Source organism: Nicotiana tomentosiformis, chromosome 8 (assembly GCF_000390325.3).
Source record: "Nicotiana tomentosiformis chromosome 8, ASM39032v3, whole genome shotgun sequence".
NCBI lineage: Eukaryota > Viridiplantae > Streptophyta > Magnoliopsida > Solanales > Solanaceae > Nicotiana > Nicotiana tomentosiformis.
This window is the reverse complement of record NC_090819.1, coordinates 11,705,535-11,777,623: the sequence shown is the minus strand read 5'-3', so window position 1 is coordinate 11,777,623 and position 72,089 is coordinate 11,705,535. Positions and strand designations below refer to the sequence as shown.

The 72,089-nt window shown below is 38.8% G+C and overlaps 1 protein-coding gene and 1 long non-coding RNA gene across 3 annotated transcripts; one reads left to right on the top strand and one right to left on the bottom strand.

The window, feature by feature from the left end:
• The first annotated feature begins 42,159 nt into the window (after positions 1-42,159).
• On the top strand, positions 42,160-46,191 carry LOC104115472 (uncharacterized). Of its 2 annotated transcripts, XM_009626112.4 has the most exons (4): positions 42,160-43,972; positions 44,243-44,515; positions 45,463-45,582; positions 45,672-46,191. In XM_009626112.4, the coding sequence occupies exons 1-4, from the start codon at positions 42,854-42,856 to the stop codon at positions 45,726-45,728; spliced, it is 1,569 nt and encodes a 522-aa protein (XP_009624407.1). In that variant the 5' UTR covers positions 42,160-42,853; the 3' UTR covers positions 45,729-46,191. The 2 variants fall into 2 exon arrangements, with proteins under 2 accessions (XP_009624407.1, XP_070038177.1); XM_070182076.1 differs by lacking the exon at positions 44,243-44,515.
• Positions 43,690-44,208, bottom strand: LOC138896768 (uncharacterized). The gene is made up of 2 exons (XR_011410202.1): positions 44,166-44,208; positions 43,690-44,012 (listed from the first exon to the last, which is right to left on the bottom strand). It is a non-coding gene; the product is annotated as an uncharacterized lncRNA (long non-coding RNA).
• Positions 46,192-72,089: the final 25,898 nt, after the last annotated feature.

The window sequence follows — 72,089 nt, the reverse complement described above, 5'->3', positions numbered from 1 at the left end:
CCGGACGCACACCTAAGTCTAAAATCACCATAAGAAGATATTGAAATCATCAAAATGCCATTTCGGAGTCGTCTACACAAAAGTCAAACTCCGGTCAACTTTTACCGCTTAAGCTTCTAACACAAGAATCCTTCTTCCAAATTGACCCTGAATCATTCGAAAACCGAACTCAACTACACACGTAAGTCATAACACCTAATACGAAGTTGTTCAAGACCTTAAACCACCGAACGAAATACTAATTCTCATAACGACCGGTCGGGTCATTACATTCTCCCCCTCTTAAACAAACGTTCGTCCTCAAACGTGCCAAGAATCGTTCTGAAGCCCTCAAATCACTAGATGTACTCACCATACATACACCCGCGGGTAATCCTACGTCACTCCAATCCACATAGGCCTGGAAACACCATCTTAACTAAAGATTATTTCCTCTACCAATGCTACTAGGCCTTAGAACTTTTCTCACTATCCGCTCATTTCCAAAAGACCCAATTTCCACATCAACACATGGTATCAGCCTCAACCAGCTATAACAACTCGTGCCTACACCCACCAGGTACAACCACACGATGTAGCACATCACACATATACCCATAACAATATTTCCAACCACAATAGTTGTCCATGATCAAATCCAGCACCGGTAATTAACCTCATACCAGCTAAAACCCTGTTCCAAACCTCCACAACACCGACAACGATGCAAGAAACACGAAGATGCCATGACTATTCACTCAAATCAACAAGTCACACCCAACACCACTTGGGCACACACCTCGCAGGCTAAAACCCAATAAGCACGGTACGAATATGACTGAATATACAAGGAAACACATGAAAGAACTATCAAACAAGCCCAAAAGTCACCACTCTTTATCAATACCATACTACAAATCAATTTCACAAGGGAGAATCAAAGTATATGAACAAATCGCAAGAATCTCATCCTAATATAACTCCACCGTGGCGTGTAGCCCGGTTCAAACATATCAAATCACCTATAAAATGCGTGGATCCCATCCTCAACTCTGAATTACAAGTAGTATATATATCATACCAACTGGAACCTTCCTCTAACAAAAATCAAAACACATACCGGACCCCCACCCAGTAGAGCATCTAAATAACAAATCGTAACCAACCATCCAAAAATCACATCAAAACTATCGTAATGAGTAACTAACATAGGTTATATGACTACAACCTTAGTCAATGGACTTATATGGTTGCTATGAAAAACTAGTGGCCGATACATATGACCTTAATGAATGAAATTATATATTGGCTATTATATAAACGGTCAATATAACTATGAATCGCAATGATGTAATTAATATAGGTTATATGACTACAACCTTAGCCAATGGACTTATATGGTTGCTATGAATAACTAGTGGCCGATACGCATGACCTTAATAAATGAAATTATATTTTGGCTATTATATAAATGGTCAATATAACTATGAATCGCAATAATGTAATTAACTGTAATGACCCGGCAGGTCATTTTGAGAGTATTAGCCCTGAACCCCTATTTATTTCTCCCTCTATTTTATTTTTTGGTTACGTGACTTGCCGGGAGGTTTGGTTTTTGGTTTCGGAGTGAAATCGGACACATAGTCCCTAAAATGGAACTTTAAATTGTAGGAATTAACCGTAGTTTGATTTGTATGAAGACGACACTAGAATATAGTTTCAATGGTCCCAATAGCTCTATAGGGTAATTTTGGTCTTAGGAGCGTGTCCGAATGTTGATTTGGAGGTCCGTAGGTCATTTCAGCGTCAGTTGGCGAAAGTTGGAAAATTTGATGATTTTTGAAAAGTTTGACTGGAGTGTATCTTTTGATATCGGGGTCGAATTTCGATTACAGAAGTTGGAGTAGTTCCATTATGTCAAATGTGACTTGTTTTCAAAATTTGAGGTCGATCGGACTTGATTTGATAGGTTTCGGCGTCGAATGGAGAAGTTAGAAGTTCTAAAGTTCATTAGGCTTGAATCGATGTGCAATTCGTGTTTTAGCACTGTTTGATGTGATTTGAAGGCTCGAATAAGTCCATATGATATTTTAGGACTTGTTGTTATATTCGGACGGGGTCTCGAGGACCCCGGGTGTGATTCGGATTGAATCCAGAACAAATTGTGGACTTGTGAAAATGCTGAAGCTCCTAGTTCTGGTGTCATCACACCTGCGGAGGGATTGGCCGCAAGTGCGGACTCACATGTGCGATAAATAGAGCGCAGAAGAGGTTATGGGAAGTCCAGGTAGGACTAGTAGGTGCGGAATGGTTTCCGCGGAAGCGGCTTCATTTCTGTGGTGGGGAGATGCGTAGGAGCGACTAGGTCGCAGGTGCGACATGTTTAGCCGCAGGCACGCATGCGCAGGTGCAGCCCTATTCTTGCAGAAGCGGACCCAGGCTACTTAAGTGAAGTCCATACCTGCGATGGAACTTCCGCAGGTGCAGAGCCGCAAATGCGGCTGTGGGTTCGCATATGCGATTTAACTGGGCAGAAAATGGGATTTTTCGAGGGTTTGATTTCATAATCCATTTTTGGACCTAGAGAGCTCGATTTGTGGTGATCTTTCGAGGGTTTTGCAAAGAAATCATTTGGGTAAGGATTATTAACTTATTTTGAATTAATCTCCACGAATCTACTGTTGTTTTCGTCATTTAATTAGTGTTTTTAGTTGGAAATTGGAGAAAAATTGGGAAAACTTCTTAAGCTAAAATTTGGAGATTTGAAAGGCGATTTGAGGTCGAATTTGAGTAATTTTGGTATGGGTGAACTCGATATAGAATGGGTATTCGGATTTTATAATTTTGGTTGGGTTCCAAGACGTGGGCCCGGGTTGACTTTTTGGAGCGATTTTTCCATTCCTTGCTAAAGTCGTAGTTTCGTTATTTAAATTAGTTTCTTATAATTATATTTATAGTATGTAATTGTTTTGTCTAGATTCGAGCCGATGGGAGTTGGAAAATCAGGGGAAATGCCTTCTTATTGATTGATTGAGCGAGGTTTGAGGTAAGTGACTTGTCTAACCTTGTGTGGGATAGGATTTGGTACTGTTGTAATACTTTGTGATATGTGAGTGCCGTGTAAGCGAGGTGACGAGTGCGTACACGGGCTAAATATGGAAATTCTGGTCTTTTCTAAGTGGTTTCATTTTAGGCCTTAATTGAGTTATTCTAGTACGTGTAGTCATCATGTTTAACCTAATTTCACATGTCAACGTGTCTTATCTCTTACTTGAAATTTGTGCAACATACTTAGTTGAATTACTTGCTTCCTTGATTTTGTATTAAGTCTTTAACTGTAGGATTCCTTGCTGTAATTTCATTGTCCCATTGGTTATGTGTTGTATATTTACTGTTGGGACTACGAGGCGATACCTCAAGAGTGTTCCTATTCCATATTTACTTTTGGGACTACGAGGCGGTACCACGGGAGCGCCCTTGTTATATATTTACTTTTGGGACTACGAGGCGGTACCTCGGGAGCACCCCTATTGCATATTTACTTTTGGGACTACGAGGCGGTACCTCGGGAGCACCCATGTTGCATATTTACTTTTAGGACTACAAGGCGGTACCTCACGAGCGCCCCTGTTGTATATTTACTTTTGGGACTACGAGGTGGTACCTCGGGAGTGCCTCTGTCGTGTATTTACTTTTGGGACTACGAGGAGGTACCTCAAGACCGCCCCTGTTGTTTACCTCTATTTGTTGTGTTGTTGATGTTGTTGTTGTTTCTTAACTTGTAAGAATCTTGTTTTCCCTCATGTGTTGTAGTTTTCTTCTTGAATCCCGTGTTGTTATCTTTCTGTAAATTCTCATTGTTCACTTCTAAGTCATTTCATTATATTATTATATCTTCTACCTTGCTTCCTATTATTTCCAGTAAGGCCCTGACCTGACCTCGTCACTACTCTACTGAGGGTAGGCTTGGCACTTACTGGGTACCGTTGTGGTGTACTCATACTACTTTTATGTACATCGTTTTGTGCAGATCCAGGTACATCCTACCAGACCAGATATCAGTGAGCTAGACCGTAGTGGAGACTTCAAGGCATATCTGCCAGTGTCCGTAGACCTCGGTGTCCCCCTCTATCTTTATTATGTTTTCCTTATTCTCATTAGACTCCAGTGTATAGATATTTAGTATTTCTCTTTAGAGCTTGTGACTAATTTCTACCGGGTTTTGGGAGTTGTAACTATTTTGAATCACAGTTTTATTTATTTCAGACAATGAGGTTTGATTTTCAGCTTATATTTCGTTATTCCAAATTATTGTAAGGTTTTCTTAGTCTTGGAGACTAGGTGCCGTCAGGACATCCTACGGAGGGGAATTGGGGTCGTGACAAGTTGGTATTAGAGATTTAGGTTCATAGGTGTAATGATTCACAAGCAGGTTTAGTAGAGTCTCGCGGATCGGTACGGAGACATCTGTACTTATCTTCGGGAGGATATGGAACTGTTAGGAAAAGCTTCACTTCTTTGATTCATTATCGTGCGAGATTTTGACTTCGGACTCTAAATTTCTGTCTTTCTATTCTCTTACAGATGGTGAGGACACGTATAGTTGGATTAAATGACCAGACACCCGCGCCCACTGCTAGAGCCGTGAGAGGTCGGGGCCGGGATAGAGACCGAGGACGTCCACGTGGTGCATCTAGAGCACCCGCACGAGCTTCTACAAAGGAGACACCAGTAGCTCCAGTTGGAGGGTAGGCACCTGAGACGCCTGTTACTGCACCAGCCCTCCATAGGACTCCCGCCCAGTTTCTAAGCATGTTCATCACCTTGGCTCAGACAGGATTGATACCACTTGCTCCTGTTATATCTCAGGTCGGGGGAGGAGAACAGACTCCCGCCGTCCGTACCCCAGAGCAGCAGGTCCAGGTCGACCAGGTTCCAGAGGTCATACCAATGCAGCCAGTAGCTCCAATTCGGCCCGAGGTTAGGGGAGCAGTTTCTGAGGGGGAGCAGCTCAGGCTCGAAAGGTACAAAAAGTACCACCCTCCTACTTTCAGTGGCTTGGTGTCAGAGGATGCCCAGGGTTTTCTTGAGGAGTGCCACCATATCCTCCGTACTATGGGTGTTGCGGAGTCTAGTGGGGTTTCTTTCACTACGTTTGTCACGACCCAAAATCCACTATAGGTCGTGATGGCGCCTAACATCGTCGTCAGGCAAGCCAGCGGTGATTTACCCATTGGATTACTCATTTTATTACTTTGGAATTCATAATTTCCAATAATTAAACAGTATAAAATAGAATTTACAGGGTAAATGATGATGTTTACATGAACCACAATAATGAACAACCCGAAGGAACTCCCAAATCTCGGTATCACAAGTGCATGAGCATTTTCTAAGAAGTATAATAATAATACAACATCTATCCAGAATGTAAACAAGACAGGATAAAATAAATAGTACGATGGTGACTCGGTGGACTGAGATGCGTAGCTTGGGTTGCAGCTCACATAAAGTCTCCTCAACAGATGACCCAGTATGATCACCAAATGCACCTGTCAGATCCTGCACATTTAGTGCAGAAGTGCAGCATGAGTACGTAAATCAACGCGTACCCAGTAAGTATCTAGCCTAACCCTGGAGAAATAGTGACGAGGGGTCGACATCGACACTTACTAGAGGTCCAAATAAATAATATGATAATTCATAACAGATATGAAGTGCACATCAATAGTGGACTAAATATGTAATTTCATAATTTTCCAATTATTTCTTTCAAAGTATAAATTTTTCGATCTTGTATTCTACCTTAATAGCTCAGAAAATGCCAAGTGTCAATACCAAATAAATAAGGAATACCATAAAATGCCAGGCATCAGCGGAAGGTTTATCTCGTGAATAATAGCGATATAATGCACGATTTTGCTGAGGTCGTTCGGCCCGATCCAGAATAATGTGTACACTACCGAGGGTCGTGCGACAAGAACCATAGATGCATCAATATACTGCAGAGGCGCTCGGCCGACTCCACAAGAAAGGAATGAAGTTACCAAATTACGAGACACGTATTTACAATACATTATATGAGCACAAGATGAATATAATTTTTATTGTTTCTCAAATAACTCGCCCACAACTCAAAGTGTTAAGGCTCGGCCTATTATACATATATGTATTTCTAAATCAAATTCAATTATAACTTTAATATTAAGCTAGCAGAGCGAGTTCAAATAATTTAATTATTACATGATAAGGTCTTAAGTCTACCCAGACATAAGCATTCTTTAACTACGTACGGACTCTCGTCACCTCGTGCGTACGTAGCACTCACAACTAGTTGCACATAACAATAAATATCACCTAGGGTAGTTTCCCCCTCACAAGGTTAGACAGGAGACTTACCTCGCTCCGAAGTTCCATAACCGGCTCCAACGCCACTCAAACACCTCAACACGATGCTCGTCTCTTCAAAACTAGTCAAATAACGTGCAAACTAATCAGAATATACCCCAATACGTATAATTTAACAATCTATAATGATTCCCAACTTCGCTCAAAAGCCAACAAAGTCGACTCTCGGGTCCACACGCCCGGATTCCGAAATTATTTTGAAGATAAACTCTACCTAAAACACCACGAACTCAAATATATGATTTATTCCTAATTCCATGACCAATTTAGTGGTAAAAATCCAAAAATACCAATTTCTAGGTTTTCTGCCAAAACTCCCACAATTTCTACTAATTTTCATGTTTAAATCCTTATAGAATCCATGTATTTAACTCACAATAAGTGGGATACTTACCTTGCCATAGATGATGAAAACCTCCACTTGAAGCTCTCCAAAAATCGCCCAAACCAAAAGAGAATGAAAGAAAATGGGCCAAATCTCATTCTTAAAAGAACACACCGCCCAGTGACCTTTCGCATCTGCGGTCCATTAGCCGCTTCTGCGGCTACGCAGATGCGATGGTCCTCCTCGCTTCTGCGGCTTTCCCTCACTTCTGCGGACAAAAGGTCCACTTTTGCAGACTCACAAAGCAGCCCTCCCTCACACTTTCCGCTTCTGCGATCGATCCGTCGCAGGTGCGACTCCGCTTCTGTGGTCCACCTGCCCGCTTCTACGACCCCTGCCTCAGTCATGCCTGGCCATTTCTGCGAAGCCCATGTCCCTTCCGCGACCGGGCTTCCGCATGAGCGATCGCACCAGCAGCAAAAATTTTCTAGCTTTTCCTTAAGTCTAAAAATCGATCCGTTAACCATCCGGAAACCACCCAAGGCCCTCAATACCTTAACAAAATATACCAACACGTCCCAAAATACAATATGAACTTACACGGGGTCTCAAATCACACCAAACAACATCAAAGTTGCAAATCAACGATCGAAACCTTTCTTTAAACTTTCAAACTTCGACGAACGCATATGATTCATATCAACACATTCCAGAATGATGCCAAACTTTGCGCATAAGTCATAAATCACAATACGAACCTATTCCAAGGCTCGGAATACCAAACGAATATCGGCAACACCAAAGTCCACCTCAAACCAAATTTAGGAAATTCTAAACCCTTCCAAATGCCAACTTTTCACAATGAGCGCCGAAATGCTCCCGGGTGATCCGATACTCAACCCGAACATACGCCCAAGTCCAAAATCATCATACGAACCTATTGGAACCTTCATATCCCGATTTCGAAGTCGTTTACTCAAAAGTCAAATCTTAGTCAATTCTTCCAACTTAAAGCTTCTGAAATTAGTATTTTCTTTCCAAATCAACTCTGAACTTCCCGAAATTCAACTCCGACCACACGTACAAGCAATAATACCTGAAGTGAAGCTACTCAAGGCCTCAAACCGTTGAACGACATGCTAGAGCTCAAACTGATTGGTCAGGTCGTTACGTTCTCCCCCACTTAAACATACGTTCGTCCTCGAACATGCTACGAACTGTTCTGGAGTTGTCCAAAAAATCACTGTTTAACACCTCGTGCACCTACCCATGCCACCACAACCCAGTTGAATACATTAGCTTGAGTCAGACTGAAGATCCTCCCTTTTATTTATTCGATAAGCCTTAAAACCAAACTCCAACCTCCGAATTTCTCTACAAGACTTGATTCTAACATACGAACACCGTATCAATCACCACACACTGTACCAAAACATGATCATGCACCTATGCTGAAATCAAACCATGCACCACATAAGTCGGTTGCCTGTAATAACATCCTCCGACCACAATAGCTGAAATTTCGTGAATCTGATGCCTGCAATACATATCATGATGCATATAAGTCATGTTCCAACTTTTTAAATACTGCCACGATGGTAGAGATGTGTAGAAACTAATAACCACCTACCGAATCAAGAAGTCATGGAGTCTATCCTCCTGATAAGGACCATTACCTCATTTTGAACTAAATAACGATATTTGCTCTTAAATATACCTTATATAAATCTGATTGCACTAATTTCATGTCCAATAATCTCGTCTCACCCAGTACAAACTACTTAGGCAATGAGTCACCTCAAACACTGACCAAGATCTTATGCAGCACCATCAAAGCTCCAATAAGCTACCACTCGAATATAACTCATAAGGAAGAACGAACTTTGACAGGGAGTTACCTAGCCTGCGTAACGAATAAAATGGCTGAATAAATGTTATGAACCTACCTCAGGGACGAAAAATAAGACACACAAAATAAGTGTAAGAAACTATGGTCAACATCTCGTTGTTGCGGCGTCCAACCCGATCTAACATGACACTGTTGCGGCATGCAATCCGATCCAAACTTGAAAATGTTACGACGTGCAACCCGATCCAAACAGTATACCCGTGGCAGCGTGCCACCCGATCCGCACATAACAATCAAGAAGAAAACACACACATCAAGTCGTAATGCTCATACTTACGAAATGCCAGAATATCGACCACAAGCACACCAAGTGCATAATACAAATCCTGGGGAGATGGACAATGCCATACGCTACGAAACCCAAGTACAACTAAGGTACAATAATTGACCTGCATCTCGAGAGCCATCCTGCTCATAAAACACCACAAGCTACACGGGATCCCAGCACATATGCGAATAATCAGGCCATCTCACAGACCACATGGCACAATAGAGATTTACATGGAATAGCTGACAATGGGAATAACATCCAATGCCCGACGACTCCTCCGTAAGCAACGCTATGACGAATGAACACATCCGACCTGACGTAGAGACAGACCTCAAACTGATTCTGATCACACCACACTGGGCCAATAACCTTCCAAAGTTCCATAATGGCCCTATTCATGACACTTAAGAACAACCGTTAAATCTAAAACAAACTCACACGGTCCACAGCCCAAGGAATAGAACGCCTCTCAGGCATAAACTCTCGCATTTGTGATTCTATGATAACCTCCATACTTGGTTTTAATCTTTAACAATCAAGTGACTAACATGCCACACTTATACAAATCTCCCCGTGGGGTAGAAAAGTCCGCACATCCATACCACTAATTGTTCTAATTATGTAAAGCGAATCAAGAATCTGCAAATCAATACATAAAGCCTCTTACACAGAACGTCGTTCTCAAGTAATACTAAAGAAAATGCCAGCTTACTCTGAACATCTGAATTTCCCCCTGCTCATCCAAGCCTGTGACATTCTTGTCAACACCGAACCGCAACCTTGATCTTCGACTTTCAAATTCCCATGTCGCTCACTGCACCCATCACGCCGCTACGCGAGAATATAAGAATTCATCGTAACCCCTGAACTACTAGTGGAATAAACACTTCATTGGCTAGAAACCTTTCACTTAGCTCATTTCAGAAGAACCAATGTAACATGCAACTAAATTCCCAAACCGCATAAAATACAAACCTCAAGTCATGATCTAAACCGCCATGACTCTTCTGGAATCCATTTACATAATAAAGCCATTTGAATAAAATACCTCCCAAATCAATCAAGTTATGGTGGATGTCAAGCCCACACGTATATCCACAAACCACATGTATAACTTCACATACCGAAGGAACTGATCATTGCCACAATCATGTCGATTCAACCATTACTAACCGACCCAACTTCTTCCAATTCACTCTCGACTTGCCTTAGAAATAATAATAGCTCTATTCAAAAATGTAACGAACCAAATTTGAACTCATCCCGAGTGACCCGTATCACAAGACCACATTGTCTCCTTACTTATGAACCATCTCATACTCTCCTTACGCGCACAATAACATCTCTAACTGGTACACCCATTCTGCAAGACCTTCCGCGAATCCGAAGCTATTTCTTCCTTTCCTCCAATACTACCCTGCATACCGGATGATAACATATAACATTCCAAGTCCCGTTCATAATCCACTGTGAAAACTGGATCCTTAACCATACAACGGACCCGAAATCCTTAGGCACTGCACTTTAATTCTTGAACCCACTAGGACCGTTGTTGAGATTCACCCACTCTGACCTGATCCCGAATATAACCAAACTTCAACGCTCTGCTAGCACATGAAAACCCCCTCAAAAAAGCAACCAGTTGAATTCGTTTCCATGTACATTACATCCACAAGAAGCATAAACGCTGGGTCTTCCCAAAACCTGCTCCTCAATCGATAAGGCGAGGTATATCACACATTCATCAAGTTCCTTGCTTGAATTACTCCTGATATTTTATTTTCTTAGTCATAAATAATCCACCAACGCATCGATAACCAGAAACCACACAAGAGATAACCACGTGATCCAATTGTAGACGGTGGGGCTCCTCCCACTTAGCTTAAAACTACAATTACATAAATCTAGAACCCACTAAGATTCTTCTTTCTCAATTACCATGATCTCGCACCGTTAACCCGCCAAATTTCTCGAAATCTTTTGTTAAACTTTTCATGTAACATTCCGAATTATTGGCCATAATCGCATACCCGACCTTCTATTGGGTAGTAAGTAGGACTATTCATAGAAACTTCATCAAAATCACACAACCGCTAATTCCGCTTATAGAAGATCACTCACATGTGGAATTCCTTACTGACATCCTCCAACGACGCTACCCTGGGTACAACTAGCATGAAATCAGTAAACTCTCCTGAGCCCATGCTCTCCCACCAGTTGTACAAGTCTGTTCATTCCCCCTTGACAACAACTGAAAGTCCGACAATATATTCCAAACTCGAAATCATGTTGCATCCGAAATGATAATCAAACCTTCACACCCCTCTTCATTTCAAGCAACTCCTTTCTGCCATATTCAATCTTTCTCCGTACAGTAATCACCATTCCAAATATAATCCGTGGACCAAATCAACTTCCATCACGATTCCCAAAATCACTCTAAACTCTCTCAAAGCACGTGGCTATCCTACCACAAAATCTATACGCTACTCTGCACTCCCACTTCGGTCAAACCATCTCCTTTAAGCAACTTCTCGACCTCCGCTTCTCATATTTGATCTGCTAGTAATTCATCCGCCGCGAGACACCTCCCGCTATATCCTTCCTCATACTTCGCTGCCCAAATGTTGCCTCAAATCAAATCCATACATGTAGCACCAGAACTAATGAATTGCTACCAACTCTAAACCTCCTAGAAGATCATGTTTCTTGAGCCATCAATATTAGAAATACCAATTCGATTTTGAACCGTTGCACACCACTATCTCTAACAACCGCCCCTCAAGTACCATTTCACAACACCCTGCTCCGAAGGCAAAAATCAAAGAAGACCATAACACCGGCGAACCGTAATGCGTTCAAACAAGGACGACGACACCACATCACAATGAAAATTCCACCATGCTCGAAAAAACCAAGTCTCGTTACTCCATCAACCAAAACCTGAACATCTATAGTCCGGTTGCCTTTCCTTCGCTGGAATTAAATGATGAACCTCTAAATTATGTACTGAGAAATCCTTCTTTCAAGCCATTCACTGCCGCGATCCATAAATAAGCACTCTACCATTACACCAACACGTAGAGATAATAACTCATGAATATCATAGCAACCTGTGCATAGCCTCAAAACCATAGGAAATACAAATACTGAGCTGAACGACAAAACATCTTTACGCAAGGCAACGATAATAGCTCGCCCGAACACGCAGGGAAAAATATCCTACACCACGTCTGCAGTACCAATACAACTCCTCGATGCCCAATTGACAACAAGCGCCCCACGTCCCGTGAGATTGAGTAGGAAGGAAATAAAGGCACATGCCTTAATGGAATCAAACTGCACGATGAGGAAATCAAGAAGGGAAGTACTCCTAACAGCCTTGTAGCCTCTCGAAGATAAGTACAGACGTCTCCATATTGATCAGCAAGACTCTACTAAACTTGCTCATGACTTGTGAGACCTAAGTGAACCTAACGCTCTGATACCAAGATGTCATGACCCAAAATTCACTATAGGTCATGATGGCGCCTAACGCTACCGTCAGGCAAGCTATCGGTGATTTATCCATTGGATTACTCATTTTATTACTTTAAAATTCATAATTTCCAATAATTAAATAGTATAAATACAATTCACAGGGTAAATGATGATATTTACATGAATCATAATAACGAACAACCCGAAGGAACCCCCAAAATCCGGTGTCACAAGAGCATGAGCATTTTCTAAGGAGTACAACAATAATACAACATATGTCCAGAATCCAAATAAGACATGATAAAATAAATAATATGATAGAGACTCAGTGGACTGCGATGCGCAGCCTGGGTTGTAGCTCACATAAAGTCTCCTCAACAGATGCGCCTACGCACTAGGATGATCACCAAAAGAACCTGTCAGATCCTGCACATTTCGTGCAGAAGTGCAACATGAGTACGTAAATCAACGTGTACCTAGTAAATATCTAGCCTAACCCCTGAGAAGTAGTGACCAGGGGTCGACATAGACGCTTACTAGAGGTGCAAATAAATAATATGATAATTCATAACAGATATGAAGTGCACAACAATATTGGAGTAAATCTGTAATTTCATAATTTTCCAATTATTTCTTTCAAAGTATAAATTTCTCGATCTTGTATTCTACCTTAATAGCTCAAAAAATGCCAAGTGTCAATACCAAATAAATAAGAAATACCATAAAATGTCGGGCATCAGCGGAAGGTTTATCTCGTGAACATTCGGACTACTAGCGATATAACGTACGATTCTGCCGAGGTCGTTCAACCCGATCCAGAATAATATGTACACTGCCGAGGGTCATGTGACACGAACCATAGATGCATCTATATATTGCCGAGGTGTTCGGCCCCCTCCACAATAAAGGAAGGAAGTTACCGAATTACAAGACACGTGTTTACAATACAGTATATGAGCACATAACGAATATAATCTTTACTGTTTCTCAAATAACTCGCCCACAACTCAAAGTGTTAAGGCTCTACCTATTATACATATATTTATTTCTAAATCAAATTCAATTATAACTTTAATTAATTAAGCCAGCAGGACGAGTTCAACTAATTTAATTATTACATGATAAGGTCCTAAGTCTACCCGGACATAAACATGTTTTAACTACGTACGAACTCTCGTCACCTTGTGCGTACGTAGCACCCACAACTAGTTGCACATAACAATAAATATCACCTAGGGGTAGTTTCCCCCTCACAAGGTTAGACAAGAGACTTACCTCGCTTCGAAGTTCCATAACCGGCTTCAACGCCACTCAAACACCTCAACCCGATGTCTGTCTCTTCAAAACTAGTCAAACAACGTGCAAACCAATCAGAATATACCCGAATACGTATAATTTAACAATTTATAATGATTCCCAACTTCACTCAAAAGCCAACAAAGTCAACTCCCAGGCCCACGCGTCCGGATTCCGAAATTAATTTGAAGATAAACTCTACCCATAACACCACGAACTCAAATATATAATTTATTCCTAATTCCATGTCTAATTTCATGGTAAAAATCCAAAAATACCAATTTCTAGATTTTCTACCAAAAACCCCACAATTGCTACTAATTTCCATATTTAAATCCTTATAGAATCCATGTATTTAACTCACAATAGGTGGGAATAACTTATCTTGCCATATATGATGAAAACCTCCACTTGAAGCTCTCCAAAAAGTGCCTAAACTAACAGAGAATGAAAGAAAATGGGCCAAATCCCGTTCTTAAAAGAACACACTGCCCAACGACCTTTCATATTTGCGGTCCATTGCTCCATAGATGTGATGGTCCTCCTCGCTTCTGCGGCTTTCCCTCGCTTCTGCGGACAAAAGGTTCGCTTTTACGAACTCGCTTCTACGGTAACACTACCGCTTCTGCGAAGCAGCCCTCCCTCACACTTTCCGCTACTGCGATCGATCCGCCGCAGGTGCGACTCCACTTCTGTGGTCCACCTGCTCGCTTCTGCGACCCCGTCCTCAGTCAGGCCTGGCTGCTTCTGTGAAGCCTATCTTGCTTCTGCAACCGGGCTTTCGTAGGAGCGATCGCACCATCAGCAGAAATTTTCCACCTTTCCTTAAGTCAAAAAATCGATCTGTTAACCATCCGAAATCCACCCGAGGCCCTCGGGACCTTAACCAAATATACCAACACGTCTAAAAATACAATACAAACTTACTCGAGGTCTCAAATCACTCCAAACAACATCAAAGTTGCGAATTGATGATCGAAATCTTTCTTTAAACTTTCAAACTTCGACGAATGCGTCTGATTCATATCAACACATTCCGGAATGATGCCAAACTTTGCGCACAAGTCATAAATCACAATACGAATCTGTTCTAAGGCTCGAAATCCCAAACGGACATCGACAATACCAAAGTCCACCTCAAACCAAACTTAGGAAATTCTAAAGCCTTTCAAATGCTAACTTTCCACAATGAGCGTCAAAATGCTCCTGGGTAATCCGATACTCAACCCGAACCTACGCCCAAGTCCAAAATCATCATACAAACCTATTGGAACCTTCAAATCCTGATTCCGAAGTCGTTTACTCAAAATTAAAACCTTAGTTAATTCTTCCAACTTAAAGCTTTCGAAATTAGAATTTTCTTTCCAAATCAACTCCGAAATTCCCAAAATTCAACTCCGACCACCAGTACAAGTCATAATACCTGAAATGAAGCTACTCAAGGCCTCAAACCACTAAACGATTAGAGCTCAAAATGACCGGTAGGGTCATTACAACCTTCTAGCTTAGAGGAGCGGCCTATCAGTGGTGGCGATCATATGAACTAGGTAGTCCTGTTGCGGCAGCTTTACTCACTTGGACTCAGTTCTCAGATATGTTCTTGAGGGATTATGTTCCCTAGAGAATCATAGATGCATGGCGCGCAGAGTTTGAGCAGTTGCACCAGGGTTCTATGACAGTGTCAGAGTATGCGGTCTGGTCAGTGATTTGGCCATACATGCACCAACCTTGGCTGCTACTATTTGGGAGCGGGTTCGTCGATTTATTGAGGGGCTCAACCCCAGTATCAGATTTAGCATGGCCCGAGAGTTGGAGATGGACATCGCATACCAGCAGGTGTTAGGGATTGATAGGAGATTGGAGGGTATGTTGACTCAGGAGAGAGAGAGGAGAGGGAGGCCAAGAGGTATCGAGAGTCTGGCAGATATAGTGGTACTTGTGCCCCAGCTGCAGTGGCGCATATAGGGGCTATGTGGGTCGCCATGTTCATTCAGCACTTCCAGTCGCCAGTGGTGCTCCGGCCACTCTTAGGCCTCGGGCTCCTTATTATGCACCGCTATTATCTAGTGTACCTCCTGCATATGGTGCTTTCAGTGGTCAGTCCAGCTGATCAGGCCCGAGCTAGCCACAACAGCCACATCCTCTGAGAGTTTGTTTTGAGTGTGGGGACACTCGTTATGTGGTGAGGGATTTCCCTGACTCAGGAGGGGTGCACCTCCATAAACCACTCAAGCACCGCGTACTCCACTGGGTCCTCAGGCTATGGTTACAATACCAGCTACCACTCCACCTACACATCCAGCTCGAGGTGAAGTTGGACAGGTAGAGGTCGCCCTAGAGGGGGAGTCCATGCTATATATTATGCCCTTCCTGCTAGGACGGAGGTAGTTGCATTTGATTCTGTCATCACAGGTATTGTTCTGGTCTGTCATAGAGATGCATCACTCTTACTTGATCAAAGCTCCACTTATTCTTATGTGTCATATTATTTTGCTCCGTATTTGGGGGTATCCCGTGATTTTTTGAGTTCTTAAGTCTATGTGTCTACGCCTGTGGGTGATTCTATTGTTGTGGACCATGTGTATCGGTCGTGTTTGGTTTTTATTAGTGGTTTTGAGACCAAAGCAGACTTATTGTTGCTCAGTATGGTAGATTTCTATGTTATTTTGGGCATGGACTGGTTGTCTCCCTATCACGCTATCCTTGATTGTCACGCCAAGATGGTGATGTTGGCTATGCCAAGTATACCACGGTTAGAGTGGATAGGTACTTTAGATTATGTTCCTAGCAGGTTTATTTCGTTTCTCAAGGCCAGCGGATGGTTGAGAAGGGGTGTGATGCAAATCTGGCATATGTGAGGGATGTTAGTGCTGACACTCCTACCGTCGAGTCAATTTCGGTAGTGAGGGATTAACCAGACATATTTCTGGTGGATCTTCGGGGCATGCCGCCCGACAGAGATATCAACTTTGGCATTGATTTGCCCGGCACTCAGCCCATTTCTATTCCACCCTATCGTACAGCCCCAATAGAGTTGAAAGAGTTAAAGGAACAGTTGCAAGAGTTGCTTGATAAGGGATTCATTCAGCTGAGTGTGTCTCCTTGGGGTGCTTATGTCTTATTTGTAAAGAAGGAGGATGGTTCTATGCGGATGTGTATTGATTATCGCCAGTTGAACAAAGATACAGTGAAGAACAGGTATCCATTGCCACGTATTTATGACCTATTTGATCATCTTCAGGGTGCCAGAGTGTTCTCTAATATCGACTTATGTTTAGGCTATCATCAGTTGAAGATTCTGGAGCCAGATATCTTGAAGATTGTTTCAGGACTTGGTATGGTCATTACGAGTTCCTTGTGATGTCTTTTGGGCTAACCAACGCCCCAGCAGTATTCATGCACTTGACCAATAATGTATTTTAGCCCTATCTTGACTCGTTCATCATTATGTTTATTGACGATATTCTTGTGTACTCCCGGAGCCGGGAGGATCATGAGCAGCACCTGAGGACTGTGCTTCAGACCTTGAGAGAAAAGAAGTTATATGCGAAATTTTTGAAGTGTGAATTCTAGCTAGATTCAGTGGAATTTTTGGCTCATGTAGTATCTAGTGAGGAGATCAAGGTAGATCCAAAGAAGATTGAAGCAGTGCAGAGTTGGCCCAGATCGTCCTCAGTTACGGAGATCCGGAGTTTTCTTGGCTTGGCGGGGTATTACCGTCGATTTGTAGAGGGCTTCTCGTCTATTACAGCACCTATGACTAGATTGACCCAGAAGGGTGCTCTGTTCAGGGACCGAGGAGTGTAAGGAGAGATTTCAAAAGCTCAAGACTGCTTTGACGATAGCCCTAGTGTTGGAGTTGCCTACTGGTTTGGGGTCCTATATGGTGTATTTTGATGTGTCGCGCAATGGTCTCAGGCGGTGTTGATGAAGGACGGTAGGGTGATTGCCTCTGCGTCTCGACAGCTAAAGGTGCATGAGAAGAACTATCTTGTCCATGACCTCGAGTTAGCAGCTATTGTTCATGCCTTGAAGATTTGGTAGCACTATTTGTACGGTGTCCCTTGTGAGGTCTACACCGATCACTAGAGTCTATAGCATCTATTTAAACAGAAGGATCTTAACTTGCGGCAACGGAGATGGTTGCAGTTGCTTAAGGATTATGACATCACCATTCTCTATCATCCTGGGAAGGCCAATGTGGTAGCCAATGCCTTGAGTCCCAAGGCAGAGAGTTTGGGTAGTTTAGCATATCTACTAGTAGTAGAGAGGCCTTTAGCCTTGGATGTTCAGGCCTTTGCCAACCAGTTTGTCATATTGGATGTTTCCGAGCCGAGCAGAGTTTTGGCTAGTGTGGTTTCTCAGTCTTCTCTTTATGATCATAACAGATAGCGTCAGTATGATGAACCCCATCTACTTGTCCTTAAGGACACGATTCAGCACGGTGATGCCAAAGTAGTCACTATTGGAGATGACGGTGTATTACGGATGCGGGGCAGGTTATGTGTGCCCAATGTAGATGGTTTGCGTGAGTTGATTCTCCAGGAGGCTCACAATTTGCGGTACTTCATTCATCTAGGTGCCGCAAAGATGTATAAGGACCTGAGGCAGCATTATTAGTGGAGGAGAATGAAGAAGGTCATAGTGAAGTATGTAGCCCGGTGCCTAAATTATCAGCAAGTGAAGTATGAGCATCAGCGGCCAAGTGGACTGCTTCAGAAGCTAGAGATTCTGGAGTGGAAATGAGAGCGGATCACTCTGGATTTCGTTGTTGGGCTTCCACGGACTCAGAGTAAGTTTGATGCAGCTTGGATGATTGTGGATAGATTGACCAAGTCAGCACATTTCATTCCTGTAGTTACTACTTATTCTTCAGAGCAACTGGCTCAAGTTTACATTCGCGAGATTGTTAGGCTTCATGGCGTGCCGGTATCTATCATTTGTGACCGGGGCACACAGTTTACATCACGGTTCTGGAGAGCCATACAACATGAGTTGGGTACTCGAGTGGAGTTGAGTACAGCATTTCACCCTTAGACGGACGGACAGTCCGAGCGCACTATTCAGATATTGAAGGATATGCTTCGTATGTGTGTAATGGATTTTGGGGGTTCTTAGGATCCGTTCTTGCCACTTGCAGAGTTTTCCTACAACAACAGTTATCAGTCGAGCATTCAGATGGACCCGTATGAGGCTTTATATGGTAGGCAGTGCCGGTCTCCAGTGGGTTGGTTTGAGCCATGCGAGGCTAGGCTATTGGGAACAAATTTGGTTCAGGATGCTTTGGAAAAGGTTAAATTGATTCAGGATCGACATCGTACAGCTTAATCCTAACAGAAGAGTTATGTGGACTGGAAGGCTCGCGGCGTTTCATTCATGGTTGGGGAACGGGTCTTGCTCCGGGTTTCGCCCATGAAGGGAGTTATGAGGTACGGAAGGAAGGGCAAGTTGAGCCCTAGGTATATCAGGCCTTTTGGGATTCTTGAGAAGGTTGGAGAGGTGGCTTATAGACTTTCACTACCACCTAGTCTCTCTACAGTTCATCCCGTGTTTCATGTATCCATGCTCCAGAAGTATCACGGTGATCTGTCTCATGTGTTAGACTTCAGCTCAGTCCAGTTGGACAAGGATCTATCTTATGTTGAGGAGCCGGTGACTATTTTTGACAGGCAAGTTCGAAAGTTGAGGTCAAAGAACATCGCTTTAGTGAAGGTTTAGTTGAGGGGTCATCCGGTCGAGAAAGCGACTTGGGAGACCGAGCATGTTATGCGCAACCGTTATCCTCATCTTTTCACCACTTCAGATATGTCTCTATACTCGTTCGAGGACGAACGTTTGTTTTAAGAGGGGGAGGATGTAACTGTGATGACCCAAAATGTGATCTTTAAATTTAATAATTAATTCTATGTTCTAAGACCTCAAAAATCACTATTTATCATTCCTCGACTTGCGTGCGCAATCCGTAAAATTTTCCGGAAAGTTTTTATGTGAAAAATAGATTAAAAATATGAATTAGAGCTTTAAAACTCAACAGAATGAGAAAACAGATCCGGAACAGTGTTTTGATAGTTTTGGTAGGTCCGTATCGTGATTTGGGACTTGAGCGTATGCCTGGAATCAAATTCCGAGGTCCCTAGCCCGAGATATGGAATTTTGATGAAATATTTTAAAGTTTAAGGTCAAATAGTGATTGGAGGTCGAATTATGTGCAAACGACCCCGGAATAGAATTTTGATGATTCCAACAGCTCAGTATGGTAATTTTGGACTTAGGAGCGTGATCGAAATTTTATTTGAAAGTCCGTAGTGAAATTAGACTCGAAATGGCTAAAATAGGAATTTAAGTTTGGAAGTTTGACCAGGGAGTTGATTTTTGATATCGGGGTCGGAATCCAGTTCTGAAAATTTTCACAGCTCTGTTATGTTATTTATGACTTGTGCGCAAAATTTGAGGTCAATCGGACTTGATTTGATAGGTTTCGACATCGAATGTAGAAGTTAGAAATTCTTAAATTTCATTAAGCTTGAATTGGGGTGTGATTTGTGATTTTAGCGTTGTTTGATGTGATTTAAAGTTTCGACTAAGTTCGTATGATATTTTAGAACTTGTTGGTATTTTTGGACGGGGTCCCGAGTACCCCGAGTGCAATCCGTATCGAAATCGGATCAATGTTTGGACTTAGGAAAATTCTGAAATTTGCAGCCGCTAGTGTCATCGCACCTACGGAGGGACTGAACGTAGGTGCGGACTCACACAAGCGAGCTGTGGTGCGCAGAAGCGGACAAAGGGCTGCCCAGTTGGAGCCGCAGAAGCGAAAAGAGCTCCGCAGAAGCGAAGCCGCTTCTGCGATTGAACCCACTGCAGAAGCGAAGGATGTGCAGAAGCGAAAGGAACGGTCGCACCTGCTGTTGCGCAGAAGCGGACCATATTCCGCAGGTGCGAAAGCACTGACCAGATTACAAAACAAAGGGGTTCCGATATTTTTGTCATTTTAGACATTTTCAACACGGTTTTGGGCGATTTTTCATAGAGAATTCATGGAGAAACTTGAGGTAAGTCACATGTGATCATTGTTAGTCAATTATATTGGATTATCATTGAATATTTCGAATAGATTACATGTTTTTGAGGTGAAATTAGAGGATTTGGGCCTAGGGATTTCAAAATGAGAATTTGAGATTTGGAGGTCAAGTTGATGTCGGATTTTTGTAAAAATGGTATGGTTGGACTCGTAGTTGAATGGGCGTTCATATTTCGTAATTTTCACCGGATTCCAAGATGTGGGCCCCACGGGCCATTTTTGAGTTAATTTCGGATTTTATTGAAAAATGTAGTATTTTTCTTATGGAATTGATTCTATAATTTTTGTTGACTGTATCGAATTAATTATGACTAGATATGAGTTTATCAGAGTCGGAAAATCGAGGAAAAAGGCATACTACGTGATTAAATTAGAGCAAGTCGAGGTAAGTGACTTGTCTAACCTTGTATGGGGGAAATTTCCCCTAGGATTGGTATTAATTGTAATGTGATGAAAGTCGTGTACACGAGGTGACGAGCGTGTGTACAGGCTAAATGTGAAGGATTATGTTTTAAATTGTGTAGATCATTGTTGCAAATTAATTAAATTATTAAATCTTGTTATATTCTCCATCATTGATTTGATTTATATACTTTAAATTTGCTTAACCTTTTTCCTGCTAATTGTTTTATTTGTTTAGTTGGAACTTGGTTTCTTTTATTCTGTGCATTATTTGCAGGTTAGTTTTCTTTAAATTAAATATTATTAATATGAAGTATTTGATATTTTTAAACTTTGTATTGAAGTAACGTATTAAAGATTTTGAAATATTATTTTGCTGAATTATTTATTCCTGAATATTATTGATGATTTATTTTGGCATGAGCCGTGAGCTCTTTATTGTGAAAAAATATTGTTGTTAAATTATTTTGGCAAGTTAAATTATTTGAGCACTTGAGGTGTAAATTATGATATATTGTGATATTGATACATGCGGTGGTATAAGGTCAGGGTATTGAAACGCATGCGGTGAGATAAGGGTGGCTTGATACGCGTGGCTAGTAGGGGGAGCTACTAGAAGTCATGTGGTGTGATAAGGATGGCTAAAACGCGGGATGCTATTTCGGAAAAAATATTTTCTTTAAAATAAATTGTGAAGGCTCCCGCGGTGAGATAAGGAAATGAGATATTGTGAATTTATTTATGACTTGGGACTACGAGGTGGTACCTCGGGAGTGCCCTTGTTGATATTGATTTATGGCCGCAGTTGCCTTGATTTATTTGTTGTGATTTTCTTAAAGTTGAAAGGAATTCTGTTTTGATTCCACGAGATATTAATTGCCATTATTTTGTATAATTAAATGGTGACATGCTACTTGATTCATTTCCATCATCATTTTATTTTATTATATTATTAAATATTTTACCATGCAATTATCATTTTCCAGTAGAGCCTAACCTGGCCTCGTCACTACTCTACCGAGGTTAGGCTTGGCACTTACTGGGTACTGCTGTGGTGTACTCATACTACGCTTCTACACATCTTTTTGTGTAGATCCAGGTACTCCTTACCAGCCCCGACATCAGTGAGTTACCTGTACATGGAGACTTCGAGGTATATCTTCCAGCCTCCGCAGACTCCGGAGTCCCCTTCTATCATTATTATGTTGCTTCCTTATTTTCTTTAGACCTTGATATATATAGAGACATTGAGGATAAAATTCTTAGAAGCTTGTGACTTATTTCTACCGGGTTTTGGGAGTTGAAATTAATTGAATGGTAGATTATTTATTTCATATATTTATGATTATTCCGCATTGATAGGCTTACCTAGTCTTAGAGATTAGGTGCCATCACGACCTCCTACGGAGGGAATTTAGGATTGTGACAGTAATGACCCGGCCGGTCATTTTGTGAGTATTAATACCGAACCCCTATTTATTTCATTATGTGATTACGTGACTTGTTGGGATGTTTGGTTTTTGGTTTCGGAGTGAAATGGGACACATAGTCCCTAAAATGGAAGTTTAAGCCGTAAGAATTGGCCGTAGTTTGATTTGTGTGAAAACAACTCCGTAATAGAGTCTTGACGGTCCCAATAGCTCTGTAGGGTGATTTTGGCCTTAGGAGCGTGTCTGAATGTTGATTTAGAGGTCCGTAGGTCATTTCGGCGTCAGTTGGCAAAAGTTGGAAAATTGGATGATTTTTTGGAAAGTTTGACTAGGAGTGGACTTTTTGATATCGGGGTCAGATTCAGATTTTGGAAGTTGGAGTATGCTCGTAATATCAAATGTGACTTGTGTGCAAAATTTAAGGTCGATCGGACTTGATTTGATAGGTTTCGACGTCGAATGTAGAAGTTAGAAGTTTTAAAGTTCATTAGGCTTGAATCGATGTACAATTCGTGTTTTTAGCGTTGTTTAATATGATTTGAAGGCTCAACTAAGTCCGTATGATATTTTAGGACTTGTTGGTATATTCGGACAGGGCCCCGGGGACCCCGGGTGTGATTCGGATTGAATCCGTAATAAATTTTGGACTTGTGAAAATGTTGAAGGTCCCAGTTCTGGTGTCATCGCACCTGCGGAGGGATTGGCCGCATGTGCGGGCTCGCATGTGCGAGAAATAGAGCACAAAAGCTGTTATGGGCAGTCCAGGTAGGACTTATAGGTGCGGAGCAGTTTCCGCAGAAGCGTAGGAGCGACTGGGTCGCAGGTGCGACATATTTTGTCGCAAGTACGGAGCCGTAGATGCAGTTGTGGGTTTGCAGATGCGGTTTAACTGGGCAGAAAAGGGGATTTTTCGAGGGTTTGATTTCATAATCTATTTTTGGACCTAGAGAGCTCGGTTTGTGGCGATATTTTGAGGGTTTTGCAAGGAAGTCATTTGGGTAAGGATTCTTAACTCATTTTTGATTAATCCCCACGAATCTATTGTTGTTTTCTTCATTTAATTAGTGTTTCTAGTTGGAAATTGAAGAAAATTTGGGAAAACTTCTTAAGCTAAAATTTGGGGATTTGAAAGGCGATTTGAGGTCGGATTTGAAAGGCGATTTGAGGTCGGATTTGAGTAATTTTGGTATGGGTGAACTCGATATCAAATGGGTGTTCGATTTTTATAATTTTGGTCGGGTTTCGAAATGTGAGCCCGAGTAGACTTTTTGGAGGGATTTTTCAATTCCTTGCTAAAGTCATAGTTTTATTATTTAAATTAGTTTCTTATAATTATATTTAAGTATGTAATTTTTTTGGCTAGATTCGAGCCGATCGGATTTGGAAAATCGAGGGAAAGGCCTTCTTATTGATTGATTGAGCGAGATTTGAGGTAAGCGACTTGTCTAACCTTGTGTGAGGGAAATCCCCTTAGGATTTGGTATTGTTGTAACAATTTGTGATATGTAAGTGCCGTATACACGAGGTGACGAGTGCGTACATGGGCTAAATATGGAAATTCTGGTCTTTGCTAAGTAGTTTCCTTTTAGGTCCTTGATTGAGTTATTCTAGTACGTGTAGTCATCATGTTTAGCCTAATTTCACATGTCTATATGTCTTATCTCTTACTTGCAATTTATGCAACATGCTTAGTTGAATTACTTGCTTCCTTGATTTTGTATTCAGTCTTTAACTGTAAGATTCCTACGAGGCGGTACATCGGGAGCTTACTTATTGCATATTTACTTTTGGGACTACGAGGTGATACCTCGGGAGCGCCCCTGTTGCATATTTACTTTTGGGACTACGAGGTGGTACCTCGGGAGCACCCCTGTCGTGTATTTACTTTTGGGACTACAAGGTGGTACCTCGGGAGTGCCCCCGTTATTTACCTCTATTTGTTGTGTTATTGTTGCTGTTTCTTAACTTGTAAGAATCTTGTTTTCCCTCACGTGTTGTAGTTATCTTCTTGAATCTCGTGTTGTTGTCTTTCTGTAAATTCTCATTGTTCACTTCTCAGTCATTTCATTATATTATTATATCTTCTGCCTTGCTTCCTATTATTTTCAGTAGGGCCCTGACCTGACCTCGTCACTACTCTACTGAGGTTAGGCTTGGCATTTACTAGGTACTGTTGTGGTGTACTCATACTACTCTTCTGTATATCTTTTTGTGCAGATCTAGGTACATCCTACCAGACCAGATATCAGTGAGCTAGACCGTACGTGGAGACTTCAAGGTATATCTGCCAGCATCCGCAGACCTCGGAGTCCCCCTCTATCTTTATTATATTGTTTTCCTTATTCTCATTAGACTCCGATGTATAGAGATATTTAGTATTTCTCTTTAGAGCTTGTAACTTATTTTTACCGGGTTTTGGGAGTTGTAACTATTTTGAATCGCAGTTTTATTTATTTCAGATGATGAGGTTTGAGTTTCAGCCTATATTCAGTTATTCTGCATTATTGTTAGGCTTACCTAGTCTTAGAGATTAGGTGTCATCACGACATCCTACGGATGGGAATTGGGGTCGTGACATTAACATAGGTTATATGACTATACCTTAGTCAATGGACTTATATGGTTGCTATGAATAACTAGTGGCTGATACGCATGACCTTAATGAATGAAATTATTTATTGGCTATTATATAAACGGTCAATATAACTGTGAATCGCAATGATATAATTAACATAAGTTATATAACTACAACCTTAGTCAATGGACTTATATGGTTGCTATGAATAACTAGTGGCCGATACGTATAACCTTAATGAATAGAATTATATATTGGCTATTATAGAAACGGTCAGTATAACTGTGAATCGCAACGATGTAATTAACATAGGCCATATGAATAAAACCTTAGTCAATGGACTTATATAATTGCTATGAATAACTAGTGGCCGATACGTATGACCTTAACGAATAGAATTATATATTGGCTATTATATAAACGGTCAATATAAATGTGAATCGCAACGATGTAATTAACATGGGTTATATGACTAAAACCTTAGTCAATAGCTATTGATTATTAAAAGGAGACTAAATATGCAAAATACATAACTTAATACATTAATATTTCATAATCAAAATTGTTACTTATTATTCAAATTTAGGATGAAAAATTATGGAATAACATTAAAACATGATTTAACTAGCACTCAAAAGATGAGATACAAAGCTGTCAAAATTGAACGATGAAAAAACTTAAGAGGGAAAATTAGCATTCAAAATTTTTGAGGAGGGTGTTTGAAATATTTTTTTGGACTGGGTATATAGTCTCATATACTCAAACCCTAAAGACCTAAAACACACTCACCTACAAACACTAACTATGGACGCTTCTCCCTCTACCAAACGCACCCTCTCTTACTATTCTACTGATGATAATGAAGAAGAGAATCATCCAACATTTAAAGTGGTTATGACTAATTCATACATCAACTACGACGATCTGGTAAATTATTATGTCCTTTAAACTTTATTTCTTTGAATTTTACACTAACTTCTTGAGTTAATCCTAACTGGATTGTTTTTACATAAAATACTTTTATTTTTTATACCTTAACTCCAGAAAAATATATACATCAGTAGTGTATATATATTTTTTCTTGTTTCAGTTTCATATTTTCCGAAAAATTAATAGTAATGCTTTTTTTAACATAAAATACTTTTGTATTTTACATAAAATACTTTTATTTTTTATACCTTAACTCCAGATAAAATATATGCATCAGTATTGTATATATAGTTTTTCTTATTTCAGTTTCATATTTTTCGAAAACTTAATAGTAATGCTTTTTTTTTTTTCAGTATATTCCAAGAAAAATCTACAAGCATCTTCCTCCAACAGTAGAAACCGCGCTTCTTCACTATCGTGGCAAAGAGTGGTTTGTATCTTTGAGTGTTGGTGATAGAAAAAGGATCAAAGTAGGCTGAAAACTTTTTATTTTGGACAATTATGTCAAGCGAGGTTTCGTCGTCAAATTTGAGTTGGTTGATATTGCACCACTGTATGTTGTCTTCAAAGTTCAAGTAAAGGAAAAAGGAACTTCTGATAATCCGGTTGAAACTGATTAGTTTCTAGGATGTATTTGTAATGATTTATCATTTTATTATCCTTTATTTTCATGTTGATTTAGTTATTGTAGTTGTGCTTTTGATTTTCTGTTGAACTATTGATGTTATCAAATTTCAATTTTCATCACATTGGTCTTCTTTGCTATAACAGATTTTTTTTATATCATTTCAAAAGACTTTTTTTTTAAATCAATTCTTCCGTATGAATTATATATGGAAAAGAGGAAGACATATGTATTCTCACCAGAAGACTTCGGACTAATTCTATACACTACTAAAATATTATTGAATTAAATAGGATTCAATATTTACATGGAGATTCAAAAATTATAGTTATCAATACAATTTTGGTAATCGGAACAATTAATACAATTCAACTAACACCATTAATTTCGACAACAACTCTATTCAAACCAAACCAGATAATCGCACCAGTAATAGGTTGTTCGTTCACTGACTAGATTCTTTAGGCTAACTAAAATGGAGGATTCTTTAGGCTAACTAGAATGTAAATAATTTCAGTGATTAAATTATTAGGCTAATTAAAATTCTTTTATTTAAATACGGGAAAAAATACCGCTAATCTTGATATAGATTAAGCCTCTTTGGATGGAACATTAATCTTACTATGTCCCAAAAAAATTCATACGAAATAGTTGTATTGAAAACCATATCTCAAACCAGATATTCTCACTGGTTGGATCAAGAGTTCATGAATAAAAATTTTGGTAAACGAAATAGATGCATTGAAAACTGTAAAGAATTCTTTGAGGAGTGTAAAGATTTATTGTAAATTGGGTGTGGTGACCCAAAAGGTCATCTTATATTTTAGAACTCGAATCTGTACTTTTAAGCCTTAAAAAATCTCATTTTTACCCTCCTTGATTTGTGTGCAAAGTCCGGACAGGTTTTCGAAAAGCTTTTATGTTAAAAATTGATGAAAATAAGAATTTATGCCTTAAAAGTTGATTTTAGTTGATTTCGGTCAATATTTTTTGTAAACGGATCCGGATCCATATTTTAACGGTCTCGGTGGGTCCGTATCGAATTATGGGACCTGGGCGTATGCCTGGAATCAAATTCGGAGGTCCCTAACTCAAGTTATGAATTTTTAATAAAAATTAAAAGTCTAAAAATTAATTATTTTTAAGAATTGATTGGTGTTTGGCATTGTTAGTGCCGGGTCCGTATTCTGGTTCCGGAGTCCGGTACAGGTTCATTATGATATTTAATACTTGTCTGTGAAATTTGGTGATGAACGGAGTTGATTTGATGTGATTCGGACGTCCAGTTGAGAAAATAGAAATTTTAAAGTGTTCTTGAGAATTTAATTTGATTTGGTGCTAAATTCATAGTTCTAGGTGTTATTTTGGCGATTTGATCGCGCGAGCAAGTTCGTATGATATTTTTAGACTTGTGTGCATGTTTGGTTTGGAGCCCCGAGGGCTCGGGTGAGTTTCGGATAGGCCACAGGATGTTTTGGACTTTGGAAATCTGGTATTTTGCTGCAGCAGGTGTTCTGGCATGTCCTTCTTCGTGTTCGCGAAGGTACTCTCGCGAACGCGAAGAGTAAACTGGGCAGCTGAAGATTTCTTCTTCGCGAACGCGAACGCGAAGCGATGGGGGCGTTACCCTTCGCGAACGCGACAAGCCCATCGCGAATGCGTAGTGTTAGGCATTAGGGAGGGGGAGTCAGTCATTCCTTCGTCGCGAACGCGAAGGCCAGGGGGAGTAACCATCGTGAACGCGAGCTGGGTCTCGTGAACGCGTAGGCTTGGCAGCCAGTACCCTTCGCGAACGTGACAGTGCTCTCGCGAACGCAATGAACACTGTCACCCAGCACTTAAAAGAATCCAAAAACGGGATTTTAGCCAAAAATTCATTTTCTCAAAAATCAAACGGTGAGAGGCGATTTTTCAAGAGCCATTTCTTCCCCAAATTATTGGTAAGTGATTCTAAACCATTTTCTTTCAATTACCCATTACATTTCTTGAATTTTCAACCTACAATTCTAGAGTTTTCATGGTAGAATTAGGGATTAGGGTAGAAACTAGGGATTTCGAGAATTTGAGGATTTAGACCCCAATTTGAGGTCGAATTTCAAAACTAATTATATATTCGGGCTCGGAGGTGAATGGGTAAAAGGATTTTGGTCCGAACCTCGGATTTTGACCAAGCGGGCCCGGGGTCGATTTTTCGACTTTTTGGAGGAAAATTTGGGAAATTTAATTTATGAAATATAATTGATTCCTTTAGCTATATTTGATATTATTGAGTCATTTTTGAATAGATATGAGCGGTTTGGACTTTGGAGGTGAATTCCAAAGGAAAAGCTGTGATTGAGAATTAAGTGGCTTTCGGAGCAAGGTAAGTGTTGTGTCTAACTTTGGCTTGAGGGAATAGGTATTGTGTGAGTATTTGCTACGTGTTTTGTTGTTGAATACGATGTATAGTTTAGGCGACGAGCATCTATGCGTTATAGTCGAGTCATAGCATGCGAATGAAATTCCATTCTTGCAAATTTGTAGTCTTAAATCTTGTTATCCATGCTTATTGTTGTTGTTGAAATATTGGGAGACTTGTATCCGATTTCACCAAGGTTGATAAAATTATGAATATTGATTCGAGGTTGAGATGTTAAATTGTGAGAGTAATCATTGATGAAATATTGATTTCTTTGTGAAACTTCTTCCTATCCGTTGTTATTGATTTTGTGAATTGTGAGGAAGAGTGTAAAGCATGAAGGGTGATGCCGTGCATGATTTATTTATATTATGAGGAAGAGTGTAAAGTACGAAGGGTGATGCCGTGCGTGATTTATTTATATGGTGAGGAAGAGTGTAAAGCACGAAGGGTGATGTCGTGCATGAATTCTTTACATTGTGAGGAAGAGAGTAAAAGCACGAAGGGTGATGCCGTGCAGTCTTATTTATTATTTGGTGAGGTTGAGAGTAAAAGCACGAAGGGTGATGCCGTGCAGTTTTCCTTGCTGTTTTAATTGCTCAATTCGTTGTTTAAGGATTTTCGATTTAATTCTGTCTTTTCATTATTCTCACTCTTTATGTTGTATTCTCACACTATATGTTCCCTTCCCATTATTTTCATGTTATTTCTTTATTTACTGTTGGTGCCACTAGCAGGATTATATTGTTCAGGTTATATATGGGTGTCTTGTCCTAGCCTTGTCACTACTTCGCCGAGGTTAGGCTCGACACTTACGAGTACATAGGGTCGGTTGTACTGATGCTGCACTCTGCACTTTCTATGCAGATTTTGATACCGGCTCAAGTTGATCGAGATTTGCTACTGGCCCGCTGTCCGGAGACTCAAGGTAGATCTGTCGGCGTTCACATACCTTGAAGTCCCCATCTATCTTTTATGTCCTACTGTTTTCTTTCATTCAGACTGTTGTATTTCTTTCAGACTATTACTTGTAGTAAATTCTAGAATGCTCGTGAATTGTGACTCCAGATCCGGGTGGTAGTAATTAATACAGTTTTATGATATTCCGCACTTATTATATTTCATCTTAGTTAATTATTGTTATTTACTGAATGGAAATAAGGAATTGATTTAATGATTTTTCTAATGTTGGCTTGCCTAGCAAGTGAAATGTTAGGCACCATCACGGTTCCGTCGGTGGGAATTTTTGGGTCGTGACATTGGGATTCAAATTAAATACATGAGAACATAATAAATAAAATCGAAACTCTAACCCTAAACTTAACCTAAAGAAATTCAAACCCTAAATATAACTCTATAAATACAACTACATTATTAATATCATCATACAAATCATCTACTCTATTTCAAATTCTGTGAAAATAACAATGGAAAGAACTCCAACAAAGAAAACCATTGATGAACCTCTTCATGGTTCTTCGGTTAACCACACCATCCTGCACCAAGATGTAAGAAACCAATTGAAAAAGCTGAAGATAGTAGCGAACTTGCTGCTGCTTAGGATGACGCGTGAAATTGGTGTTGACTACGTAAAAAGGCTTTTACTTGATTCCTACCCTCTTACCTGTTGTTACGACATGTTGGAGGAACTGCTCGCTAACCAAAATGAAGATAACGATAATCTTGTTATCGTTATAAGCAGTGACACCGAAGCCGCCTCGAAGGTATCAAAATCTGTCAACCAAAAGATAGAGTAGAGTTATTTTAAGAAGATTGGTATTTTAAGTCCTTTTGTTGTGCATGCCATGTTTGTAGCATGGTATGCTAAAATTATCTTATGTTAGGTGATTAACTTCCAAATATTATTTGGAATATGTTAAAGAGTATCAATTAATCAATGAAAATTATGCTTATTTTGTATTTCTTTACTCACTGCTTCCTTTACTTTAGGTTTTTATTTTTTTTTACATGTTCAAAAATATTTTTACTTCCTTTATCCCTTGGTTCTAAATATTATCGAGCCAAAAGCAATACACATTTTTGATGTATAAATATAGTGAAGTTCTTTTACTTTCTCTCTCTCTCTCTCTCTCTCTCTCTCTCTCTCTCTCTCTCTCTCTCTCTCTCTCTCTCTCTCTCTTCTCAAATCATTTAATAGGAACCTTTCTAATATCCCATATTACATTTATGACAAACAAAACTAGTACTATTTGTGATCTTTCCTTTGAAGACTTTGTTGGTACATGATATTGGATTTTAGCTTATGACAAATACAATGAATAAAAATGGTAGTGCTAATTGAATAAAAATTTAAAAAATACTGCATTGTATTCCATTTGAAATACAATGCATATGCAACACTGGCGAAATGTAAATTACTACAAAATGTACAAAATGCAGATTTGTTTCTTGGAATAATTTACCTGAAACAGGATTGAAATGCTAAAGAAGTCATAAAATTCGAACTTCATAAATAATGAACAAAGTAAACATGAAATACTCATGGCCAACTTCATACAATACTTGATATTCAAAATGCAAAACAAAATCTATATCTCTTGCACACCAAAACTTATAGCAAACAGTTTTCTAATATAGGAGAAAATAATAAATAAAATTGACATAATTAGTTTGCAATATTTCTGATAACTTCATCCCAATAAATATTTCCGCTGACATAGCAGATGAAATAACACTTGCTGCATTTTCATTTGTTACCACTTCTTCACTTTCTTCAACAGCCGAGCTTGAAGATGGCTCTTCTTGTGAACAACTTGTTGTTTAAAATTTGTTGAAGGCTTCTAAGGCTTCATCATAATATTGGAAAGCTTGGAAGTAGCTATCCTCGACTCCAACAATCATATTAATACACTCATACCAATATTTGTATAATCCCGACTTCTTACCACAAAATACAATAAAAACCATCGATTTGAGAATTGTTTTACCTTCAATTGATTTTTCAAATTCGTTGAACGCAGATATTGCCGCATCATGAGATTTGAAAGACTAGAAGATGATACGCTTAACCCCGATAACCATAGGAGAACATTCACTCCATGAGTAGTATGTTCCTGGCCTTTTACGAGAAAATACAACATATATTTTTGAAGCACTATTCTTCTTCGACTGTACCATTGTTGATTACTTAATCTATTCACTCATACTTAGAAGAATATAGAAGAGTAAGAAATGAAGAAACAATCAAGTATTAGGGCTTTGAAGAGGGATAAAATACCTTAGAGTTTTGTGTTCGACCATCTAGGGATGGTTAAATATTAGAGCTTTAGAGACCTTATTATACAAAAGATATACGAAATACACAATCAAGTATATGTATATAGATGAATAAATTCGAAATATATACGCGTATACTACAAAAAAAAAATTAAAAAAGATACGTTTATGGGAAACAGGATTTGCATGCTTGATATTTTCCATGTATTGGGAAGACAAGCATTCAATGGATGAGAGAGAATCAAGGAGAGAGATTCGAACCCTAACGCGAAGGGCAGTTTTGGTATAAGATTAGCGCAGAAACCCTAATTTGGGTGTGATTTTACATTAATAACCTCATTTGGGCCATTGTGGCCAAAAAGAGTGTGGCATAAAGAACTTTCTTTCAATGAAACTCCAATACCAGGTTGTATAGTTACGGTGTTAACTCCTTCAGCCGCCGCCAATTTTCGGCGAAATTCTTTTTTGTTGATATTTTATTTTTCATTCTTTCTTCTCCCTATCAAATATAAGCTCTCGTATACCTAACTCCTCCAACAAATCTGACAATAGGATATTAAGAAGGGTGGGCTTGACCCAATTATTAACCTTTTAAATAATAACCAAAGTTACTTACTTCTAATTCTTAATTTATAATGTGTAGTTAGTCCTCTAATCACTTATTTAATATACTATCTCATACATTATAATAAATTTTCTTCTACTAGCTTAGGCCCAATAACTAAAAAAAATTTAATTCTTCAATCCCACAACAAATAAGTATATCAAAATATTTCGAGTTATTACACACACACACACACACACATGATATATATATATATATATATATATATATATATATATATATATATATATATATATATATATATATATATATATATATTCAAATGTGTATCTCAATCTAAATGAACATTTGAATATTAAGATTCTTTTCGAAATCAATACTAAATAACTATTGTTTGCTTTCTCTACATCTGAATGAATAAAACTTTTCCTTTCCGACCTTGATCCTCTTAATTCCCCGCACCCAACACCTGGCTCTTGCCCCCCAAACCCCGAAACTACATATCCTCTTTCCCATAATGTTTGTCTAGATTATACATAAATGCTCTTGGAATAATATTTTTTGCTTACTAATCAAATATCAGAAAATAAGCAACAAAAATTAAACTACTTATCATACCAAACACATCCTTGATGTCATTTTCCTTTCCTTTTCATTTCATCTTTTATTATTCACCTGTGGACTGAAAAAGAAATTACAAAATTCAAACTTATGACTGCCAGCCTTAGGTATTCATGGGGTATGAAGGCTAAAGATGAATAATACATCTGTTCTTAGCTCATATTCTATTTCAATATAAACTAAATTAGTCATCTTAAGTAAGTAGTCTTTCAATTTAAGTAAGAAAACTTTCATGTGCTGTAACGATCCGACCGGTCGTTTTGAACCCTAGAGTATCGTTCGGCAGTTTGAAACCATGAGTAGCTTCACTTCAGGTATTATGACTTGTACGTGTGATTGGAATTGAATTTCGGGAAAGTTCGGAGTGAATTTGGAAAGAAAATTCTCATTTCAGAAGCTTTAAGTTGGAAAGATTGACTAAGGTGTGATTTTTGAGTAAACGACCTCAGAATCGGGATTTGAAGGTTCCAACATGTTCGTATGATGATTTTGGACTTGGGCGTATGTCCGGATCGAGTTTTGGATGACCCGGGAGCATTTCGATGCCTATTATGGAAGTTGACATTTTGGAAGAATTTCATAAATTTGAGTTGAAGTACATTTCAATATTATAAATGTCCGTTTGAAATTCCAAGTCTGGGAATTGCTCTGTATGGTAATTTTGGTATTGGGAGCGCGTCCCGATATGGATTTAGAGGTCCGTAGGTCATTTCGGGGTCATTTGACGAAGTTGGAAATTTGAAGGTTTTTGAGAAGTTAACCGGGAGTGGACTTTTTTATATCGGAGTTGGATTCCGATTCCGAAAGTTGGAATAGGTTTGTAATGTCAAATATCACTTGTGTGCAAAATTTGAGGTCAATCAGACGTGATTTGATAGGTTTCGGCATCGATTGTAGAAGTCGAAGTTTCAAATTTCACTAAGTTTGGATTGGAGGGTGATTCGTATTTTTAGCATTGTTTGATGTGATTTAAAGGCTCGACTAAGTTCGTATGACGTTTTAGGACTTGTTGGTATAATTGGTTGAGGTCCCGAGGGCCTCGGGTAGATTTCGGATGGTAAACGGATCGAGTTTGAGCTTGGAGGAATGCTGAAGCTGTTATCATCTGGTGTAACCGCACCTGCGAGGTTTTGGCCGGCGGAGCCGCAAAAGCGGCCAGGAGATCGCAGAAGCGAAAAGGGAGTGGGGGATTGTGTCCGCAGGTGCAGACGATTTGCCGCAGAAGCGGATGCGCACCTGCGGGGAGTTTAGCGCAGAAGCGGGCTGGGCAGCTGAGGGACTTACGCAGAAGCGGAACATTGGGCCGCACCTGTGGAACCACAGAAGCGGTCCAGTGAGCGCAGGTGCGGAAGACGCTTGGGCAGAATACATAAGTTAGCCAAATAGGGTTTTGGCTCATTTCACCTCTTTTCTCTCGTTGGAGCCAGCCATGGGAGCGATTTTGGAGTGCCACCTTCATCAGCTATTATGGGGTAAGTGACTTCTACTAGTTGTGAGTTAAATACAAGGTTTATATATGGATTTAGATATGAAAATTTGTAGAAATTTGGAATTTTGAAGAAAAAACTAGAAATTGGTATTTTTAGATTTTAACCACGAATTTTGACATGAAATTGAGAATAAATTATATATTTGAGTTCGTGACGTTATGGGTAATATTTATCTTCGAAAATTTTTGGAATCCGGGCACGTGGGCCCAAGGGTGATTTTTATTGACTTTTCGAACGGAGTTGAAAATTGTTGTAAATTGAATTATAATGAGTACTAGAGTATATATTTATGAGTTTGCACATTTATTGACTAATTTTGGAGCGTTGGGCATCGATTTGAGTTGTTGGAATGGCTTGGGAGTCGGTTATGGAATTTCGGAGTGAGGTAAGTCTCTTTTCTAACCTTGTAAGAGGGAATTAACCCCATAGGTGAATTGAATTAATATGTGCTTCCATTTGTGGGGACTACGTACGCACGATGTGACGAGATTCCGTACGTAGCTACTAGTTATGCCTATGTCCGGGTAGTTTTAGGTTTACACCATGCCTTGTTGATACCGTTATTTGATTACGTTATTATTTTGCCTTGAAAAGAATTGAGATCGAGTATGCTTATTAAATGCCTTAAAAAGAGTTGAAATTGAGGATTTCGAGACTTGAGAGTTTTCATTGAATTTCGTATTTTTGAAAAAGAATTTAAGAATATTATAATAACTTAAGAAATCTATGTGCAACCGCGTCACAAATATATTCCGCAAGCGGGATAAATTTTCACTACTCTTATGGGAGCGGGCCGTTCTCCTCGGCAGGTTAATAGATGCATCTATGGTCCATGTCGTTCGACCCTCGGCAGTGCACGGTTTATATTTATATGTTGGTTCGTGTCGTTCGACCCTCGGCAGTGCACCGTTTATATTTATATATTGGATCGGGTCGTACGACCTCGGCATGACTTGCGCATGATATCTCTTTGGAACTAATAATAATTGACGCTGCTTCATTGGCTTGAGATATAAATTGTTAAATGATGAAAATTAATTTGGGAAGTTCTACTAGTAAAAAGAATTGTTGATTATTTCTGGTTATTGAATTTTCAGCTATGTTATGTATTCCATGCTTAAATATAAGGTTGCCATTTTATTTTTAGCCCATAGTGAGTGTCGGAATCGACCTCTCGTCACTACTTCTTCGAGGTTAGACTGGATACTTACTGGGTACACATTGATTTATGTACTCATACTATACTTGCTGCACATTTTGTGCAGGTACATATATATCTAGTGGCCTTGTGGGCGCAGAGGCGCGGTTATTGCAGGGACTTAGGTGAGCTGCATTCTATACTATGATCCGCAGCCAGCAGAATGTTCTTCAGAGTATTTATATTTCTCCTATCCAAATTTATATTCCGGATAGATGTTGTATTTTATTTTACATTCCTAGTTGATGCTCATGCACTTGTGACACCGGGTTTTGGGGTGATTATGGGTTGTCCTGTATTGAAATTGTTAAAAATATTATTATGTCCTCTGTAAATTCCATCTATTACTATTTAATTGAAGGAAATATGATTTCAAAAATATTAGAATGAGAACCAAATTAAGTATTTATCTTTGTCTTGCCTGACAGCGGTGTCCGGCGCCATCACGACCTTTAATAGATTTTGGGTCGTGATATGTGCAATTTCCTAACATTATACTTTTTCTTTGAGAAATGTATATTTAACCGCTTAAAAGATTAATAGCCGACGAAATTTATATATATATATATATATATATATATATATATATATATATATATATATATATATATATATAATGAATATGTCACGACCCAGTTCCACCTATAGGTCGTGATGGCGCCCAACACTATAGCTAGGCAAGTCAACTAATAAATTAAACATATATCGATTAAATTTAAATCCAAAAAAAATATAAATACCAAATTCTACCAATGTGTGTGCCAAGATCTGGTGTCACAAGTGTATGAGCATCTAGTAGATTATACAAAACTTCTAATACTATCTGAAATAAAAATAGACAAAATGAAAAGTACAAGGAGAGACACTAGTAGCTGCAGAACGGCTCAGAAAGGCATCTCACCACTATGCCCCTGGATAACGTGAGTGTAAGACGATAGGTCCCCCACTAGTACTTGCCTCAGGTCGTGCACAAAAAGTGCAGCAAGTGTAGTATGAATACGTAAGCAACATGTACCAGTAAGTATCAAGCCTAATCTCGAAGTGGTAGAGACGAGATGACCGACTTTGACACTCACTATGGGTCAATAAAAATAATTGAAATACAATTAGAATATCTAAATTAACATGATTCACAGAATTTATAATAATTTATTTAACCAGCAGAAATAATCAAATTCCTTCAAATGCAACAATTCTCAATATATTAATTAAATTACTTCAATTCAAATAATTTCCAATTTATCAATTAATCTCATTTACAGGAATAACAATTAATTCCTTAACAAGCAGGCATAATAATTCATTAAATTCCAAGGATTCTCCAATTTATCAATTAGCTTCGCAAGCTCAAATAAGTTATTAAGGTATCGTGTGATTATTATTATTAAGCACGATTTCTGTCGAGGACGTACGGTCCGATCCAGAGTGTCGTGTACACTGCCGAGGGACGTGCGGCACGATCCATAGATGCATCTATCCTGCAGAGGCGTTCGGCCCGCTCCACAAGAAAGGAGGACATTTTCTTATGTACCTCCGGAATGAGAGTATATTTATTATAAGATAAATTCAGGAGGAAGAACAATTTCTCTTAACAATTAATTAACTTAAACAGAAAATCAAGTATATGAGATTTTCATCCTTTAATATTTTTATCTAACAATTCACAATATATATATATATATATATATATATATATATATATATATATATATATATATAAAATCAAGTATATGAGATTTTCATCCTTTAATATTTTTATCTAACAATTCACAATATATATATATATATATATATATATATATATATATATATATATATATATATATATATATATATATATATATATATATATATATATACCAAATAATATTAATTAAATAAAAAATACAATTTACACAAGTAATTCATGCTTCGAGTCCAAATCTACCCGGACTTTAGCATTAATAGTAGCTACGCATGGACTCTCGCCACCTTGTGCGTACGTAGCCCCCATAATTAGCAACAATTATTTAATTTTTAATCACCTATGAGGAAATTTCTCTCTCACAAGATTAGACAAGAGACTTACCTCGTCTTGCTCCAATTTAATCTACTAGAAGGCCTTTTTCACGATTATCCAACTCTGTCTGGCTCGAATCTAGCCAAAATAATTCGATACAATCACTAAAAATTATTGGAATCAATTCTATAAGAAAATACTACATTTTCAATAAAAATTCCGAAATTAATTAAAAATTTATCTGTGGGGCCCACGTCTCGGAATCCGGCGAAAGTTACGAAATATGAACGCGCGCTCAACCACGAGTCTACCCATACCCAAATCGCTAAATTCCGATAACAATTCGGCCCTCAAATCCTCAAATCTATCCAAGAGGGTTTTCAAACTTTTCCAACTCAATTCACCAATTAAATGATAAAAATAGTGATGGATTCGGGTAATTTAATCAATATTGAGTTAAGAATACTTATCCCGTTGTTTTCTCTGAAAATCTTCCAAAAATCGCCGAAATCCGAGCTCCAAATCGTTAAAAATGTCCCATTTTTAGAACTTCAACTCTCTGCCCAGTGATTTCTTCTACGCGATCGCGAACTTCCTCACGCGATCGCTTAGCACAAAATTTTTCTGCCCAAACATTAATCCTACAAGATCGCATCAAGTTTCACGTGATCGCGATGCACCAGGTTCTGACTCTAAGCTATCACATCCCTCTTCACGCGATCGCGTAGCACAACGCGTGGCCTAGCTTCCTCTCAAATTTCTCCTACGCGATCGCAAATAATGACACGCGATCGCATCAAGTTCCACGCGATCGCGATGCACCAGGTTCCGACTCTACGTGATCGTATCCCTCTTCACGCGATCGCGTAGCAAAACGCGTGGCCTAGCTTCCTCTCAAATTTCCCCTACGCGATCGCAAACAATGACACGCGATCGCGGACGTGTCCACGCGATCGCAGTGAGCAAATTCCCAGCTGCCCAAATTAACCCTACGCGATCGCAACCACATTCACGCGATCGCGTAGAACAAATCCACCTCTGCCTAAATTCCTCTACGCGATCACGTATAAGGAAATCAGAAGAAAATACCAGCAGTTATCAGCAGTGTTCCAAAGGCCAAAAGTGATCCGTTAGTTGTCCGAAACTCACCCGAGCCACTCGGGACCTCGACCAATTATACCAACAAGTCCCAAAATATCATACGAACTTAGTCGAACCCTCAAATCACACCAAAAAAATGCTAAAACCACGAATCATCCCCAATTCAAGTTTAATGAAACTTAATATTTCCAACTTCTATATTATGTACCGAAACCTATCAATTCAAGTCCGATTGACCTCAAATTTTGCACACAAGTCATAAATGATATAATAGAGCTATGTAAATTTTCGAAACTGGATTCCGATCCCGATATCGAAAAGTCAACTCCCCGGTCAAACTTTCAAACTTAAATTTCTATTTTAGCCATTTCAAGCCTAATTTAACTACGGACTTCCAAATAAAATTCCGAACACGCTCCTAAGTCCAAAATTACCATATGGAGCTGTTAGAATCGTCAAAATTCTATTCAGGGATCGTTTTCTCAAAAATATTGACCGAAGTCAAACTTGGCCTCTTAAAGCCAACTTAAGGAACCAAGTGTTCCGATTTCAACCCAAACACTTCCAAATCCCGAACCAACCATCTCCGCAAGTCATAAATCAGTAAAAGCACATACAAAAAGTTTTATTTTAGGAAACGGGGTTCTAAAAAATTAAAATAAACGGTTAGGTCATTAGAGAATACTTTTTGCTAGCGAGTAGAGCTAATTTCGACCTATGGGCTAATTTTATATTTTGCTTTTTTTGTTTACACCGATCCGATCACTATACTTGAGTAAAATTTACTTTACTCCCTTAACCTTTAATGATTGGGAAACAAAACCATCCTCACATATTGAATGGGAAAGGGAACCCCTTATGGAATATTTTTCTGGTAAGAGTTTCTTTTTTAAAATAAAAATTATTTCTCTCTCTATCCTTTCAAAGGAGAAGTATAATATTTCTCATCCAAATTCCAAACCAATACTTGAATTTTGTCTTTCTTGCTTGTATAATTTAAGATATTTTTCTATTATACTGGGGTAATATTATAGCCATTCTTAAAACTTTTGCAATAAAGAAAAACATCTTGCATACAAAATTCAAGAAAAATGTTGAGCGCACATTCACCATAGATGCTTTAGCATTTCAATGTGAAGGAAAAAACAAATACACTGAAATAGTCAATTCTCTAACATATACTATAATAGATGAAAGACCTGTTGCTCTGAGTATTAATATATTTATGTATTTCTTTTGTATATTAAAATTATTATACTAAAACAGTTACTATTAAACTTTTCATATTTTGAAAATATCTTTATTGAGCATAAATTATACTAGTTGATAATGTCACATTTGAAAATTTATTATGGAGGCACTTTTGCATTACATCATATCTTAAACTATGCAGGAAGAAGGTTAAAGGGGAACTCCATAAATTATATAGATCCTAATTATTTATCATATCTCGAACTTTTGACTATAGTGAAAGAACTTGGTAATTCTAAAAATTATCTATTCAAAAAAAATTATAAAAAAAAAATATTTTACCGAAAAGCTATTGTACAAGGAGGATCCCTTTCTCATTCAAAATGTGTGGGGAATATTATTTCCCAACCCTCAAAGGTTAAGGGGTAAATTGGATTTTACTCTTATACTCAAGAGTATGGGTGTACAAACCGAACCGAAAAATCGCACCAAACCGAAAAGTCAAACCAAACCGATTAAAAAACCCGACAAGGTTTGATTTGATTTGGTTTGGTATTGAGTAAAAAAATCCGAACCAAACCAACATATAAATATATAATTTTTTATATATAACGTTAAGACTTTATATATAGTTTTATTTAAAAGATGTCTAGAAATATTTGAGATCCTCTCATGGGATATAATATTTAATAGAACTATAAAGTGCATTTATTTTTATTTACTTTATATAATAGATTGTATCACTTTCTTATTATGTGTTATTGAAGCCAATCATCTGTTTGTTCTTTCATATTCATATGTCAAGATTTATTATATATTTTTCGAATTTGAAGTGAAATTTTGATAATCTAAAATTACATAGAACATATCATTATTTAGCTATCATATTAGTTTTTACGTTTAATTATTAAATTTGGTTAACCTTGAAAGCATATATATCAACCAAAAATTATTGGTAGACGACTAAGAAAATAAACTATTATGTGTTACTAAAAATAATTCTCCTATAAGATCACTTTAATAGATCATATGTTTGTTATTTTTTTAAAAAAATTTAATAAACATATATTCAATTATCAAAATTTTATCTATAACTTTAATAATACAAGATTGAAATAATATTTATGTAATAAAAAAACTCGAGAAATCCGATAAAACCGAACCAATTCAAACCGATATAATTGGTTTTGTTTAATTTTGATAAAATCCGAACCAACCCGATCCATGTACGTCCCGTTCATAGTTTGAAACTAACACGAGATTCAGCCAGTTGGCAATTAGATTACGTGTGAAATTGTTAATTAGTTTCACACGCTTCACGACAAAAGAAATATTTTTTAAAAAAATAGAAAAAGAAAAAGAAAAAGGGAAGAAAGCTTTGGAAATTATTTCCCATGTTATCGGCTTATCCCAAGAATCTTCCTTCCGCAACAAAAATCAGCTACACATTACAATTTAATCTTAATCTACCACTTACAATCCTGACCGTCCACCATTCCCATCACAAATCATTTTCATCATCAACGACTCTAACTACTACAGCACACTTTAGATAGACACCAGAAATGTATACGATTAAAACCCCTTCATTATTGCTGTTCTTAGTTTCCTTTTTATTAAGATAATAAATACAGATATACACCAAATTTAGTTAAAACAGTCTGTTTCAACGTTCAATTCCCTCCTCTATCTTTCTCTCTCTAACCTTCCCTCCTTCCAATTTTCTCTCTCTACCTATACATACATAAATTTACTGTACTGGTCTGTATATTCACCTATGCAATCTCTGTTTCTTCTTCTTGAATTTTGATTTCTAGTTATTAGCCTTTATCCTGTTGGTTCTTCGTTTATTTTAAGTTTTCGTTTAATTTTCTGTTACGAAGTATTTTAATGGAGATGCAAATGATAATGGAGGATTCGTGTTCGCTTTCGTCGCTTTTTGAGGTTTCTTCTGGAAGATCCGCCGCTGCTAAAAATCGAATTGTTCGGCAATTTACGAAGATACCTATAATACCGTGCACGCCTCGAAGTTGTAAATTTAGGGTTTGTTAAATCTTCTGTTAGGTTTGGTCAAATTTACTTTTTACTTGGCTTGTTTTTACTTCCTGAAGCTGAATTTTGAAGAATTGATGTGGAATTTTACCACGGTATTGTGAATTTCGTGCTCGCGAAGTTGCTAAGTTCGGAACATTGTGGCATTTTTGGTTCGGAATTACCGAATTTTGAATTTCCTGCTTGATAATTCTGTCAAATTCGAGAAAATTTGTGTTTCTATCGTTGTATTTCATGTGAAAGTTCGGAAAATTTAGCCGTTTGTTTGGTTTATGTGATATTTGAATGTGATGGCGGGTAGGCAACTAGGTTTCCCTAAGACGAGTGGTTGTAACTTGAAAGAGCAATTGGTGAGGAGAACTTTGAATAATGTGAGGTCTCAAGGACATACTTATATTGAGCTTAGAGAAGACGGGAAGAGATTAGTCTTTTTCTGCACGCTATGTCATTCGCCGTGTTATAGTGATTCTGTTCTGTTTAATCATTTGAGAGGTAGTCTTCATACTGAAATGGTCGCAGCTGCTAAAGCCACATTGTTGAAGCCGAATCCATGGCCGTTCAATGATGGTGTGCTTTTCTTTAAGGATTTGGAGTATGATAAGCAGCACTTGCCTATCGCAGATGTTGGTCAAAGCAGGCTGGTTGAAACGTGTCTTGTAGATGAAAGTAGCCTTGCTATTGTTGAGTATGGTGGAAATTTGAGACCTAATGTGGATGTAGGTGTTCTCCAGGATGAGTACTGTGAGTTGACAGGTGATGGACAGAGTGATAACTTGGTTATTCCGGGTGTGTTGTGTAAAGATGAATTATCTGATCTAGAGGTGAATCTTATTGGTATTGGACAAATTGCTGTGCGTCTTACTGTACATGACATTGACTCTAAAAGCATTCGTAAAATATGGTGCGAATGGTTGGGAAAGAATGATTCTGATGATATCGATGTCTCTGTGGTGCCAGATCATGACTTTGCGGTTGTTACATTTCCTTATAACTATAATTTGGGCAGGAAGGCGTTACTTGATGACAGATTTTTGCTCCCCTCCAGTCCTTATTCGGAATCTGAGGAAACCATAACCGTTGGTGCTGGAAACAAGAGGAGGAAGTCATTTTCGGACCCCGAGGATATCAGTGAGTCTTTGAGTAATCAGTGTGATTCTTCTGGGGAAGAATCTCAATCAACAAATAGCTCAAATATGAGACTGATGTTGGGAACACGTGATGATCAACTAGTGGGTTCAAGAATTATATCCAGCAAAACTATGAGGAGAGAGTTGAGGAAACAGCAGCGAGTAGCTTCTGAGAGAATGTGTGATATCTGCCAACAGAAAATGCTTCCTGGTAAAGACGTGGCAGCTCTACTAAACAGGAAATCTGGAAGACTTGTTTGCAGCAGTAGAAATTTGACAGGGGTAAACGCTGCTCTGTTTTGTTGTTTATTCCATCTGATATCTGTTTTTATGTACTCATGCGTTGTGGTGTTTTGTTGTTTTTCCATCTGATATTTGTTTATAACCTAATGCATTGTGGTGTTTTGTTGTTTTTCCATCTGATGTTTGTTTATGTACTTATGCATTCTGGTGTTTTGATGTTTTACCCTGATACTTGTTTATGTACTCATGCATTGTGCTCTAGACTTGGTTCTCCACTTTTGGAACCTTACTATTTATGTGTCAACACAGGCGTTTCATGTGTTTCATGTATCCTGCCTGATTCACTGGATACTTTTATGTGAATTGGAAACTTATGGCAAACCTGTTGAACCAAAAGTGGAAACCAAAGCAAAACGAAGATCTAAGAGGAAGACTGGAGCCAAACACAGTGCAAAAGGGAAGAAAGATGAAATAAAAGCAGTGAGGAGACATATATACTCGGTGTTCTGTCCAGAATGCCAGGGCACTGGTATAAGCATTAAGGGAGATGACCTGGAGAAGCCTACTGTCCCGCTTTCTGAGGTTTGCCACCAACCTGCAATTTGCGATTGCTCTCATTCCACTTATACTTCAACTTCCCTCTCTGGAACCCCCTCCCACCCCCAACCCCACCCTCCCACCCCAAAACAAACACACACGCGTAAAAAAAGAAGAAAAAGGTAAAGGAAACAAGAATCAATGTGGTTCTTTTCATCTGCTAGGATCGCTGTTGGTCACCACGCTAATGCTATTTAATTCATTTGTATTATCTGTTTCTTTCGTGTCCTATTTCTTCTGACTTACGAACAAAGTGTACTCCCTGTTTCTGTATGCATAATGCAGTTTGGAAAAAGTTAGGTTTGTCTCTGGGTAGTAATCCTCGGATAGACTAGTGATCTCTAATAATATCTCAGAATGCCCATATATGAGTGTCCCGTGCTGGCTCATCAAACCAGCAAATGTGGTGGGAAGGGTCATTTAGACTTGCACCATCAAATGGTGCATGTTGCATAATATACTCATTTGGGTGCAGCGCTTTGACTATGATTGGATTTGGCTGAAGTTATTACTTGATAGCTTATTTCTTCTGTTGGTTAAAATAGACTTGTAGGAACCAATAAATTCGATGGCTTTAATAGAGTAATCTCTATCCTTAAGTAACGTAAGCCTCCACTATGTTGTTGCATGCGTTTGTGGCAGAATTCCTCTAGGATTTACAAAAACAAAATCGGAATCCAAGTTCAGCAATAACTTGAATTTCCCCAGGAACAAGTTTGAGTTTTGAGAAGAGAGAAGAATTTTACTGTTGTTGTAGAATCTTTTGGGAAGAAATCAGGTATTTATAACACTTTTAGGAATCTGCTAAAAGATGTCTTTTAAAGCAGACAACTTTTTGACACACTTCCAACTGTCACCTTTTAAAATAAAAGTCACCTTCTCTTCTAATTCCAATCGCTAACGACACTAACATTATCAACTTTGATTTTCAGATGTTCAGGTACAAAATTAAACTCAGTGATGCACGTAAAGCATGGATGAAGAATCCTGAGGTGTTGCACAACTGCTCAACAGGCTTCCATTTGCCCCATGAGCATGATGATCTTTCCCAGGTTGCACTATCAGACCTTGATGTGTCTATACACTAGGAAGAGACTGTCATTAGGGGTCTTAATATGCTTTTCTTTTTTCTGTTTCGCAGGAATACGTTTCACCATTCAAGTTGCTGCACTTTTATCGTGCTAATGTTTCTATCTGAACCAATATTTCCAAGAGTCACATCGACAAGAGCATTCACAACTATGATATGTGTAGAATGAGACTGTACAACTGTGATATGTGTAGAATTTAGTCCAATTGTTGCTAACCTTTTCTGTAAATGTCACGTGTCTGTTGAGACTACTGGTTTTGCTAAAGTTGTGTGTATACATTGTAGAGATGAATGTCTTACACGAGAAGATCAATGCAGCAGATTATTTTCCCATAGAAGTATGTAAACCTGTTTGCTAAAGATGCATGTGAAGGTGTTTGGTTTGGCTTAAAAGCTGGTCAAATTATAGCGGCTTAAACGCACCTTTTACATAACAGAGTTGGGAAATACCAACTTCTTTAGGCTTGAGGTTATATCAATGTTGGGCCATGGAGCTATGCTACTATCTGTAATCTGTGGAATATTTTTCACATTTTCAGTTTTGGAATCAGAAGTTGATTGCTTCAGAACATCTATTGGTGCAAACATAGGACTTATGCCCCGATTTCAGACTTCGAAGAGCTCAATTCTGCTTTTAATTATCCCAACTATGTTTCCTACTCGGTGTATTAGATGATGATTTGTATATGGTGCAGGAATGTTTTAATTGTGCACCTGATTGCAAGGTTATTACTCCGTCCATCTTAATTTGCTAAATGTTTGAGTATTCCAATTCTTAAACACACAGGTTTATGAATATTCAATGAAATCTTTACACTTAACGAATGTCTTAGTTAACTAATCATAGTCAGGAAGGTAACCATCTTTTGTACCGATTCTTTATTTTTTCTTTTGGGGGGGGGGGGGTGTTCACACATTTCCCTTAACTTAATTGAACACTCTCACCTGTGATTTTCTTGTGTAGACCTTTAAAGTTACACACTTTGGAACACTCAGACAAATAAATTAACCTTGGAATTTTTATGTGGTGATTCTGGTTAATTAACGTTTAACTTGCATATCAAGCGTATCTAGGATCTAGCGTGCGTTTGATTTTATTATATGTACTTTTTCTGCATATGTATATATAGTTTAAATTGAAAGTAAAAATTGAAAGTAATTGATTCACTTAAAGCCGTAAACCTGCCCTAAATATGCTTTTGTTGGGTTGAAATGAAATTGCTAATCTATTAATTCACAGCAAAAGGATTACCGAGATGTTCCATTTTTTAGGGCAATTCCTATATAATGCAAAACTAAACGAAATTGACCTTTCAACAAAAACTTTTTTATTACATTAGGGGAGGGGGAAGGGATACTATACTAATAATGAGGTTTGAACCCTCTGCCTCAACTGCGGAAAGCAGGGAGCTCACTAATGTAATGCATAGGTTAGTTCTCAGGTTGAGCTCTAATTGAATCATATCCAACTAACTATAATGAATCTACCATTATAAACTTATCTTTATAAATTGTTAACCAAATTAGATTATCCATATTCACCAAATCCGCATGTGCCTTTATGAGACTCGGTAAGGCACTCTTTAGATTATCCATTTCTCTGTGTACTATATAAATCATTTCAATAACTAAAAGCAATTTAAGCTTTCGGTTGTGAGTTCTAATCACCCCAAAAGCAAGGTAGAGAGCTCTTGGAGGGAAGGAATAAAAAAACGAAAAACAAATTCGTTTTGCTTAAAAAAATAATAATTTAAGCTTTGGGGTCCATATGTGCAACAAAAGTGCAATTGTTGTTCAAGACAATATCCAAGCATTTATTCCGATTAAATAAATATGCATCAGGTCAATTCGTTTATACAAATATCTACTAAGAGTAGTTGGTTTTTTCTTGGAATTAGCACACGAAAATTTGAAAATCGTCCCGAATTTTAATTTTTTGGCCCTAAAATATCAAAAAACGAGAAAAGGTCATGCCGAAGCAATGCCTATTGTTTATTAGGTCATTTTTTATGGTCCCGCAAAATTTTAGGCGATTCGGATCTGGTAGCCCGGATTCATGCAGATAGCGTGGATTATAACACACAAAAATTTGAAAATTGGCCCAAATTTCTTTTTTGGCCCTAAAATGCCAAAACAAAATAAGGACAGTATGACTATTGTTCATTAGGTCATTTTTGATGGCCCCACAAAATTTTAGATAATTCGGATCCGGTAGTCCAGATTCATGCAGATGGTGTGAATAGCACACATAAAATTTGAAAATCATCCAGAATTATAGCTCTTTGGCCCTAAATGCCAAAAAGCGAGGAATGGTCATGCCGAAGCCATGGCTATTGCTCATTAGGTCATTTTTTATGGCATCGCAAAATTTTGGGCGATTCGGATCCAGTAGTCCGGATACATGCAAATGGTGTGGACTATATAGCACACAAAATTTTGGAAACCGGCCCAAAAATGTCCAAAACGAGGAACGGTCCTGCCGAAGCCATGACTATTGTTTATTAGGTCATTTTTTATGGTCCCGAAAAATTTTAGGCTATTTGTATCCGGTGATGGCGTGGATTATATCACACCAAAATTTAGAAATCTCCTTGAATTCTAGTTTTTAGCCCTAAAATGCCAAAAAACGAGGAACATTAATGCTGAAGTCATGACTATTGTTCATTAGGATATTTTTTATGGACCCACAAAATTTTAGGCGATTTGGATCCGGTAGCCCGGATTCATGCAGATGGCTTGGACTAATATCACACAAAAATTTAGAAATCGGCCTAAATTTTGATTTTTTGTCTCTAAAATGCGAAAAGTCGAGGAACGATCATGCCAAAGCCATGACTATTATTCATTAGGTCATTTCTTATGTTCCCGCAAAATTTTAGGCGATTCGGATCTGGTATCCCAGATTCATGCAGATGGCATGGACTACTGCACACGAAAATTTAGAAATCGGTTAGAATTTCAGCTTTTTTTACCATAAAATGGAAAAAAAGAGGAACAGTCATGCCGAAACATGTCTATTGTTCATTAGGTCATTTTAGATGGCCATGTAAAATTTTAGATGATTCGGATTCGATAGCCCGGATTCATGCAGTGGCGTGGACTAGTACACGAAAATTTAAAAATCGGCTCAAATTCACATTTTTTGGCCTTAAAATGCCATAAAACGAGGAACGGTCATGCTAAAGCCATGACTATTGTTCAATAGGTCATTTTTTATGGCCCCACAAAATTTTAGGTGATTCAGATCCGGTAGCCCGAATTCATGCAGATGGCGTGGATTATAGCACTCGAAAATTTAGAAATCGGCTCGAATTCCAATCTTTTGGCACTAAAATGCCAAAAAATGAGGAACAGTCATACCGAAGCCATGAATATTGTTCATTAGGATATTTTTTTATGGCCTCGCAAAATTTAAGGTGATTCGTTCGATAGCCCGGATTCATGCAGATGGCGTGGACTATTGCACACGAAAATTTTGAAATCAGTCCGAATTTTAGATTTTTAGCCCTATAATGCTAATAAACGAGAAACAGTCATGCCGAAACCATGACTATTTTTTATTAGGTTAATATTGATGGCCCCATAAAATTTTGGACGATTCGGATCATTAGCCCGGATTCATACAGATGGCGTGGACTATTGCATACAAAAATTTGAAATTTGGCCATAATTTTAGTTTTTTGGCCCTAAAATACCAAAAGCGAGGACCAGTCATGCTGAAGCCATGACTACTGTTCATTAGGTCAATGTTGATGGCCAAGAAAATTTTTAGGCGATTCGGACTCGATAGCCTGGATTCATGTAAATGGTGCGACTATAACACACGAAAATTTGGAAATGAACATGAATTCCATTTTTTTTGCCTTAAAAAGACAAAACAAGAGGAATGGTCATGCTAAAGCCATGACTATTGTTCATCAGGTCATTTTTATGGCCCCATAAAATTTTAGGCGATTCGAATTCGGTAACCCGGATTCATGCAGATGGCATAGACTAGCACACGAAAATATGAAAATTTGCCCGAATTCTAATTTTTTGGCCCTAAAATGCAAAAAAGAAGAAGAAAAGGAACGGACATGCCGAAGCCATGACTATTGTTCATTAGGTCATTTTTTATGGCCCTGTAAATTTTACGCGATTCGGATACGGTAACCCGGATTCATGCCGATGGCGTGGACTATATCAAACGAAAATTTAAAAATCGGCCCCAAATTCAGTTTTTGACCCTAAAATGCCCAAATACGAGGAACGGTCATGCCGAAACCATGATTATTGTTCATTAGGGTATTTTGGATGGTCCCACAAAATTTTAGGCGATTCAGATCTAATAGACCGGGTTCATGCAGATGGTGTGGACTATAGTACACGAAAATTTATAAATCGGCCCGAATTTTAGATTTTTGGCCCTAAAATGCCAAAAAACGAGAAACGGTCATGCCGAAGTCATGGCTATTGTTCATTAGATCATTTTTATGGCCCCAAAAACTTTTAGGCTATTCAGAACCGGTAGCCCGAATTCATGCAGATGGCGTGGACTATAACACGCGAAAACTTGAAAATCGACACGAATTCTAGTTTATTGGCCTTAAAATGCCAAAAAGGAGGAAAGGTCATGCCGAAGCCATGACTATTGTTCATTAGGTCATTTTTTATGGCCCCGCAAAAATTTTAGGCGATTCGAATCTGGTAGCCCGGATTCATGCAAATGGCGTGGACTATAGCACACGAAAATTTAGAAATTGGTCCAATTTTTATTTTTTTGGCCCTAAAAGGCCAAAAAATGAGGAACGGTCATGCCGAAGCCATGACTATTGTTCATTAGGTCATTTTTATGGCCCCACAAAATTTTTAGGTGATTCGGATCCTATAGCCCGGATGCATGCAGATGGCATGGACACGAAAATTTAAAATCGGCCTGAATTCTAGCTTTTTGTCCGTAAAATGCGAAAAATCAAGGAACGGCCATGCCGAAGCCATGACTATTGTTCATTAGGTCATTTTTTATGGCCCCACAAAAATTTAAGCGATTCAGATCCGATAACCCGAATTCATGGAGATGGCGTGAACTATAAACTTTTGTTATGTCTTTAACCAAACAAACAAGAGATTGCAGAATATAATCGAGTGAATCTGATTTATTTAATCATTAACTAACCATCTTTAATCTTATTTTCTGAAACTGTCGGAAGATATCTACGATCAATAATCTTATGTACAAAAGAGGTTAAAAAGGGGCAAAGGGCCAAATGTATCTCCGTATTATGAGAAAAGGCTTAAATATATTTTTCGTTATACTTTGGATTCAAATATACCCTTACCGTAATACTATTGGTTCAGATATACTCTCTTTTATTAAGTTTGTTCAAGGTGGACATCCAGTCTCATGTGGCATTGATATTTGATGAGGTGGATGTCACATGACATGCCAGCTCAGCGCCCCTAATCCATATATAAAAGACTAAAATTTGAAATACAATATTTTTCATGGTAGCTGTAATGGTGGCAATAGTGATAGAGGGGAAGAAAACTTTAGTGATAGAAAAATAATAGAAGGGAGGGATAAAATGGGTTAGGGGCGCTGAGGTGGCAAGCCATGTGGTATGCACCTCATAAAATGTTAGTGCCACATATGATTGGATGTCTACTTTAGACAAACTTAAAAGAAAAAAGGGTATATTTGAACCAATAGTATAACGACAAGAGTATATTTGGACTCAAAGTATAACGAGTGACATATTTAAACTTTTTCCGATAGTATATGGATATATTTGACCCTTATCCATTAAAAAAGTGTATAGAGGTTTGTCCTATATGATATTCTGTACTTTTCGGTCGCAAATTTTTTGTAGCATTTCGTTTCTCAAGATTCAAATTACATAATCTTTAACCAATATTTTAACATGTATTTTTTATCATATTGATATGAGAACAATCATAAATTATGGTACTTTTGTATAATTTTACATCTCAATTTTAACTTTAAAATATTAAATTAACCTAATTAAATTTAACGTTAAAAGCTAATCAAATTGACTCTAGAGAAATAAAAATTGACAATTATTTTGAAACGGACGGAGGACTCAACAAATTGACAGAGGAGAAAGGATAGCAGTTGACCCTAGCTTGGTTGGTTATCATTTTTGACTTTTCTTTGTTGACTAAATTTAGCAGAATCGAGATCTCTTTAATTATTATTTTAAAATTACAAATATAAAGCGGGTACTCACTTGCTTATTTAAATTATATAGCATTATTATAGAGAGTCTGTTTGCTATTTCTAGCTTCTAGTGTGAAAATGAAATTGAGGGACCCTCAACACCAAAAGAGTAAAGAAATAGGGTGATAAAGAATGATGACATAACCTGTCGGGTTGCCCAGTTCATTTGAAGGGTGGTTATCCATACGGACGACATGGGATCGATTCCACCTCAATGCCTTCTAGATTTAGTGTGTCGTACATGGCTTGTCTAGTGCGATTTACATCCTTTGTGTGATTTGCAGGTTATTACATAAGGGAGGTTTATCAAGTGAGACTGAAATTGTAACGGTTGCTGGTTTTCCCTTTTATAAAAAGACCGATGACATGACTTAATATTATCTCATAATTAATGCCAGGGTAGGTAAGGCCTTAGCTAAACAATCAAGGTGGGATTCTGGTTTTATATTTGAGTAATATAGTCCTATTAAACTTACAACATTATTGACGATAAGTGAGAGTCACTTGTTGAATATTTTTCTATTCACAAACCAGTAAACTAAACTTTCAAATTAGGTAAAAGGTAAATACAAACATTATTGATCTCTTGGACGGGGTGGAGTGAAAAAGAAAAACTTTAGGTGTTAATTTTTTTTTAAACACCTCTATTAATGGTGTGACATATTAAAAACTTGATATTAGTGAAACACATACTAAGTAGATACATACTGCTGAGATAATATGGAGCGTGTATGGTGTAATTTTAGAGAGCGAAAAAATCTAATTTTGTTGGAAAAAATATATATTTTTTCTTTTTTAATTGTGTATCTCCTTCACCTGATGTGTACCTCCACCACTTCACTACCGGCGGATCAAGAATTTTAACAAAATTGGTGCACTACACTACCTTTAACGTAAATGTTTTTAAAGAATGACCGAGAAAAAAAAACAAAGAAAAAGGGGAAAATAAAAGCAAAACGAAAAAAAGTTACTATAACTACTCTTAAACGCAAGAGAAAAGAAAAAGGGAAAAGTATTAAACTAAAACGTAAAATGAGTAAGGGAATTGAACCGTGACTTGATGCTTAGAGGTGCACAAGGTCACCAATGCACCACAATACTGGCTTAAACTTTATGGATTTGTAATTTTAATCTTTTTAAGTTACTAAATTTTAAATTAATAATTTATAAATATTTAATAAATTTTATAGACAAATAAAAAATTTAAATCAAAACTATTAAGTTGGTCGAACCAACAACTATAAGGCAGAAAAGAGAAAAAGAAAGTGGGAAAATCCAAATAAAAGAGAGAGTAAGCGGGCGGAGGGGAAAAGATGGTTGTCACACAAACAGCGCGTGATATGCATCCTCCCCGTCAGCGCCACGTCAATCGACCGAAGGGGAGAAAGCCCGACCCGACCCGTTAATATATTATCCAGAAGAAGTTGACAAGTAAAATAAGGTACAAGTTACTCTATTACGCGCTACTAAATAATATTTACATACAGAGACAAAAACCCCGTTATTCTATTTTTACGACTATCTTTAACTCAATCAGCATAACATTACAGAGTTGTTTTGATTGGACGTTCTGAAACTCGTAACACCAATTAAAAGGCAATATTCTTGAAACGAATATATATAGATACCTGAATATATATATATATATATATATATATATATATATATATATATATATATATATATATATATTCAGGTATCTATCTTCATTCTTCTTTCCTTCTTTATGTATATGCATGTTTCAAGAGTTCAGTTGGTGTTTGAAAATTTTGTGTGACAAAGTTGGATTCTTTTATTTTCCTTATCGAGAAAAAGTTTCAAGAGTTCTAGTACAATTTGGATAGAAATTAGGCCAGTAGTTTACAAAATAATACCTGAACTGTACTTAATTTTAGCTGTATATTGAGAATTTGAGATCCTGGATTCTAATATTTTTCCCTCTTGGCATATTTTTCTATCCGGACTAGCAATCAAGAAAATCACGTCAAGAAGCAGGATATGGCCCTAGATCTTCATTTCCAAGAAGAAATAACAGAGACAGCTTTTGATGCTCAAAAATCTATTATATTTTTAAAGTTATGGATTCAGACCCATGTTACAATTTTAGTAAATTTTTACACTAAATTTTACTCTATGTTAAAAGTATTGGGTATGAATGAACCGGGTACTATAAAACTACGTACGCCTCTGTATACAAGCTTGGCTCATTGTGAAATTTCACTTGAGCTTTTGCATCTTAATTGTTGGTACGTAATACACATAAGAGCATGGCTGCAACCTTTTCTTTATTACTCTAGGCAATGAAGTTAAAAAATTTCATTCATTCTGATGCATTATACGGCTCTCACATGAAAATGCAAATGCTGCCTCTTGCAGAATTAATTACTACTCATCACAAGTAATTGATATATAAAGTAAAGCTAAAAAAGAGAGTAAAATTGCTACTCGTCGAGGCTTTGTTTTGTCAAATTAAAGGTTAGCCCGGTGCACAAGATATTCCGCATTCACGCAGGATCCGAAAAAGGACCGTACCCCAAGGGGTGTGATATGGACAACCTACCATACTGCAAGCATTAGTTGTTACTTCAACGACTCGGACCTGTGACCTATATGTTGTTGGATTTTTATCTAATTAGATAAGAGGTGTGAATGAGAAATGGAGGAAAAAGATTTGGAGGGAAACGAAAAGTTTGAAGTTGTTTCTTTTACAAAGGCACTTTGTCCCTCATAAGAAGAAAATGGAAAAAAATTCTTTGTGCTTATATAGAGAAGCACATCTTTTAGCTTCTAAAGAGTTAAGAAGAAGTGGTGCCTCGCACCGTCGTTACTCGGCTCGGCTATTTTTTGGCAGAATTTTATTTTAAAATTCTTGGTTCCCAACGGTCGTTTTGAGTTTAAAATTTGCGACCAGACTTCTGCCGAAATGGTACCTCATATGAACAGGTATTTTCGCACCTATTCAACCCAGACTGTTTGGCTATAAATTCAAAGTTTTTGCCTCATTTTTCAGCACCGAAATCTGCATACTCACCCCTCTCTCTTCTGCATTATTTTCCAACAAGCAAAATATAAGTGTCAGTGTGGTTTACTGTCGTTTGTTGAGTTCGACAAAGTTCTGTAATTTTTATTGCCGATATTACAAAATAGTCGTTCTGTTCTATCCTGGGAGGAATTAATCCAACAACCTTGGACAACAATGAGGGGATTAAATTCTTTAAGGAAACACAATTTTCTGTTGGATTCAGAACTTTATTTATTCTGTTTCTGTTTGTTTTATTTTTTGCAAAAATTATTTACGAACACAGATTGAAAACATAGGTCACACAAAAATAACTTTAGGATTGCTCCAACGCTCACCTCCTGTTTTGGCAAATTATAAATAAATTAGTAGCTAGTTTTCATCAAGAAACTGAAAGAAGAAGTTGGTGAAAAATGTTGAAATGGATCTACCCTCCGTGGAAACCGCGCGTGGTGATCTCTTTACACTTTCGAATTTGTGCAATTTGACTTGACCTTTGCGACCGAGCATAGTAAGTTAATTTTGCTTAGACAAGAAGAGGAGTGGGGTATTCAAATGGTCCATTAAAAAGACAATATTACTAGTACCTTTTTTTTTTTCCACAAAAACATTGTCATGCGTCCTCACTTGATGGAATTGTAGAGTACATAATACCTATTACCATAGTTGAGCAAAGATTCTCAAATTTGGCATTATAATTTGATCTAGTATTTAACTTTCACCTAGATAATCAAACATGAAAGTTATAAAAACTAGCCCTTTGAAAGTCTTGAACTTGTAATAGAAAATTCTTCAAAATGAGATCGTGATCTTCATGAACCATGGCATTAGAATTACACAGATAGTGTGGCTGATAAGTGTATAAGATTTCCTGATCAATTGCATTGTCCAGTTCACTTCTTGTGTGTCATACTCCATGTCTTTTATCCTATCATGTGTATTTGAAGAAACCAGGGGTCTTCCTTGTCTAGCTGATGATCTGCGTATGCTTTATTCCTTCCTCTTTGTGTGTAGCGTCTGTGAGGGAGTGGTTGAGCACTTAACACTAACCAGTTTTTGCACAAACTCCATTTTTATTGCTTTTGTTCCCATGATTCCATGAAGTGAAAGCCCTTGATGTTGTGATTCTGTATGTACCACTGCTCCATCCCAGTTTCTAACAATTCTGTTGTAGCTCTTCCTTGTGGATATCTTTATCCTTGTGATATCTAACATTCTCACACGCACAAGACTCCACTGTCCAGGAATGGACAACCTTAGTCTCAAACTTATGAGTGACCTCCTAGTAAAATTTGTTATCATCTTTATCTGTATCTTATCTTGATCTATTGTATTAATGAAATACATTGAAGATTGAAGTCACAGTGCATCCATAAGATCCTTATCTACAGCGAAAAAATAGTGCATAAAATGGCCGCACATATAAAACCATTGTGCATTATTTTCAGTAGGTGTGTGTCTTTTCCCATAGCTGCAGCTTCCATTCTAGCTGGCAACTGCTTTACAAAGTGATGAAACCACACTATGAATACTATATAAAAGATAGTGTATGTGTACAGTATCTATTCCTGCAAAAAAGAACACATTGTTAGATAAAAACTATACCATCTTATTCTCCTCCCTTAGGAATCGAATAACATGGCCATTGATTCATCTTTGTATATTCATTCTCCTACTAGTATAACCCCTCATTATGGCCTTAAACTCCTCCACATGTGTATCTACTCCCCAAGGTGCAACTCCTTCACTTGTAATAAACTATTCGCGCATACACCAAAACTGGGCATTTCCAGTAACATCCATGTGTTTGTTACTACATTTGTTCATCCTCTTTTGAGCATTCTTCTTGATAGTCCACAACCAAAACCATACACACCTTCTTCTTGATAGAGTGGTGATGTCCTCCACATTGAGTAATCATAGCACTCTTCACTGTACAGTAGATGTATGTTGTAGGTCGCCGTATCATCAGTGCATAACTCACTGTCATTACCTAATTGTATTTGAGTTGTGATGCTATTTTTCCTTAGCTCATTCCATTTTGTTGTTGCATCTAATAGCATTCCATCTAGTGTAACAACATCATTAGTGTATTGCTCGAAATTCAAAGCAACAAGACTGCAGAAACAGTTCAGTTTCTTGTTGGCTAATCCCAATAGTCTATTGATATCCTCTAGCTCGCTGCTCGTGCCTATCCTTTCCTCACCTTCAACAGACTGCGCAGTTAATACCACCCATTTAAGGGGGAGCAAATAGGTCATTCTCACAGTAAAACGTCCTCAGAAAATACAACAACGGTGATACCATCACCCCAAAAACAGGAAGATGAGGTTCATCTATATCCACTCTCCTTCCTGAGAACGTATGAACAAATTAGCTAACAAAGAAATTAGATTTTTTATACTTTGTCCTTATACTAGAAAGCTGCCATTTATCTAGGAGGAAAGGTCCTTTTGCACTGTTGGGCATTTGTTGGAATGAATGAAACAATCTCCTCTGATTTGTGGTGGTAGCAATACTACTAGTACTAGCTTATACTAATGAAGGTGTGGAATATTCAAGCAGTAAGCATGAGGTTTGAACAAAATAGACATATATTAGATCATGTCAATATCAACATTGTCAAAATGAAATTGCCCTTGCATTTTCTTGTCCTTATCACCAATATATAATTGTGCGAGTGGATCTTGTTGTTGTTTTTACTTGTCGCCGTTACTATTTTTCATTCTTTCTCCAGCCGAGGGTTTATCAGATACAACTTTTCTGCCCTTTCAGAGTAGGGGTAAAGTAAATTGCGTACCACTTAGATCTTACCCTCCTCAAACCTCAATTGCGAAAAATCACTGAATTTGTTATTGTTGTTTGGAGAGTGGGTGGTGTTGGCAAGGGTCAGCAGACAAGAGGGAGAACGTCTGTGGATATTGATATGTAGAATAGCTCAAACAAACATTTTTTTTTTTGCAAAGACTCAACAAAACTGAATTTTCAAAACAAATGCCACCTTCAGTTTGGTTTTTAAGATAGATAATTAATTCATAGAACTCTTTTATGTACCTTGGCAAACATGTTAGGCCGACTCTTCAATGTATAATAAAATTAATTGCAACATATATATTTATCAGCTTCAGCTCTATGTATGTCAAAACATTTTTTCTTTGTAGTAATATAATTCTAAAGCTCACCGAAATATTGTCCAAAGGGTTATTGTTTTCATTCAAAAGGTGGAACAAATATTATTTTTCAATTGTTAACTTTTAACGGAGTTTGAAATTTACTCTATAAAATGGTGTGAAATTGTATGAAACAACTTTAGGCTTAAAAGGGTTGACTAGAGATAACATTATTGGTGGGCCATAGAAAATTTTAAAACGGGTCAAGGACAGCCTACAATAACTTCTCAAGCCAAGCAAAACTTAGAATTTCGCCTAGAAACACATTCGGGGCAAATTCTATACCATTCACACGGGTACTTGGACTTGTAACAAAATATTTCACCTCTCACATAGCTCGATTGTTCAAGAGGATAGAGGCGAGGGCCCACAACAACCGTATTCAAGATTGAAAATCGCTAATGATTCAACTAAATCACTCGATGATTGCCTAAGTCAACATAAGAGTCACAAGGTCACTAACTAGAGCCATTTCTTTCCAAGAACTTGTTTTTAACCATAAGCGTGTAGTTAAACGTGTTGGTACCAAGTGAAGTATGATTGGCCCTATTATTCAATATTACTACTATTTTTACCTAATCATCAAAAACGAACTCAATCCTTTAAGAAGGTTGTCACGCTATCCATCGTTGAGAAGAGACACCCAGTTCACACAAAAACCACCTTTGGAAAGAACCGTGGCATTAAGAAAACCAAAGGCTTATTGACCACTTAAACATAAAAAGAATCTACCAAATCAACAAGAACCTATTAAAGTAAATAAGAAGCTAAACTACTAAGAAACAAAATAAAGAATCCATGAAGTAACTACTGAAAGCAAAAATCAATATACAAGCCGAGAATGGAAAAACGAATATATACATCAATAGAGAGGGAGGAATATATACATAATGAAAAATAAAATAAAGATAAAAAGAGAGTATTATAGTTATTACATGCCAATGTCAAATGTCATATCAAATCAAAAATAGATCACCCCCCTGAATAAGAATAAGCGTTGTCTTCAATGCTTAATAAAAATTAAAATAAGGAGGGGAAAGAGTAGAGAGGGCTCCCTATGTGGTCTCGGTATCCATAGCAGCATCACCTCCCTCAGGCTCCTCTAACTGGATCTCATCATCCTCTGCTCGGGGAGCAGCTGGGTTGGTGAACATCTGTAGCATCGCCTCAGTAGTGTGGGTAGCATGGTCTGGCTCCTCAGACTAGCCAGTTGGTGCCCCTGCTGTTGTTGGATCTGCTGGTACTGATGGATGTGTCTCCATCAGTAAGTCAAATGGAAGATCCGCAGCGGCTGCCATCTTGGTCACTTCTTGTCTCAACTTGTCCATTGATTTTCTTGAGGCTTGTGATTTCCTCATCTTCTTCACCTGTTTACCCAACTCCTCAATAGCTCCCCCATGTGCCACCAATGTATCCATGATGGTCTTCTGATTGTCCAAAATTTTCTTTAATGTTTCCTTCACTGACGGAGGGATCTCGAGTGCTGAGGTAGAGGTCTGAGTTGTAACAGTACTGGATAGGTCAGATAACTTTGTAGAAGCTCTCTGCATCCAGTTGTTGAGACTCGCCAGCGTCTGGGAGACTTGCAGCGCAGAGAGTGGATAAGTTGAGTAGGAAGGCACTAATACCGATGCTGATGGCCCTGAAGATGGACGTGGTGGCATGGTAGTTGTCTCGGTGGAAGGCACGACAGTTGTGGAAGGCATGGAAGTTGTAGAAGGCATAGCATCAGAATCTGCAACTACCACCGACGGCTCATCAGACTGGCCTACGATAGTAGTCGACTTACCATTGTATTTTGGGTTACTTAGGTCCCTCACAGAGTACTAGGAGAAGGGCTGCTTAGACCTTACCTTCGTATCAAAGCTCTTGGGCTCCACCCCTGCATCTCTGAGATACTCCGTGATAGCGTTGAGATATGGATAGGAGCTTTCACCCTGCCTGACAATCAAAGACATGTTGGCCAACATGACGGAACCCACTTTAATTGGGTACCCGACCATGATAGATGCAACTAAGACTACACGGGGGATTGGAAGGTTGTTTTCATTCCGGCTTGGGTCTATGCGACTGTATACAAATGTTTGCCACCCTTTTACTTCAAAGTTGAGGGTGTTCCGCAAAATAGGAACCCCTGTTGTGATCCATGGTGGTGGTGGTCCTAGAGCTGCCAGTATCTCAGCTAGCTAAGGGTGAGCTGTGTCACCAAGTGCAAACTTCTGTAAATACTGCATCAGCTCCATATCCTCGAACCCTAAATAAGTGTTCAGGCTGCTCTGATCAAATTGTACTTTCAAGTTCCACACCTTAGTCACCTTCTTGATGTGCGCCACATTGGCGTAAACTCCTAGACTAAGTACTCCTTAGCATCCAATGCGCTTTTTTGTGAACCATTTCCACAATTTTCTTTCCCGAATTTGTCTTAACACATTCAGGTTGTATTTATCCAGATCTTTCAATACAAACTGCCGCTCAAGAATGAGCGATCTCTGAGGACATCACTCATGGAACCTTTTGCATCCAGTCAGGTTCACAAACCTATCTTCCCAAACTTCCTTTTTATTTAACCTCTCCAGGCCTGTAACTCTAGTATCACCCCTCCTCCCCCCCGACCGTCATCTGGAATATCATCATCATCATCAACTATGACGGGTGCGGCGGGGGCATGAGTAGATGAGGGCTCTGTAGCCTGACTATTCCCTTCCGATCCCTCAGAATTACTCTCAGAAGAGGTAGGCTCGTCTCTCAGTCGGTATCTGTCATGGGGGATATGTGGTTGTGTTAGCACAACAGGCTGGCTTTGCATATGAACTTGATTCAGAGGGATCTGGCTGTCTACCTCGGCCTATTGTTGCCTTCTTACTAATCACTCTTTGCACGGAGAGTGGTAGGGTACCCCTGCCTCGGGAGGGTTCAACCATCCCTTTGTAAGTGTCACCATGTCCTCTTGATCTAACTGTTTTCTGCAAAACATAGCAACATGAGTCAGTTAAAGTTCAAACACAGACTATAAAATAGTTGCTGATAAAACAGTGGGCAAGAGGGGGAAGTGCGGTCCGCAGAATGCCTTGTGCGGACCGCACAATTTTCAAGAATATGCTAAGACAATTTCGGGAAAGAAATGGGTGGAAATGGTTCACAAAAAGCGTATTGGATGCCAAGGAGCACTAGGTCTTACACCAATGTGGCGCACATCAAGAAGGGGACTAAGGTGATTAACGTGCGGAACTTGAAAGTATGATTTGATCAGAGCACCTTGAACACTTATTTAGGGTTCGATATGGAGCCGGTGTAGTATTTACAGAAGTTTGCACTTGGTGACGCAGCTCGCCCTTGGCTAGTTGAGATACTGGCAGCTCCAGGACCACCACCACCATGGATCACAACAGGGGTTCCTATTCTGCGGAACACCCTCAACTTTGAAGAAAAAGGGTGGCAAACATTTGTATGCAGTCACATAGACCCAAGCCATAATGAAAACAACCTTCCAATCCCTCGGGCTGTCTTAGTTGCATCTATCATGGTCGGGTACCCAATTAATGTGGGTGCCATCATGTCGGCCAACATGTTTATGGTTGTCAGGCAGGGTGAAAGCTCATATCCGTATTCCAACACTATCACGGAGTATCTCACGGATAAGTGGAGCCGAAAAGCTTTGATACGAAGGTAAGGGATAAGCAACCCTTCTCCTAGTATTATCTGAGGGACCCAAGTAACCCAAAAAACATGGGTAAGTCGACTACTACCGTAGGCCAGTCTGATGAGCCGTCGGTGGTAGTTGCAGATTATGCTGCTATGCCTTCTATAACTTCCATGCCTTCCACAACTGTCGGGCCTTCCACCGAGACAGCTGCCATGTCACCACATCCATCTTCAAGGCCATCAGTATCGGTATCAGTGCCTTCCTCATCAACTTATCCACTCTCTGCGCTGCGAGTCTCTCAGACACTAGCGAGTCTCAACAACTGGATGCAGACAGCTTCTGCAAAGCTGTCTGACCTATCTAGTGTTGTTGTAGCTCAGACCTCTACCTCAGCACCCGAGATCCCTCCGTTAGTGAAAGAAACATTAAAGAAGATTTTGGACAATTAGAAGACCATCATGGATACATTGGTGGCATATGGGGGAGCTATTGCGGAGTTGGATAAACATGTGAAGAAGATGAGGAAATCACAAGCCTCAAGAAAATCAATGGACAAGTTGAGACAAGAAGTGACCAAGATAGCAGCTGCTGGGGATCTTCCATTTGACTTACTGATGGAGACACATCCATCAGTACCAGAAGACCCTATAACAGCAGTGGCACTAACTGGCCAGTCTAAGGAGCCAGACCATGCTACCCACACTGCTGAGGTGGTGCTACAGATGTTCACCAACCCAGCTGCTCCCCGAGCAGAGGATGATGAGATCCAGTTAGAGGAACCTGAGAGAGGTGATGTTGCTATGGATACCAAGACCACATAGGGAGTCTTCTTTACTCTTTCCCCTCATTATTTTGATTTTTATTAAGCATTGAGGATAACACTTATTCATATTCAGGGGGTGGTCTATTTTTGTTTTGATATGATATTTGACATTGGCCTCTAATAACTATAATACTCTCTTTTTATCTTTATTTTCTTTTTCATTATGTATATATTCCTCCCTCTCTATTGATGTATATATTCGTTTTCCCATTTTCAGCTTGTATATTCATTTTTGCTTCCAGTAGTTACTTCATAGTTTCTTTATTTTGTTTCTTAGTAGTTTAGCTTCATATTTACTTTAATAGCTTCTTGTTGATTTGGTAGCTTCTTTTTATGTTTAAGTGATCAATAAGCCTTTAGTTTTCTTAATGCCATAGTTCTTTCCAAAGGTGGTTTTTGTGTGAACCGGGTGGCTCTTCCCCACGATGGATGGTGTGACAACCTTCTTAAGGGATTGAGTCCGTTTTTGATGATTAGGTAAAAATAGTAGTAATAATGAATAAGAGGGTCAAGCATACTTCACTTGGTACCAACATACTTAACTACACGCTTATGGTTAAAAACAAGTTAGTGGAAAGAAATGGCTCTAGTTAGTGACCTTGTGACTCTTGCGTTGACTTAGGCAATCATCGAGTGGTTTAGTTGAACCATTAGCGATTTTCAATCTTGAATACGGTTGTTATGGACCCTCGCCTCTATCCTCTTGAAAAATACTGCTATGTGATAGGTGAGATGTTTTGTTACAAGTCCAAGAACCCGTGTGAATGGTCTAGAACTTCTCCCGAATGTGTTTCTAGGCGAAATTTTAAGTTTTGCTTGGCTTGAGAAGTGATTGTAGGAACTCCTTGGCCCATTTTGAAATTTTTCATGGCCCACCAATGATGTTATCCCTATTCAACCCTTTTAAGCCTAAAGCCTTTCTCATTTGATATCCATGTTACAAGCCTTTACCCATTTTGTAGTGACCCTCTCTTGGCACCCGAGCTTTACTTAACACTCATGGGAAGCAAATTGGCAACAACATAAGTTTGGGGGAGAGACGGGGAGTTTGAAAGTGGTATCAAGGTACACAAGGAGAAAAGAAGTGAATAAAAAGAAAGAACAAAAGAAAAACACAAAAAGAAAGTGAATAAATTGAAGAATTGAAGGGATTCAAAGAAAAGAAAAAGTGAAAAGCATGGAGAAAACAAAGAAGGAGAAAACGAATATCATGACCAAGAAAGAGTGATGTCAAGTCTCGCTAGTTCCTCTAAGGAAAAAGAAAATAACTTAAAGAGTTAGCTAAGCATGATCCAAAAAAAGAAAATGGAGTGCTTAAGGAAAGATGAACCCGTTCTATTCCAACATTTCCTACCTTAGTCCAAAAGCCTTCATCACATGCCAAAAAAGCCCTACATGATTTCAAGCCAAATGAGCTTACATTAGTGTTGATTTACATGAGGGGCAAACATATGGTACTTAGAGTCGTACTTGTGACATTCTTTTGAGAGTGATGAACGAACCTTTCACAAATCATTGAATTGAGTACTACATTCTTAAGTGAGATGAGCTAACAGAGAGTATAGGAGGAGGAGTTTGGGATCCATAGTGACCTACATGAAAGTGCAAACTTCCTTGATGTGTAAAGTCAACCATTGATGCTCAAGTGTCACATTAGAGCCAGTTGTGCTTTAACCTTCAAATAATTGCCTGGTTGATGATTCATGAGTGTGTGGGTAATTGTTGATCCCAATTGATCTATGTTTGATTCACCTTAGCTTAGCTGGAATAGCTCTTTTCTTTTGGAGGTGGGAATTACCTTATTTGCTTGAGGACAAGCAAAAGCTTAAGTTTGGGGGAGTTGATAAGTGGGGATTTTGACTACTTATTTGTGCCTTTTGACTTTCGTTTTAGTTCAAAATTGTTTAAGGTATGAAGTTTAACTCAAGAAGGAGTGATTTGGAACAAGGAAATAAATCAAGCAAAAAGGCTAAAGTGCGGACCGCAGAATTTTGTCTATGGCCATAGAACAAGAAGAAAAATTGATAGTGCTGCAATGCAAAGTGTGTACCGCACAATAATTGTACGGCCGCAGAAGTCAAGGTTCAGAGAGTTGGGAATTCAAGACAATCAAGATCTGCGGACCATACTATAATTGTGCAGCCGTAGAATTCAAATGTGCGGCAGCACCCAGAATTGTACGGTCCGCAGAACTCAAGATGTGCGGCCGCACCTAGAATTGTACGGTCCGTAGAACTCAAGAAGTGCGGCCGCAGTTTAGAATTTTGCGGCCACAGAAACCACTCCTGTCAAGAGCTGCAACAAAGTTCGGACCGCACACAGAATTGTGCGGCCGCAGAACCTCCTAAAGGGCAATGTTTTCTGAAATTTCCAGCGTTGTAAAAATAGACTACGTTCACGAAATTAGGTTAAGTTTTTGAACATCTGAAAGTTGGTAGCCCTTTTTCTTTACTGTTTTAGAAAACTTAATCATAGCTTGTCAATTTTACATTGGATTTTTATCTATTTATCATTAAATATGAGTTTAATCATCTTTTCTTCTTTATTTCCTTCATCACCCACTATGAGTAGCTAAATTTCTAGCTAGGGTTGTGACCTAACCCTAGTGTGGGTACCTAATGGGTATTTGATTTAGGGCTTGTTTGTGGTTGAGTGTGTAATATTTAGCCTAGTTCTTGTTATAATTGTAGAATTAATGGTTGCAAACATTGATTCAAGCCTATTTGACTTAGTCTCTACTTCAGAAAGAGAGACTTAGTCTATGAAAACTTAGAGAACAAGAAATTGGGATGAACTCAAGAAATTGATAGTCCCAATTAAAGGGTTGAATCTAGAGATAGTAAAACCTGACTTGAGCATCTATCAACTGTTTTGTGCATTACCCATTTGGACTTGAGAAAACCAAATTGGGCAAAACCACTCTATTACCGAGAGGTATTGAGTGGGTAATTATGTGTTGATTGCTATAATATTCTCTCACCAACAAAACCCGCTCTAAAGCCCACACCCCGTTAGGAAATTACCTAGGTGGAAGTCATAACCCTAGATCTTTTACATACTTGAAAAACAACATCAAAAATACTATTCTTTAGCTTTACATTTGCAAACCGTAGCATAATTTAGAAGTAGAATCAAAACATAGTTTGTGGAAGTGCATTTTAGACAATTTACGTGCTTTGTCCAAACATATACCTAATCCCATCTACGCTCCCCGTGGATTCGATCCCGACTCCTAGTTAGGTATTATTATTGCAATCCGCCGCTTCACAACCCCAAAATAAGGTGTGATTTGGGCGAGATCCCAATCAAAGGGTTGAATATAGAGATAGTAAAACCCGACTTGAGCATCTATCAACTATTTTGTGCATGGGGACATGTGAAGGTAGTTTTCTCTTGGTCCTCCAGAGCAATAAGAATTTGATTGTAGCCGGAATATCCTTCAAGTAAACAATAGAAAGCACGGTCGGCCAATCTATCAAGCATCTGATCAAGGAAGGGAAGTGGGAAATGATATTTCCTTGTGACTTTGTTGAGCTTACGATAGTCCATACACACTCTCCACCTGGTCACCGTTATTGTAGGAATCAACTAATTCTTGTCATTGGTGACCACAGTCATGCCCCCTTTCTTTGGGACACATTGCACCGAAGAGGTTCGCGAACTATCGTAAATGGGGTAAACAACCCCCGACATCCAACCACTTTATGATCTCCTTCTTCACCACCTCTTACATTGCTTCATTTAGTATTCTTTGATGTTCAACGGAGGGTTTGTCATCCTCCTCCAAAATAATCTTGTGCATGCAAAAGGTGGGGCTTATACCCTAAATATCCGCCAATGTCCGTCTGATAGCTTTCTACCTCTTTTGCAGCACCGCCAAAGTAGAGTCTATCTGCACGTTAGCTAAAGAAGAGGAAAGAATAATCGGTAAAGTAGAACACGGGCCAAGGAATTCATACCTGAGATGTGGAGGCAATGACTTTAACTCCAAAGTGGGAGGCTCCTCGATTGAGGGCTTTGTTGGAGGAGTTTTCCGATTTTCAAAATCTAAGGACAATTTGCAGGGTTCATAAGTGTACGACCCCATTCCTTGCAAAGCATTCACACATTCCACATAACCATCCTTCTCATCATCATCATGATTAAGAAATACGACCTCCAAAGTATCACCAACATTCATCATGGAACTAGCATCATCAACAATCACCTCGGTCACTAAGTCCACAAACGAACAAACTTCATTGCTATTCGGTTGCCTCATAGATTTGAACACATGGAAAACCACATTTTCATCACCAACCCGGAAGGTGGGCTCGCCGACTTCCACATTAACAAGTGCCTTCCCCGTAGCAAGGAAAGTTCTACCCAAAATAATAGGCACCTCATAGTCCACTTCACAATCAAGAATCACAAAGTCCACCGGGAGGATGAACTTATCAACCCGAACCAACACATCATCAATAATACCCAATGGTTTCTTCATAGTACGATCCTCCATTTGTACCCTCATAGAAGTGGGTCTTGGTTGCCCAATCCCCAACATTTTGAAAACTGAGTAGGGCATCAAGTTGATACTCGCCATTAGATCACAAAGAGTTTGGCAAAGTCGGAACTTCCAATGGTGCAAGGGATTGTGAAAGCGCCGGGATCTTCCAAATTGTGAAACCAATCTATCACGACACAAACTAACCCTTGTCGTGATGGCGCTTATCGTGGAACTAGGCAAGCCGACTCATTTCCCAAACAAACCGATATTTTCATTTCAAAGATAATTTCAATGTTATTTAACACAAAAAAAAAAACTTTCGTAAAGGAGTTCCAATCAAAATAAAAGTGCGGAAGGAAAAGACCAACATCGGGGTGTCACTAGTCATGAGCAGCTACTACAATCTGTCTAACAATATCAAGGCTAACTCAACGTGGAAAATAGCTAAATACAACTAGAGGAAGACAAGAGGGAGAAGAACAGGGGCTGTGGTCGCCAAGCAGCTACCTTGCTATCCCCGAGAAAATCTGCAACCAAAATAATTAACAATCGCTACTGTGTCCAGCTACACCTGGATCTGCACACAGGGTGCAGGTAGTAATGTGGGTACGCTAACTCAGTAAGTAACAACAATAAATAAAGACGTAGCAGTAGTGACGAGCAATAAAGCATATAACGTTCATATTAAGAAATCTCAGTAAAATACCACATGCTTTTAAAATCAGGATTTGAATCAAAATATCTCGTTTAAACCTAGTTCCAGTAAAAATCATTTAAAGATACTTTTCAACAGTTTTCAAACAGGGGAAAAATGCAAAGGTGAGCAAAATGATGAAATCATAAACAGTCCCTCGGGAAAAACATCACTCATATACAGCCCCTCGGGCAAACCTCACAGTCACTCGTGCCACTTGGGCATGCCTCACAATCACTCTTGCCACTCGGGCATACCTCACAATCACACATGCCTCCCAGTTACTCAGCACTCGGCACTCACACTCAGTAGGTACCTGCGCTCACTGGGGGTGTGTGTACAGACTCTGGAGGGGCTCCTTCAGCCCAAGCGCTATAATCTGCATGGACAACTCGCGTGCTATAATAATAAAGTATACTGCAGGCGGGCAGCCCCGATCATACTCATCCTCACAATTAGGCCCTCGACCAATATGCAACATGTTGCGGCGTGCAGCCCGATCCCATAAATATGCAACATGCTGCGACGTGCATCCCGATCCCATAAATATCCTCACAAATCAGGCTCTCGGCCTCACTCAGTCATAAACCTCTCAAGCCACTCGGGCATTTCAGTAAAACAGGGTGCTCAACCCAAAACAACATTTATATGCATCAAAATAGAGTCATAAAACTGAGTTATGCAATAAACAAGTATAACCATGACTGAGTATAGATTTTCAATCGAAAACAATGAGAGGATAGTAAGAAAAGGCCTCTAAAGTTCCAAACAACACTCGCACAAGGCCCAAACATAGCATTCAACCCAATTTACAGAAACTCTTTCTAAAACATATAAGCATCATATAGTTTCAACAAAGTATGCAACTTTACAGTTGCTACGGGACGGACCAAGTCACAATCCCCAACAGTGCACGCCCACACGCCCGTCACCTAGAATGTGTGTCACTAAAAATAGTAGAATGATACAAAATCCGAGGTTTCGTACACTCAGGACTAGATTTACAATAGTTACTTACCTCAAACCGGTCAAATCTCTACCACGCAATGCTCTTGCCTCTGGAGTCGGCCTCCAAATTCTCCTAATCTATTCACAATCAGTACAATACCATCAATACGCGCTAATGGAATGAATTCCACAAGAAAAGCTACAAAATTAAACCATAACCCGAAATTGGCTCAAACCCGCCCCCCGGGCCTACATTTCGAAATCCAACAAAATTCACAAAACTAGAAAGCTCATTCACTCACGAATCTAACCATACCAAATTTATCAAAATCCGACATCGTTTGGTCCTTCAAATCCTTAAATTACTCTCCAAAGATTCCAAGCTCTAACCCCTCATTTTCACTAATTACATGATTAAACAACGAGAAATCACCATATATACGAGTATTATGGCTCAAGAAACTTACCTCACTGATAGCCCTTGAATCACCCTTCAAATACCACTCCAAAATCTCCAAAAACCGACTTGAAAATGGTGGAAATGAACCAAATTCGCGAAGGGTTCTATTTAAGGTTTCTTCCCAGGTTTTTCGCACCTGCGGAGACTTGCATGCTTTTGCTCCACCGCACCTGCGCAAAAATCCATCGCAGGTGCGGAACTCACTTAGGATCCTAGCTTCCGCATCTGCGGCCCAAAACCCCGCGCTTGGGAAGGGGCCTCCGCTTTTGCGAAGCCGGCCCAGCATCCCCCTTTCCACATCTGCGCCCCAGGTTTCGCACCTGCGGGGTCGCAGATGCGACCTCCAACTCGCACATGCACATTCTGCCTAGCCCAGCATTGCCCCACACCTGCGAACTCCTCACGCACACCAGCGGTCTCGCACATGCGACTCCTCCCTCCACAGGTGCAGAAATAGCAGCTCCAGCTGCAAATTCCAACTTCGACAAATCCGTTAACCACCCGGAATCACCCCCTCGGCCCTCGGGACCTCAACCAAAAATACCAACAAGCCATATATTAACATACCAACTTAGTCGAATCTTCGAATCACTCAAAACAACATCAAATCATCAAATTTCCCTCGCATTCAAGCCTAAGAACTTCTTAATTAAGCCTAAGAACTTCTTAATGCCGAAACCAACCAAATCACGTACGAATGACCTCAAATTTTGCACACACGTCACAAATGACACTACGAACCTATTCCAACTTCTGAAATTCCGTTCCGACCCCGATATCAAATTTTCCACTGCCGACCCAAATTGCCAAATTTCCAACTTCTCCAATTCAAGCCTAATTCTACAGCGAACCTCCAAATTTCATTCCGGACGCACTCCTAAGTCCAAAATCACCTAACGGAGCTAACAGAGCCATCATAATTCAAATCTGACATCGTTTGCACATAGTTCAATATCCGGTTGACTTTTCCAACTTAAGGTTCTAAATAAGAGACTAAGTGTCTCATTACACTCCGAAACCACTCCGGACCCGAACCAACTAACCCGGTATATCATAATATATCTTAAGAGCATAAAGGAAATAGATATGGGGAAACGGGACTATAAATCCCGAAATGACCGGCCGGGGCGTTACATCCTCCCCCACTTAAACATACGTCCGTCTTCGAACGTGCCGAGAGTTGTTCCAAAAGCCAAGAAATGGCTGTGTAACGTTCCCATGCACATACTCGGGGGTGATCCCATGTCACCTTATCCTATACAGGTCCGATAGCACAGCATAACTGAAATTTCTCAATTCAACCTAGCCCACAAGTCTTTGAATCAAATTTCCGAAATCCGAAATTTCATATAAGATCAGAAGTTCGCATCTACATACCGTATAAGTATGAACAAGTTGTAGCAAAAGCCGTAACTATAATTCAAATATTGCATAGCTCGTATGCTCGAAGCAATGATTTCAAATCACAGTATCAATTCAAATCAACCCAATACTGGTAATAAACCTCATATCAGATAAAACCTCATTCTAAAACCTTCGTACACTGCCGATGATGAAAGAAACATATCGAATTCATAACCATTCATTAGACCAACAGGTCATGGAGCTCCCGTTCCTTCTACAAGAACTATAGCTAATTTCAAAGCCGACTTCTGATATTATCCTCCCAATTATACCACAATAAAATCTGATAGCATCCATTCTAGTCTCAATGACCTCGTCTCATCCAACACGACCACTGTAGTGACATGGCACATCAATATAATCTAAAGCCGCAACCCGTGCAATCCGTGCACCAGATAGCACAATTCCAAATGTACCCAATCGTAACAATGACCCAAACATGAGAACCATTCCCCAAGCTCAACGAGTACCACCCCGACGCAATGCTAAGAACCCATTACACACTGCAGAACCATAACACATGAATCTTACATGAGCGATCATATTTCCACATAACTCTGCTGCAATACGCGATCCTATCCAAATACTGGTCCATATGAAACACCTCAAGCCACCCTGCTAAAATCAATAACCATGCGCAATTTGACATCAAGTACCCAAAGTGCATTACCATAACCACGGATAAGCAAACGACACCATGACACATAAAAACCCGAAAGAACATAACCAATACGTCATCAACCAAGCAATATCCAATACTATTCTCGCTCAAATTCCGCTATAAGGCCACAATAGAACCTCACCATAGGTGCATGTAACCAACGGATCACAACTCCTCGTAGCATAGAAGAATAACTCACAGATCATTTCAGAACACGAATAAGCTTCACATCAACTGAATGACACATCCTTTAATAATAGCAGTATCAAGCCAATCAATCCGGCTCAGTGTAGAATACACATCCTAATTGGGCCTACCAATGGGCCCCAAATCAACTATGGTCAGCCACCAATAAATAAACAACCTCCGAAAGTCCATAATGACGGAATTATAGTACCTTCTATCATCTGGCTAGCTCCGGCCACAACTTCACAGTCCACAACTATGAATCAATCTGCTCCTGAGAACTCCCAATCTCCAATTCTATAGAACACATGAATCACCATATTTGATTCCACCTCCACCGCCCGGATGCCTAACACCTCTCTCATACACAATCATCCCACGAGAAATACTTTAAAAATTCTTCCGTGCCACCTGGAAAAAATTTGAATATCAACAATCGATCAACCAGGAGAGTGTCGCAATACCAGCAAAGTACCCATAAATCAAAACACACTGCCTCTTCTGAAATGCACACTCTCATCAAGCTATACTAGATAGTAATATCATTTACCTAGTCATCTGAAACCGTCCATGCTACCTAAGAATTTATATCCTTCCCTTCAAAACTGAACTGTGACCTTGTACATGTAAATCTTATTCCCGCACAACACACCACATCCATTATGCCATAATGTGACAAGCATAAGAATTCCATTATCAACTCTGAGTCACTAGCAAATTACATACCTTATTAGTCAAAAACCTCTTTCTTGCTTCTT

Coding starts and splice junctions, on each gene's coding strand:
- LOC104115472 (XM_009626112.4), top strand. CDS start 42,854: ATGGCGGGTAGGCAACTAGGTTTCCCTAAGACGAGTGGTTGTAACTTG. Junction 43,973..44,242: donor GCAGTAGAAATTTGACAGGG/GTAAACGCTGCT, acceptor GTGTCAACACAG/GCGTTTCATGTGTTTCATGT. Junction 45,583..45,671: donor AGCATGATGATCTTTCCCAG/GTTGCACTATCA, acceptor TCTGTTTCGCAG/GAATACGTTTCACCATTCAA.